At 36.6% G+C, this 57,427-nt stretch overlaps 3 protein-coding genes across 3 annotated transcripts; 2 read left to right on the top strand and 1 right to left on the bottom strand.

The window, feature by feature from the left end:
- Positions 1 to 1,191: 1,191 nt before the first annotated feature.
- On the bottom strand, positions 1,192 to 16,412 carry LOC137956788 (ERAD-associated E3 ubiquitin-protein ligase component HRD3A). The gene is made up of 7 exons (XM_068804412.1): positions 16,348 to 16,412; positions 15,743 to 16,266; positions 15,112 to 15,600; positions 14,290 to 14,505; positions 2,486 to 2,809; positions 2,155 to 2,397; positions 1,192 to 1,696 (listed from the first exon to the last, which is right to left on the bottom strand). The coding sequence occupies exons 1-7, from the start codon at positions 16,379 to 16,381 to the stop codon at positions 1,505 to 1,507; spliced, it is 2,022 nt and encodes a 673-aa protein (XP_068660513.1). The 5' UTR covers positions 16,382 to 16,412; the 3' UTR covers positions 1,192 to 1,504.
- An 8,097-nt stretch (positions 16,413 to 24,509) lies between these two features.
- On the top strand, positions 24,510 to 36,415 carry LOC137956482 (zinc finger protein VAR3, chloroplastic). The gene is made up of 7 exons (XM_068804005.1): positions 24,510 to 24,979; positions 25,531 to 25,648; positions 27,290 to 27,627; positions 35,109 to 35,231; positions 35,399 to 35,515; positions 35,589 to 35,687; positions 35,916 to 36,415. The coding sequence occupies exons 1-7, from the start codon at positions 24,576 to 24,578 to the stop codon at positions 36,145 to 36,147; spliced, it is 1,431 nt and encodes a 476-aa protein (XP_068660106.1). The 5' UTR covers positions 24,510 to 24,575; the 3' UTR covers positions 36,148 to 36,415.
- A 17,528-nt stretch (positions 36,416 to 53,943) lies between these two features.
- LOC137955068 (probable transcription factor At1g11510) lies at positions 53,944 to 54,855 on the top strand. The gene has a single exon (XM_068801941.1). It carries the CDS (start codon positions 53,944 to 53,946, stop codon positions 54,853 to 54,855), a length of 912 nt encoding a protein of 303 aa, XP_068658042.1.
- The last annotated feature ends 2,572 nt before the right edge of the window (positions 54,856 to 57,427 follow it).

The raw sequence follows: 57,427 nt of genomic DNA on the forward strand, positions 1-57,427 counted from the left end.
GTTTATGGGAGAGAAAAAAAAAAGTATTAGTATCGCCAAAGAAATCTATTGAGAAAATTGGGAGAAGTTAGTTAGAAGAGGGAGCTTATCCTTGTCCCTTTTTTCAACTTAAATTCTGTCATTTTTATTGTTAAAGCCTTTTATAATTATTTTAAACTATAAAATTTTTAGAGACTATTAAGCATTTTCTGTGATTTTTCTATAGTCCAAAAGGTTGTGTTTAACATATCAATAAGTCTCTTAGTAATTGATCGTAATTTTGATTGTGAGCTGTTTAAAATATTTTCAGCTTTTCAAGCCTTCATTTCTATTTTCCATCTAAATCCAAACAATGGACACTATGTTTTTCTTTTATTGTTTTATTTTACGTTATCTATCATGTTTAATTTAGGATCCCATGATAAGGTCATCAACTAAGGGGGTGAGAGAGGGGGTTAAGAAGAAGGAGAAGGAGAAGGAAAATAGGAGGAAGCAGAGAGGGACGGCTAAGGAGATGGAGAGAGAGAAAGAGAGTTTGAGAAAAAAGTGTTAGGACGAATTTGAGAGGGAAGAGAAAAGCCTTGAGTCTCTATTTATAGTTGAGGAATTAAGTTTACAATAACTACCATGTCCTTAGGACTACAAGCTCTCAAAAGGAAAAGACATAAATAGACATACATCATCTTCTCACCATATAAGAATATCATTAAATTACATATTTTGCCACCTTGTTGAAGTGGGGAAAGTATTTACCTTAATGTCACTTTGAGATGTCTTCCAACATACCAAATAAGAGGAGAAAAAACTCATTTCTTTTTTTTTTTCTCTATCTTCAATTTTTTTTTCTTTTCCTTTTTTTTTTTCTATTCTTTTCTCTCCATTTCCACTTTTTATATAATTTTCATTAACACTACGCCTATATGTATTGAATAAATTCCATTTTAAACATTTATTTTATAAAATTCTAAATCTTTAATAATGATATTTTAATTTTAATTTTTTAGGCATTAACATTATTTTAATAACATTTTAATTTTTTAATAATGATATATAATTTTTTGCTCTATCTATTTATTTACTTATTTATCTACGAATGAACAGGTAAAAAGAATGGGTATTGGAATACGATCTCTAGAGCAAATAGGTAACAAAATATGAGTAGAATAAAACAAACATGCCGTTGCCTTTTTACACCCTTGATGAAGAGTGAAGAGTAAGACAAACCATGCTTAAGAGTCAAATGAAGGATTTACAAACATGCCGGAGATAAATTAAACCAAACTCGTTCTAGCACCGGGAAACAAATTTCAACGAGAATAAATTCTACGGCTACAAAGGATCTGTTCTGGGAAGAAGGTGTAGTAAAAGTATGAATAATGCCCAAATATCGTTCTTTACTTTCACTTGAATCAAATTCAATGGCCAGGACTTTATGGAAATGGTTAAAAGAAAATCTCAATTTTCTCTGTAACTTTTTTTACATTTTTACTCCCACAGGGGTAGGCTATGTGATGCTATCAGACCGTTAGTTGGGAACTTCATTGGGCTGGAGAGGGAGAACTGCAGCATTTCGCCGTTGTCGCTCACGGAGGTAAAGGACAGTCAAGAGGCAGATAACTAAGGTAAGTATAGTTGCGTTACCTTCATCCATGATCACTTCGTCAACCCATGCCATAACTTTGGGGTAGAACTGAGGCAGGGAGTCGATCAATTCCACCTGAAGCATCAAGAACCAAAGTAATGGGGTTTGCTCATTCATTAGCATGCACGGTAAAACCATAGGAGTCATTGATATTGTAGGAAGAAATTTCTGAAATGAAGAGAACACGAAAAGAAGATAGAATCTGATAAATTTGAATATTAAACTATATTTTCTAGACATTGTAAGAAGACTTTCAGACAAGCCATGTCCATAAATTATTTTCTTCTACCTACAACCCAAAGAATTGCATACTGCGAGGATAAAGATTATAAGAGACTTTGATGGCTAAACAATATAACGAAAATAAAATAAGGTGTACTCCAATCTCTAAGATATTAATTATGGTCCATTTCCAATTTTTTTGTAATTTGTGAATTTTCTTCAAATTGGATTCTGCTTTCTTTTAATCAGGAAATGGGCACCATATTGCACAAAAATATTTTTGGAAGCAACCATTGATCAAGTATTCTCACCAGGAAACTGTTAGGATAGCCTTTCCGTATCCAAAGGCTCCCAAGGGCCAAAGTAACAGGCAATTTTGCAGCTCGGTCAGTCTCTAGGGCCTGATCATAATACCTCTTCGCCAAGTGAAGATCCAAAGGAAGCCCTTGGCCATGCTCATGCATGTATCCAAGATTAAACATAGCTTGAGCATTGGATTGTGAATGCGCATGCAGATAAGCTTCTGCAGCACGTTCATAATCCTTGTCAGTACCCTGCAAAAAATTTAAATGTGTAAATAGGTAATACAAGGCAATGATTCCAATTGCATAAAAGTAATAGCAGTGTATGTGAGCACATTACCCGACCATAGTAGTATGCATCCCCAATTAGCAATGCAGCATGTTCATTTCCCTGCTCAGAAGCTTGCCACCATAAAGAGTGTGCTCGTTGGTGTCTTTCTGCATCAGTGCAAAACCCTAATTCTCCCATGCAAATACTATGTTCTCCATATTTGTCAAGAATCCATGCAGCATTACTCTGAGCTACCTCATATCCCATCTCTGCCAATCTTGAGTACAAAAGTAATGCCTTCCCCACTTCACCTTTTATGTAAGAGTCCAAAGCCCACTTTGACAGGGCACCCCATGGTCCTCTCTCGGCAACGGACTTGAATAACGCAGAAGCCTAGAATCATCAAGAAATTTAATGAAAGAGCACATATGCACCAGAGACCTAATGAATGCTAGCAAGGTTAGCCCTCCCAAAAAAAATTTAAACATTCAACATAGAAAAGGTAGCAAAGTGGCTGAACGCTGCAACAAATACTATCCTTTTTTTAAAAAAAAAAAAGATGTATATATATAAACAAGAAAAATACATAAATTACAGAAAAGGGAGCATATCCCTGACAACCAGCAATTGTAGGGTAGCTTCGTGCTTAGCAAGCGCATCGGCTGCCGAATTTGCGGATCTCAGAATGTGAGACCAAATACAAGATAAAAATGAAGAAATTTCAATAATCTCCCGAAAAATGTCCCAATGGCGCCACGGGGGAGGGGATGCACGCTTGCCCCAGCCCTAAACAAATACTGTCCTATTTACCTTGTTCTTGCTCTTTTCACCATTATTTTTGAAAAAGTTAAAGTTGGAATAAAAAAAAATGTTGTGCAGACACGACCCCAGATTGGAAGTGTTTCTACTTCCTTGATACCAGTGTTGGTTGAATTAAAAGGGTCAAATTTTCTAGATTAAGTCTTTTCTCTTTCCACCTGGCAACTTTTAAAGTTTTTGTAACCTACTATTCATTTCCATGCATGGCTACTATTCAAATTTTTTTAACCTAGTATTCATTTCCAGCTGGCCTGCTTTAGGCTCAGAGTCTTCAGACTTTTGTATCCTAAAACAATGGTACTTCGAGAAGATTTAGTGGTTTCATATCCTACAGAACATTTTCATGGCAGTGTCACTGAAGAGTGGTTTTTAATTTTAATTTTTTTAACTCTCCATCAATGAAAATCTTTGAGGAGATAACAATACATAAACAACAGTCAAATCAGTCAGAATAAGAAACTAATAATACTTTCCAGAAGACAAGAATTCTCTAAGTCATGGAAGAATTCTCTAAGTCATGGAGGTTGCTCTATGGAGAATTTAAAGAATGCTTTCAACCAGGTCACACTTGCAACTTGCTCAATTTCATTATGTTAAAAATGCATTTTGGTTGAAGGTGGCCAAATCAGATAATGAGCTGCATTTCCTCCCCCTCTTTCTAAATCCTGATCAATGGCGGTGCCCAAGGGATTTTTGGTAGCTCTACAGGTATCTGCCAAGGGGACCCCCTTGTCTCCTATGCTTTCTAACATGACCAGTAAGATGCTTCTTGATCTATTGCTCAAAGCTTGGGAACATGGTTGCTTGCTGCAGCTCGATACTCTTAAAGCTCTGGACAATCCCCTTCAACAATTTGCAGATGACACTTTAAGCTTTTACTATGTCACTTTGGATGAAGTCGTCAAACTAAAAACAGTTTTGATATTCTTTGAAGCAATTTAGGTTAAAAAGTCAATTGGACCAAATCAGCCATATTTGGTATTCATGTTCAGGATCTTAAGCCCATGGGAGAACTCCACGAGTGCCAGGTTTCCCACCTCCCGACCGCATACCTTGGATTGCCTCTCTCCTTATCTCAGCCTTCCAAGAACCTTTGGAGTCCCATAATAGAAAAGATTGATAAGAGATTGTCCAATTGGAAGGGCCACAAGCTATCTAAAGCTGGTAGGTTAACTTTCATCAAATCCATATTGGCTGGTCTTCCTCTCTACTCTCCCTACTAAAACTGCCCAATGAGTATTGTCAAAAATTGAATCCATCTAGAGATGGTATCTTTGGCGTGGTTTCTACAATAGTTTCAAATACCATCTCACGGATTGGGAGGATGTTTGCACCCTCAAATCCTTGGGTAGGCTATGAATAAGGAGGATTAGACAAATGAACGAGGCTCTATTTGCAATATGGATTTGGAGATATGGAGTTGACAGCATTTCCCTATGGAGAAAGCTTATTGATGCTAAATGCAGCAACAATGATCAGCAATGGATTCACCCCTCCTCTGTCCTGAGGATGGCCTCCCCCTTATGCTCCATCTCTTCAACGTTAACACTTGCTTTTCTGCCTCCTTTGCCAGCCGGATTATCCACAATCCATGTATCCCTCTTCCCCCCTGGTAAGGTGATATGGGGAACGATGTTGAGTCTGATTCCTTGGTGCATTTTGAATGAGCTGAACAATCAGGTCTTCCGAGGAACAAGGGTGATTGGCAAGAAGGTTATGGAAAAAAACCATGATAACTACCACAGCATGGATTTATACGAAGAAGTTTGCTGAATTCACCAGCAGATACATCATGGATAATTGGTCATGTATTGCATCTTTACAGTTTATCAAGCCCCCTCAGAACGTCCCTAGGCCTCCTCCTCTCAGGATCATCAAACTCGACTGTGATGATAGTGCTTATGGCTACCCGGGACCTGCTGGTTTTAAGGGGTTCCTTTGTAATCATGATGGAATTATTCTGGCCTCTTCTGTCAGGCTCTTGGCCAATCTGATTCATTAGCTGTTGAGACTCATGGGCTCCTTCACAGTGTGAGGATTGCAATTCATGTAAAGCAAGCACGTTTCCAACCCTGTTTGGAGGCTCCTTCCCCAAATGGATGAGGTCTTCGACCTCACTAATTGCATGTCTATATTCTGGCCCCACATCTATTGTTCTGCCAACTTGGCCGCTGATGAGCATGCTAAGGAAAGCACCCTACTCAATGTTTTAATTTTTGACTTTCATTACTTCTGGAATCATGTTCTTTGTTTTTGCCTTTGTTATTACTTCAGGTCCCTGCTGTTTTGTAGCCTAGGTCTTGTACTTCTTTCCCTTAATCAAACCTCTTTTCCACTCTTCACAAAGAAAAAGGTCGCTATATGTCTACCCATGGAGACTGTTAGAACACTGGTACAGGGGTATTATGGTCATTTCATCATCTCATATGGGTGTCATATGGTCACAGCAAATTAGGGTACATATCATTTCCTTATGTTTCGAGTTTCATTCAATTCTGATGTATATTTAGTGAATTATGAGTATTTTCTATGCAGGAGTATAATTGTCCTTTTGCTGTAATCTCACTAAAGTGAATGATTAAAGGGAGAGGCATGTGCTTTTGGAAGCCTAATCAATGCAGCCCTCTGCAGGCTGCTGCTCAGTTCTCCTCTCTTCACTCTATCTTCCTCTTTTTTCTTCCTCTTAATTTTACATCTTTTCATGATATCAAAGCAGTAGATCAATTGTGGGTGTTTTTTCTTCACATTTTGGTTTCTCCATACAGATTTTCTCTGTCCTAAGGAAATGGCTCAAGTCGATTTCTCTACTGGTAGGGTAAATCTCCACTTTTTCCTTCTTTTGTCCTGCCATAACCATTTGGATGATGGCCATTACTACTGATTGGGCAGTTATTATGCCTACAACATTTTAAGGGTCTTCAATTGAAGCTTTTTGCTTCCATCCTACCTGTGCCAGCATCACCCCTTCCATACCTGCATCATCATGCTGGTTGATGGGTAAATCGTCTGTTACGATATTTATTTAATGACTGAAATGGGGATGTCATGTGTTATTGCTGCTTGATGTGTAGTGGTTATGCCCTAATTTTTTTAGTATGTGGCCCACATATCCTTATCAGGGTAGATTTCAGTAATTAATATTTTGGAATTGGTGAGCTCAATTGTTGTCAATTTGAAGGATTAAATGGCAGATTCCAGCAAAAACGTTGCTGCTCTTAAACCCTTCGAGAACTTAGAGAGTAAGGACTGTCACTCCATCCAGATTACTTCAATTCAATTGAATGGATCCAACTATGTAAATTGGTCCCGCTCAGTTCTTATGTTTCTGAAGGCAAAAAGGAAAGTAAAGTACATTAGGGATGGCCCTCCTAGCTCCATCACTGAAGACTGGGAAGCTGAGGATAATCAAGTAATGACAAGGTTAGTTAATAGTATGGAGTCCCGTGTTAGTGATCAGATCTTGACTTGTGGGACAGCCAAAGAGATGTGGAACTGCACTTGCTTCCATTTTGTCATAGGAGAGCAATCTATCCCGCATATATGAGATGTCTGTTTGGTATTTAATATGCAGAGGAGTGATAGATCAGTCGCTGATTATTTTACAAAGATAAGTGTCTATTGCAGGAAATTAGCACATTCCATCCTTTCACTAAGAATGCTAATGACATTCGAAAGGAATAAAACCATGTTCAAATGGCTAAAATCCTTGACGGTCAAGGGTGTGAGTCTACTGCTATACAGGCAAAGCTGCTACAAATAATGACATAACTACACTTGAACAAGTTTTTAACCAAGTCGTTTAGACAGAAGGTGTAGTGGTAGGTAAAGGTGAGAAAGATACACAACATTCTGATGCAATTGCTCTCAACCTCAACTCTTCCTATAGAAAGCCTGAAGATCGAGGTCATGGAAGCAGTTGTAGAGGTCGTGGCAAAGATTCCTCTACCAAAGGCTATGGTCGTAATGGCAGAGGGGATAGGAAATGTGTTTAGGAAGAAATTCAGAAAGCCAACATGGGCCAACTCCACCATGACAAGTTGTGACTCGACTTCCTATTTTGGTCCTCAGGAGGAGATTCAGCAGTTACTTTAGAGACTTGGTCAATTGACCACCACTCCTACTACCACAGTAAGTGCCATGATGGCAAGCACAGGCACGCTAGCATTGAATGTATCTCATTCTCCCTCCTAGATCATTGATTTAGGAGCTTCTACCCACATGTCAGGTATGGCCTCTCTATTTCAATTTATTAGCCCTTCTCAATCTATCATCATGTTACTTTAGCCGATGGGTCTACCTACCCTATTGAGGGGGAAGGTATTGTGCATATCACACCTCAAATATCATTGAGTTTTGTTCTTTTGTTCCCAATTTTCTTGTAAATCTGTTATCTGTGAGTGACATAACTAAGTCTCTAAATTGTTTTGTAACATTTTCTCCTACTTCTAGTGTATTTCAAGACTTGCAGACGAACAGGACGATTGGTTCCAAATGTGAGAAGGGTGGGCTTTATTTGTTGGATTATGTTTCTATTCCACAAACTATGGCACTTATAGCTAAAGAATCTCCACTCCTATGGCACTAGCATTTGGAGCATCCATCACCAACTAAACTCCATAAGTTATTTCCATCTTTGCCAGCTAATATTTCTTTTGTTTTGTAACCTTTTCTCATACTTTTTGTGTGTTTCAAGACATGTAGACGAAGAGGACGATTGGTTCTAGACGTAAGAAGGGTGGGCTTTATTTGTTGGATGATGTCTCTATTCCACAGACTATGGCACTTATAGATAAGAATCTCCATGCCTATGGCACTTGCGTTTGGAGCATCCATCACCAACTAAACTCCACAAGTTCTTTCCATTTTTTCCAGTTAATAGTTCTTTTGATTGTGAATCGTGTCAAGTGAGAAAACATCGTAGAACTAGTTTTCCAATTAGTTCTAGCCATAGCTCTCATGTTTTTGAATTAATCCATTCAGATGTATGGGGTCCATATAGAGTTCCAAATCCATTTGGATTTAAGTACTATACATTATTTATAGATGACTCCAGCAGAGTCACATGGTTGTCTCTACTAGAGAGAAATCTGAAGTCTTTGATGTATTTGACCTTTTTTAATAAAATAAAAAAAATCAGTTGGCACCCTTGTTAATTTCTTTCATATTGATAGTGGACTTGAATTTTTCAATCAATCATTTGCATCATTTTGTTCCTACGTATATTCTCCCCAACATAATGGGGTTGTGAATGCAAAAACAGACACCTTCTTGAAGTGCCCCATACTTTACTATTTCACATGATGTACCTAAATCATTTTAAGGGAGATGCATTGTTAACATCATATTACTTGATCAATTGTATGCCTTCATCTATTTTGCAAGGACAAGTTCCTATGCAGGTTTTAAAACCCCAATGTAAGTTGTTTGATGTTGTTCTCGCATCTTTGGGTCTAATACTTTCCCCACTTATTTAGTCCCTCTACAGAAAATTTTTCTTGACGTTCTTAAATGTGTTTTTTGGGTTATTAGCATCATCAGAAAGAATACAAATGTTATAATCCAATTAAAAGAAAGACATATGTGTCCTTTAATGTTACATTTTTTGAAAACTCTCCTTACTTTTGCATCTTCTACAGAGTCCCAGTCCTCATCAGGTTCTTCTATGGATAACCCAGTTTCCATTGTTGTTATGGATGCAACAACTTGAGGTTCCTCTCTGCCACTTCAGGTATACAGTTGGTGCTTACGTCATTTGTTGCCTACACCATTGCCTATTGATGCTCCAACTCATGAGCCCACCACTCTAGAACAATCATCATCCTCTTTGCCTACAAATTCGGTTTTTTCTAATTTGGATCTTCCCATTAGCCTTCAAAAAGCTAAAAGGGCATATACCTTTTATCTCATCTCTCAGTACATTTGTGTTGATTTTTTATCTCCATCATACAAATTCATTGTTATGTCGTTGTCTTTGTCTCCTCCACCTTGTTCGATGTAGGATGTTATGGCTTCACCTGAGTGGAAATGAGATATGGATGAGGAGATGGATGATTTGGTGTCTAGGGGAACATGGAGTCTTTGTGAGCCACCTTCAGGGACGATTATTGTAGGGTGTTGTTGGGTCTACACAATTAAGTATAAAGCCGATGGGACTTTTGACAAGTATAAGGCCAAACTAGTAGCCTGGAACTATATACATACCTTCGATGTTGATATGTTTAGACTTTTTTCACATGTGCCTCAACTCACTTCAATTCGTATTTTGGTTTCAGTGACAGTCAACAAAGGGTGCCCACTAGGGGTGGCATCAAACTGAGCCGGTTCGCGAGCTGCTCGAGCTCGGGTCGGCTCGGTTCGATTCGATTCATCTAGATCTCGAACCGAGTTCGAGATCCAGATATGGCTTGTTTGAGTTAACGAGCCGAGCTCGACCAAACCATGGTTCGGTTCGAAAGCTCGCGAGCCGGCTCGTTAACGGGCTCGAGAGTCGAGAGCGGGAGCGAGGGGGGGGAAAAAATTTCCTCCCCTCGTCACCGTCGAGCCCCTCCCGTCCATTGTTGTGGCCGCCTCTGTCGCCGTCGTCAGCTGCCTTACCAGCCGCCTTCGCCGCTGCTTGATTTCTTCCCCGTCGTCTGCCTTCGCTTTTGTTTCCGTCGCAACCGTCATCCCCAACGAAAGTTCCTCGCCGACACCGGTGGAACTTTTCCTTCCGCGTCGTCCTCGACAGAAACCAGAGGACCTAAGTTAAAAGGGAAAAATAATTCCCACCCGCACAAGAAAACGATTTCACACGTGCGAGATCACAAACTAGTTAAAAAAAAATTCTAGGGACTATTAGTAGTTTTTTTAATAAATGTTGAAAAAATATTTTTAGTAGAAATACGTTTCCAGGAATTATTAGTGCCTCATGTTTTTTTGAAACATTTTTCTAATTGGAAATTCTTATTTAAAAAATCATATAATTTTCTAAGTAAGATTTTTCTACCAAGATGGATTAGAAAACCGTATAGAAATTTTTGAATAAGTATTTGACAATTGATGCTGTAATACTTTTAGCATGAGGCAATTTTCATAGCAATTTTGTGTTTGACATTATATTTGATTAAAAATTTATCGATAAGTATAGTAATATATTAGATTGATTATTAATTTTTATTTATTTCCCTAGAAGAGGCAATAAGAGGTCTATTTAAATTTCCTAAGAAAATTTTAAAATATTTCTTGTAATTTTCTAGTAAGTCACTAATAGTAATAGGAATTTATTTAAAGGTTTTTTTTGGAATATGTATCCTAGGAAAAACATTTCTAGTTTTTCCTAGAATATAAATTTTCGACCAGGGGCACTAAGGAGGCCATAGTAAATTTATGGCCAAATTCAAAAATTACAAAATAAGTTAGACAACATTTGGGGTAAAAAAGATTAATATTAATGCGTTATAATCCATTATCGAGATTCAATCCCGAACCTCCCCTATCATTCTTTTTATAAAATGTATGCATAATTTTATATATAATTTATTTGACATATATTTTACGTAGAGTATTAAATGTAGGTTAAGCTCGAACTCGACCAGAGCTCGAGCTTGAACTCGGTTAAAATTATTAGGCCCGAGCTCGATTACAATTTTACGCTCGAGGCTAGGGTCGGCTCAAGCTCAAGTTCAAAATATTTAAATCAAGCTCGGTTCGAACATAGGAAGGTTCGGGCTCAGCTCAATTCGATGTCACCCTTATACCCAATTTTAAGTAGAGGTTATGCACAATTTTATGTAGAGAACATGCCCAAATTTATGCAAAATGTATGCCCAATTTTATGTAAAATGTATGCATAATTTATTTAACATGTATTTTTTGAAAAAATTTAAATGTATGTTGAAGCTCGAACTCGAGACATGTATTTTTTGAAAGTTTTAAATGAATGTTGGAGTTCGAGTTCGATAACAATTTTGGGCTCGAGCTCGAGTTCGAAATATTTAAATCAAACTCAGCTCGAACATAGGCAGGTTCAGGCTCGGCTCGGCTCGATGCCACCCCTAGTGCCCACTATTTCAATTGGATGTCAAAATGCATTACTGTATGGCGACTTAAAGGAGGAAATACAAATGAAGCAACCTATTGGGTATGTTGTTCAAGTGGAGACAAAAAAAGTGTGTTAGTTGAAGAAAGCAATCTATGGACTCAAACAAAGTCCTAGAGCATAGTTTGAGAAGTTTAGAAATGTAGTGATATCATTGTGATCACTTAATGTTCTTGCTGAACTATAGTTATATTAGTTGTCTATGTTGACAACATCCTCTTATCTGGGAGCGACTTGGAAGGAATTGAGGAGGTAAAAACGTATTTGGCCACACATTTTCAAACTAAGGATTTAAGACAGCTAAAATATTTCCTTGAAGTTGAAGTGGCTCAAAATAAGAAGAGAGTTGTTCTCTCTTAGTGGAAGTATATTGTAGATATGTCATAGAAGTATAGTCTCTTGGGTGTTGGACCAATAGATACTCCCATGGAAGTCAATGCTAGTCTCATGACTCTCAGTCTTGTGCTTAAGAACAAGACATAGAATAGACACCTAGTGGGATAATTGATTTATGTTACAGTCAATAGGTCTGATATATCCTTTGCAGTGGGAGTAGTGAGTCAATTCATGAAAACCCAAGAATAATACATTTAGAAGTTCCTCAAAGAATTTTAAAATATTTGAAAGGTGCTCCTAGAAAAGGTCTACTATACACTCAAAATGAAAAGATTGATGTGTTAGATGCAGATTATGTCGGGTGAAAAATGGATACGAGGTCCACCATTGGTCACTCTATTTTTTGAGGTAGCTTGATGAGTTGAAAAGTAAGAAACAAGTTGTAGTGGCTAGATTTAATGCCAAGGTAGAATATAGGGCAATGGCTCACACAGTTAGTGAGCTTATGAGGGTGAAATCAGTTCTTATTAAATTTGGATTTTCCATTCCAAAACCTATGGTTATGAAATGTGATAATCAAGCCGATATATTTATAGCAAGTAACCTAGTATTCCACGAAAAGACCAAACACATAGATGTCAATTGCCATTTTATTAGAGATGTTATCATGCAAGGGGAAGCGGTTACACCATATGTGAAATTCTCAAAGAAACTTGGAGATGTGTCCATAAAACCTCTTGGAGGGCATAAACACCTGGTATTTTGTAACAAGCTGGGACTTTTTAACATTTACTCTCCAACTTAAGAGGGAGTGTTAAAATACTAGAGCAGTGGTATTTTGGTCACTTCATCATCTCATATGGGTGTCATATGTTCACAGCATGCTAGGCTACATATCATGACCTTATACTTCAAATGTCATTCAATCCTGATGTATATTTTGTGAGCTATGAGTATTTTTGTACGTAAGGGCATAATTGTCCTTTTGCTGTAATCTCACTTTAAAGGGAGAGGCTCGTTCTTTTGGGAGCTTAATCAACACAGGCCTCTTCTAGCTGCTAAATTCTCCTCTCTTCTCTATTTTCCTCTTTTCTCTACCTTCTTCCTCTCAATTTTACATCTTTTTCAGAGACAATTCAAATTAACTCAATCTAATGAAGGTTGTTTCATAAAAATTTCAGATATAAAGAAGTTCAGCTTCTCTAAATGTCAGCACTGAAAGAACAACTGGTCTATGGAAATATTTAGAAATTTCAAATCCACCAAAAACTAGAAAGCAGTTGAAATATTAGTTGAGAGGACTGGTTTGCAAGTTTCTCAAAAAATATCCAGTGGTGAAGGATGCAGCTAGTTTAATATACCTTAAATACTATATCGAGAATGGGTAGTTAACGAGAAGCCCAGAAACTGATAGCTGTAATTCTTGGGCCAAACAGGACTTGTTAATGGACTCTCACCCACCAAATGCCAAACACTCAGTTCTTGTGGGTCTCAACTTATACTATCTCAACAAGATGATGTACTACTGCTAGCCATAACTTTCTTATCCTCCTCACAAAGGCATTCTAACTATAGCTGAACATAATACAAATTTTAAGAATCACGTATCACAACTTTTTTTTTTTGAACTCGTATCACGTATCACAACTTTTCTTGAGTATATGAGAAAATTTAGAGACACCTTCTGCAACTGTTAAGAGAGGATAGCAAATCCTGTCACAACCAACCACATCAACATTTTTTATTTTTTATTTTTTATTTTGAGAAAGGTGTATTTATATAAACAAGAGAAATTACAAAAGAGGGAGCAGATCCCTGACAACCAGCGATTGTAGGGTAATTCCCTGCTTGGCAAGCACATCTGCTGCCGAATTTGCGGATCTCGGAATATGAAACCAAATACAAGATAACCAACCACATCAACATTTTTACTCATGTTCACATATTTAAACTAAACAGCTAGCAAATGATACCTAACTATATATTTATATATATAAATATACTTGTTCCTTGGTTCAACATTAGGGCTTCATAGTTTCCATGACAATTTTTTCTTGTCTAAGACAAAGAAGAGAGTTACAGATAATAGCAAACACATTATTGCACAACAGCTACTTGTAAACATGAGAACATTTTAGAAGGGCAGATCAACGATTGGTAAATAAGTAATAAATGTAATGAAGATTTTTCAGTGTGTCCTGCAGATTAAAGTCAATAAGTCAGCAAAAGTTACTGATCAGCTATTTTTATTGCTCATAAAGCCATACCAATACAAGGCAGGACAACATTTAGGAATCCAAACAAAGATATATGTGCCTAGATGTAACATATACATAAATTTATCAACCCTAGCACCTGTGAACATTTAAATTTTAGTCAAATAATGCTTCATCTACTAGGTGACACTTGCTTTTGTGCTACTAAGATGCCGTTGATGCATTTCCAAAAAAAAAAAAAAAAGCATTATGCATGCCATAGTGAGAAAATAATGCACTATGAAAATCCAATTATGGCAGCTGGGATATGGGACTCACAGGCATCAACAGCAGTTATTGTTGTTTTTCTTTTTCTCTTTATTAGAATATTGGTATTGGCAGCACTTTAGTTGATCTTTGTAACCTAAAGCAACAAATAATCTTACCATTTGAAGATTCTCTCTAAAACCAACCCCTTTCTGACACATCTTTGCCAAATGGTAAAATGCCTTTGGCTGACCAACAGTAAATGCAGTAAAAATAAACTTTCTTGCCAACTTGATATCCCTTTTTACACCAAAGCCCTTGAGGTACATAATTCCAAGATTATAAAGTGCAGCAGTCTCCTCATTCTCTACAGCCTTCTCAAAGAATTCTCGTGCCTGCAAATTAGGATGGTTACCTTTGAGAAACAGCTAAATCAGAAGAAAAAAAATGGTTTTTAGTTTTAAGAAATAGCAGTCAAAGAAGGGACTGAGTTCAGTTTCAAAAAGAAACCATAAGAAACATCGCCAGAATAATGATACACCAAACGAAACTATCAAAATAAAGTGTCACAAGAAATTAAACCTGGTAGTTATGATCAGTAGTGATAACTAGCTACAGTTTCCATAAAGGAAATGCAGAAACAAAAGAAATTATTAAATAGCAGTTTTGTTTAATGTTCATTTTGCCCTTGAAATCTTTATAAGGCTAGTAAAATAAGGTTTACTTAGTTGAAAAGGTTAAACAATAATAATAAAACTGCATACTCTGTAGTCCAATAAGTTGGCCACTGATAACTTGTATCCTTTAGTTCATTAGCAGCAGTTCATGCATCAAATCTGATCTTAATAACCAACTATTTGATAATCGTACCAAAAAAATAAAACGTATTGTTTAAATTTAAAACCAAAAAGTTAAAAGCTGATATTTTCACAAGTATCTGCCCTTCAGAAAAAAACTACTACACAATGTTCAAGAGAGAATAAAAAAACATCTGCACGTACCTTGGTATAGTTCTTTTCAACTCCATAACCTTTAACGTGTAAATACCCTAATCCATTATAAGCTGAAAATTGCTGCTGCTTAACAGCGAGCGTAAGCCACTCCAGTGCTTTTGTATGATTTCTCTCGAGTCCCGCACCCATAGCATAAATCTCTCCAAGAAGCTCCATAGATCTTGACTCTCCCTTCTCTCCAGCTTTATGAAGCCAATAAAAAGCCTTTGTTTCATCTCGCCTCACTCCTCTCAATCCATAATAATAGTATATACCAATTCGGTACATAGCCCCCGCATTACCTTTCTGCGCTTGGAATTCGGTGATTTGGAAATCCTCATCCTCCTCACCTCGAGACTTTCTCAATGCTTCTTTATTCTCCTCTACACCAGTATGGATCCGAATGGGTTCGAGCACCGGTGATTCCTTGGAGATCAGAGAGCTCGAGATAGCTGCTCCGGCTAATTCAGAGTAAAGCTTAACAGATTTATCATACATCTGAAACATAGCAGGGCCAAAACTCTCCTTAGAGCTAGAAGGATACCTTTAATAAAACAGAATCTAGTTTGTTATGTCAAAATGAAGAATACAAGAAAATCTGATTTTCGATGGGTTAGGAGCTTTAGAGAAGAATTAATACCTCTTGGCGGTGGTAAGTATATGCAAGGGCCATCTTGGATTGCATATTCCCACCATCAGCAGCAAAGTGGTGGTACAAAAATGCCTTTGCGGGGTTCAAATCCCTCGCACATCCGGTCCCATAAAAAAACGCCAAAGTCGACTGGGAGTGGGGGTTCCCAGCTTGAGCGGCCACCTCTATCTCAGACACGGCATCCTCCATCGACCTGGGATCGGCCGAAGAGACAGCGGAGATCATCTTATTGATGCCGGAGGCGTATAGGGACTCATCAGGGGAGGAAGAGGCGTCTAACGGGAATTCCTCATCGACGACAGAGCGCCAGGAACCGGGGTCGACTTCGTGACCGGTCCTAGGGCCGGAGTCCGGGAAATCCTCCCAGTCGGTGTTGAGGTCAACATCGGGTGGAAGAGTGTCTTTGAAGTCATCTGGCGAGAGATAGAGGACGAAGTGGCGAGCTGTGACGGAGGAAAGTAACAGAGAGAAGTGCAGCAAGAGGGGGAGGAGACGCATTGGTTGGGGAAAATCTGAAAAAGAACGGGAAGAACGAATTGTGATTTGTAACGTAATCGCTCAAGGCTAATGGGGTAAGGGTCAATATACGCTACCAGGAGACGCTTGACGCACACAATACTGCAACATCCAATTGCTGCGCAGAGCTGACACGGCGATACCTCACGCTGACCACCTCAGAAAAGGAACTTTGAGGGAAGGGATAGCTAATAGTGAAACCTGTGTCGTTTTAAAAAATAAAAATATTAATATTAATAATAATAATAATGCTTCATTTTATTTTCTTTAAATTCATATGAAATAAGTGGCAATTTTAGGTTACGATAAATCTATTGAAATACCAATCTATTTCTTGGAGTTATTTTGTGCATAAATATAAAGTATTATAATATCTCAATTCACTCCCCTCCTGATAAGCCACCTGGTCCAACATAGTTTCTAAGAATCACTTTAATTCCTTTCAAGGTGTCTCAAACTATTTGTCACAGTCTCAATCTTTTAAGAGATTTCTCGTCACTCATGACTTACATGAACATCTCACAAAGCCACCTCCTTCTTTCATGAGGATGATTCTAGCTACAAGAAAAGGCTTTAAGAAGACACCTTACTGATTAATTAATTGATTAACAGTATGGAAGAGTTTGTGATAATAATGTTGTCCATCTTAAAAGTCCCTAAAATATATGGTTTACATGTCTCAAACTTTCTTCTTTGTATTGACATCTTTTAAAGGATAATTGAAACCCTAATGTAGGGTTTGATGCAATTCGGGCATTGATTATACTTCTAGTGTATGTAAGAGGTTTCTTTCTTTGTAGAATTGATTGAGTCAACCCCTTAATTATGTTTCGGCATCAATATCAAGTTTTAAGAAGTTAAAATCATACTCTAATGTCTTGGCATGATGATTTTGAATTCTGCCTTTTTTTATCCAACTCTTACATGCTAAGCTTGTTTACTTAAGTGTTAATCGTAGAAGTTTGTTTGTGGTTGCTTCTTTCATAATTGAGTGTGTGTCTCTGTATTCTCTCTTCTATTATTGATTTGAGTTCTTATAAGTTCTACAATTTTGATTTTTCACATTACTCATGGTTGAACACTCATCTGCTTCTCATTAACTTGAGAAAACTGATTTTTTAAGAGTCACTAAAATTCCTTTTAAAGGTGTCTCAAACTATTTGTCCTGGTCTCAATTTGTTAAGAGATTTTTCATCACTCATGACTTAGATGAACAAATCACAAAGTCACCTCCTTCATTCAATGAGGATGATTCTAGCTACAAGAAATGGCTTCAAGAAGACACATTGATAATTAATTGGTTGATTAATAGTATGGAAGTGTTTGCGGTGGTCCATCTTGAAAGTACCAAAAATATATGGTTACATGTCTCAAACTTTATTCTAGTATTGATAGCCTCCAAAGGCTCTAAGATGTTTTTAAGGCCATGTACAATAAGAAGCATTTAGAAAATCTCAATGAGTACTTTTTTCACTTTAGAGGATTCTTACAAGAGTGGAAGCTTGCCTAGCCTTATTCTACTTTAATTGTTGTTTAAAAGAGACAAAGAGAGAAATTAGTTGGAGCTATTTGCCTAGCTAATTTATAACCATATCTAGAGGTTGCCAAAACCAAAATTATAAATTCATCTACAAAGCCCTCATTTGATGACATATATGCTTATGACTCCAATTATGCAAATTGAGCAAAAAACTGAACCTTTTGAGATATTAGCTATGGTTAGTCAAGTTAGAGGTCAGACTTATCAAGGAAGGGGCCGAGGTGGAAGTTTTGGTAGAGGTAGAGGTAGAGGTAGGGGTTGAATTTTTGGTAGAGGTGGAGGTAGGGGTTGAATTTTTGGTAGAGACGGGGTAGGGGTTGAAGTTTTGGTGAGTCTTCAAGGGATTCTTCAAACCCTAGAGGCTCTTCTACTCCTCGAATTTGTTCTTAATGGGGGTTGAATAATCACTGGATTGAGAGATGTTGGAGGCTACATGGTAAACCTGCACACATGAATCAAGTTGTTGACATCATAGAAAAAAAAAAAAAAAAAACCATCCCCTTTCCACCAGCAAATTTTAAACCCTTTATAAAGGAATATTATGAAGTTCTTCATCAAGAGTATGTTGGCTTCTTCTTCTGGTACCCCTTCTAGCCTCTATTGCCACAAATGGTATAAATATGTCTTTTTCTTTTTTATGCTCCAACTCTTTTTCTTGGATTATTGATTCCGGTGCCTCAAAATATTAAATTAGGAAATTAGGCAATTTATCTTCCTTGTTCCCATGTCCTACAGACTGACTTTTGTCTTATTGCAGATGGTTCATAGACCAAAGTTCAAGGGATTGACTCTTCCTCTCTTTCTTCAAATTTGGCTTCATTAGATGTCTTATTTGTGCCTCCATTTCCATCGTGTCTCATGTATGTGAGTTACATTACCAAAAAATTAAATTGTTTGGTCACTTTTCACCCTTTTTATTGTATTTTTTAGGACAACTAAACCAAGGGGGTCATTTGGTGGTGGCCATGAAAAGGATGTCTTTATTTCTTGGATGTAGCCCTAATTTCAGCAATGCATATTTCATCAAATCATGTTCTTCAATGGCACAATCGCCTAGGGCATCTTTACCTAAATACATTACAATCCTTAACTTCTTCATTAAAGTCAATTTCAAATTTACCATGTGAAATTTGTGAGTAAAGCAAGCATCATCAAAGTTTTTTACTTATAAATTTGAGAAAGTTAGTTTGAGACATTTTTTTTAGTTCATTGGGATGTATGTGGACCAGTTCAAGTTCCCAATATTACCTAATCAAAGTACTTTGTATTATTTGTGGATGATTGTACTCGAGTCACTTGCTTATTTTTAATGAAATATTGATTGAATGTCTTGCTATTTTTGAATCCTTTTACTATATGGTTGACACTCAATTTCATAAGAAAATTCAGGTCCTTTATTTTGATAATTCTTGAGAATATTTATCCTCTCAATTTCAATAATTTTGTCACCAACAAGATGATGAAGAGGTAGTGTTGTTCAGAAATGATATTCCACTTGAGCCTACATATATGCCCATTCATGGAGTAGTCACTTGAACACAACAAAACAACCGAGACATAATTTTGTTATTAGTGAAGATGAGAAAACGATGAAATATATGGAGATGAGGAAAAAGAAAAGCACTAATGGGAAGAATAAGATGAAGATGGAGATGAAGATGAACTCAAAGAAAAAGAGGATGAAGAACAAGAGGAAGGGGATACATAAGAGGAAATCAGGCAAAATGAAGATTAATTTGGGGATGACCCATGTTAGATATACATGTAATATTAAAATTACTAATATTAATAATATGTAATTTAAACTGTTTGCTTAAATGTTCAATCTAATTATATTAATTAATTGTGTGATCCACCAACAAGCAGCCTACAAGGCCATTTCTTTGATCCCAACAATTTGTGTAGCAACTCGTTGACAATAGCCTTGTTACCACTGTTGGAGCTAGAGCTGCCCTCTCATTCATAGGCAGAAGCATCTACCCTCGTAAGCCATAATGCTAGTGTTGAGACTCTTGATGGTGTGCGACCCTCAAGTAGTGGTCGTCTTTCTAATATTTATTTGGTTAATTAGAATGGTTTTCTTCATTTTACTTGTGTAAAATACAAATACCATATATCTTTAGTAGATACTTCATCATCAAAGCATTCCACATATCAGCCTTCTACATCACAAACCTCCTAGAGTTGAGCGTGTGGCCCTTATAGGGGTTTTGGCATAGAGAGGGCCATTAGGAAGAGATCACTAGTCCACTAGGCCAAAGATGCTTGATGGATTTACATAGTAGCGAGTTCACCAACTTCATCAGTGAACTTCTTAGGAAGCATGCATCAAAGAAGGTGATGAAATTCAAATCTTACAAAGATGAAGAATTTTCAAACATGTTTGATATGATCATGGTAATTTTGTTTTATTTATTTTAATTTATTAATTATTTATACTTTGTTTAATGCATAGTGTCATGTGTAATTAATCTTGTGTAGTTCTATCAGCTTTATGTAGGACAAGTTTGTAGTCTAATGTTATAATGACGAGTCTGTTAGATGAGTCTATACGTCCACTTGGGGCCACGTGTTCAATGATTACTCTGAACAACACTAACAATTCCAATGATTTGGGGATTTGGAAGAGGCAGTTTAGTATCCATTTCCTGAGTGTTCCCAAGATGATTGAGATTGAAAATGTCAAAATGCCTTCAATGATGATAATTTTTAGGTATTTTATGTATTTTTTCTATTTATAGTACTAACAAAATTGCTATTATTGTGTGTGACTCATATTCATTTGTGGTCAAAGTTTAGCGATGGTATGTATAATATTGTTGATATATTTTTCTTTTGTTACAAAGTTTAGTGTTCTAACTTAATTTAATGTTACATTTGTAGGGTGAGGTCAACAAAGTTAACTTTTTTAAAAAGCACCCACTCTAGAGAGGGTAGTGGATGGGCATACAATGAGACTTGAGCTACCCATGTTAGTATTATGTATTTTTATGGTTTATTTGTTTTTGTGATTAAATCTAGACAAATTATTAATTATTGTATACAACTTTAATAGGAACATATGAATAGTTTAGTCCAAGAAGCTAGGGCTACAACTATAGAACCTAACTATATTGCTATATATGGTCAAGTGATGGTTCTACAAATTGGTTATGAGAAAAGGACAAGTCAAGGAGAACAACCCCCCCCCGCCCCCACCCAATTTCCCACAGTTTGGAGTTTAAGAGTCGTAGTGTTGACCATAGGTCGATTCCTTTCTTTCTTATGATGATAACAAACTTAACATAGTTGGAAATTTGTGAACCAAGTATTTTAGATACTTTGCCTTGAAGAGAAATGCATTTCAAGGTCTAAATCTTCAAAACGATAAAGCCTACTCAAAACTTCAAGCTTTATTCAAAGACGAATCTTGAAGAAGCACCCATGAAGAAGAAGACAATGTGACGACTAGAGTTTAAGTGTCATTGATTTATATCAAAAATTTGTAAAAAAATGTAAAAGAGCTTTTCAACTCCTTTCTTTAAAAGTACAATGTTAAATATGGAGTCTTAGGGCATACATTGCATATTTACATGTTTAAAACTATTATACACATCTTATAAAACATGTTAGAGAACTTAGATTCAATAATTGTCAAGTTTTAAAAGTCAACTTAAGTTGAACTGGCACTGGAATGATCGATCAACATCTGCCAATGATCAATCATCCAAAAGTGTGTAGGTCAAGATTATAAAGCATGATCGATCAACCAAAGCCGATTGATCGATCATCCAGAACATGGTCATTTCATACTACAAAGCATGATTGATCATCCCATTTGGATTAATTGATCAATACTATTCGGTAAAGCAAAAATTACATGGAACGATCGATCATCCAACTCAATTAATTGATCAGGCAAAATCTTGCAAGTGAGGGACATAAAACAGGATCGATCATAGGAAGTTCACTGATCGATCATACTTGTATTACACAGCCAGAGGGAATTTTGGTTGATCAATCATCCCTGATTATGATTAATCAACTTAACTTTTAATGACCAATGGTAACATATTGATGAATCAATCCATCAATCAATAAGTCATTGTCTGACAAAAAAATAGCCATTATGATTGATTGATTGATCAATCACTTTACAGTGATCGATCAATCAGATTGATCAATCAAAGTACTGACTTTTGTAAACTGGCAAAAAATAGCTAGTTTGACTTGGAAAAGTTATAAATAGCCCACCAAACCTCACATAAAGAAGCTAATGAGGATTTATTGGTAAATCCGTAAACCTTTATTCTCAATGTTTTGCAAATCTTCTTTGAAGTGCTTTTGAGTGAAAGAGAGCTACACACTTGCATATTCCTCATTCTTTTCTTCACCTATCCTTGCATTTCATAGTAGTCAAACTCCCATATACTCTACATTGTGCTGAAAAGAAGTGGAAGTTTGGATCCTTAAGGAGAAGGTACTCTCCAAGCGTTCGGTGTAAGTTTTTCCTTTTTTTGTTTTTTATTTGAGAAAGGTTCATCTAGAACCTATTCACTCTAGATATAAAAGCCTAGAGAGTGTTAGAATCTAACCAATCTCTTGGGGAGATTGAGTTTATAAAAAAGTATGTATTGAACTACATATGGCTTAAAGAGAATCATAATCTCTTTATGTAAATCCCAGCTATTAGAGTTTTAACTAGTGGAATTTACCAAACAAGGGTTCTTCGACGATGCATACCAATATGAGAACATCAATAACGAAAATTCTTTTGTATCCTATGGTTTGTGAATGTTTGTTTGACTTTAAAATTGTTATATGGTATGACTTTTAATTGCACGCCTTACTTAAGTTTTTAATTTGTAAATTTCAATTCACCCCCACTTAAGAAGCCGCCTAGGCCACTGGCTACTGCAACCCAAGTAATTGATCTGGAGAGGACAAGGATGAGAGTCACACTACAATAGACTGTTATGATAAGGCTTGAGGCCTAGATGAGTTAGATGATGAGTTTGTTAGCTTCTTGTGGTATAGTGACTCATTCCAGTGACTTTGGATTATTCTCACAAGACCCAGGCTATTCTAGTTCCTCCATCCTGGTCCTTCATTGCATTTTTTTTGTATTTTTATATTATGTATTTCATTTTTTGGACTTTCGACATTATTTATTAAATATACTTTTTGTACATTTTCTATATATATTTTTACATATATTTTCAATCATATAATATTTTTTCATTTTGTATAATTTGTATGTTTTATTTTTATTAAATATTTTAAATAAGTAAATAGGAAATTTAAATAAAAATAAAAATATAAAAATGATTCTCGAAAAAATGATTTCCATTATTTTTTTGCTTTCTATATAAAATTTAATTGATAAATATTTTTAAAATAAATAAATAATTCTCAACAAAATAATTTTTTCGATAATTAATTTTAAGAAAATAAATTGAAATTAATGTTTGGAAAAATTATTTCACCTATAAAAGTATTCTTGGGGTAATAATTTCATCGAGAAAAAACTCATTATTGTCGGAAAAATTCATTTTCTGCCGGCAATTACTTTGTGTGGGTTATTCTCAGCAAAATTTCTTGGCACAAAATATGCTTTTCTCAACTAATTTTATTGTAGTGACAATTCAATACCCCCTTGTTCCTCTACCCACTCACCTTCCACCTATAGTTTGACCCACACTTTCAATGTCTATCTTTTTGCCCATGGTTTTATTATATTTTTGGTTGCATCATGCTTTTGCCATTGTTAAGAACTTAAAACATGACAAGAGTTTGAGAAGTCTCACTGGGACACTTTGCAATCAACACTGGAATACTACACAAACGCTTAGAGAAACTCCAATAAAAACCCCTCGATTTTCTTAAAAATATAAACTCTCCAAAGTGTTTAATGAATCAAATAATCTATTTGAAGCGATTGTTTTCACTCTTAAAGAATCGCATGTTTCATATAAAAGTTAGACTAATTTCTAAGATCGAATTAAGTGAGATTAAAAGATGATTGAGTTTGTGAGCTCATCAAATGTTCACCCATCTAATGTGTTGTACTCAAATAATATTGTATGCATAGTCCTCTGCCCAACGCCTTATGTACGATCTTCTAACACTCCGTGGTCTAACTAAACTATTCCAATTTCTACCATTATCGGTTTACATAATTTTTTTACTATAGCCAAAGAGATAAATTATGTACAATCTTCTAACTCTTGAAGGTCTAACTGAACTATTTCAATTTCCACCATTATCGACTTAAATAAAATTTTGACTATAGTCAAAGAGAATCAAATAGTACATATACACACATCCTTGGTCCATCTCCTCATAAATTCACATACCATTCAATCTTTAACATAACTTAATAAAAATTATAAAAATATTTAAAATATATAGCAAATAATAAAAATAAAAAATAAAAAAACGGATTCATATAATAGTTCTATGCAACAAATAGAATTTGATTTTCCTAAATAATGTTCAAGTAAAAATATACATTTAAAAAAAAAATATATCTTTTAAGTAATAAAAAGAAAATTAAGGAAAATACTTAAAAGTAATATTGGTATATGTAAAACATATTTAAATTATTAAAATAGTTTGATGACTGAGTAGAGACAACGGACCCAGCGGTTCGTAGGTTTCAAAGTAGGAGCAAATAGTTTCCTCGGTTCGGAAAGCCCTCGCCGACTTTCCATAGCCTTGGTTCTTCTGGTTTTCCTCTTAGCTGTGATTCCTTTATCGCCTCTCTCGGCATCCTTCCGCTTACTCATGGCTGCGACGAGGTTGTCGCTCTTCGGTACCTCTTTCTTCACTCTAAGGACTACTACCAGGCCGCCGCCACCCCTCCTGTCCTTTTCTCGTCTCTTCTGGACTTTTTCTCCTCGCATTCAGTACTTCTCCCTCTCCAGCATACAGTGTAACAAAACTTTGCAGTTCCACTCTGACGTCTCCGCTGCAGCTTCTGATTGTACCCCGCCTATTCCCAACTCGATTACTCACCCCTGGCCCGAGTGGGTGAGTTTCCTGGATAGGTTAAAGAGCAAAGGATACTTTCAACGAGAAACTTCGTCGCAAGAGGGACCTGACAGCGGGGTCACCATTGATGCTTCCGACTTCAATTGTGTGAAGAGTGCCTGCATGAACTTCGCGCGGGAGCGGTTCGACATTCTCAGGTTAGTTGGCCTCGTTGTCTTTTCTGTTTGATAAAAGATCATTCATTTTCTCTTTTGGCCATAAAGGGTGGTGCTTCCCTTGGCAGTCTCTCAAGTTCAGCGGTTCTAGCAACTTGGATAGCAAACATATATCAATAAAGCATAGTGCTTCCCTTGGCTGTCTGTCAAGTTCATTGGTTCTAGGAGCTTAGCAAATATATAACCACAAAGCATGGTGCTTCCCTGGCAGTCTATTCAGTTCGGTGGTTCTGGAAACTTGGGATAGCAAATATAAATTTGTAAAAATTGGAGGTTTCCTAAAAATTCTCTAACATACCACCTTTTTCTGTCATTTAATACTATAAAAACACGAAGTTAGTCGGGAGTACCTTCCTCTTCCAAGTGATATTGTCTCTCTGCTTTTTATTTTTCTCTCTTTTTTCTTCTTCTCATATACTCTACTCCAAGTATCCAAGACCAATGTGTAGTTTTGCGATTATACTGAGACTGGATGCTTAAACCTTAAGAAATTTAGTATCTCCTGCTTTTAATTCTTGCTACTTCTGTTGTAGGTCACTGGGTAAAGATGAGATTCAAGCTCTTGTAGAGCGTGGATGCCCTAACTTGTACCGCAAAGCTGTGAATTCTGCAAAAAGATTGAGAGCATATGTCAGGCTTGATGAAGGAGAGGTAAAGGTTTTATTTCATCTTCGTCATGCTCTATTTTAGGGACACGAGATGTTTAAAACAAATAGAAAAGTAATTTTTGTTAACTTGAGAGAGACATGAGTTGATCGATGTTGCTGTCAACCAATCATAATGTCCATTTACAGCAGCTCATGTCACATTTCTCTTGGTTGTTTGCAATGATGTCCCTTGAAGTTGCAAATCAAGCTTTCTTTCTCTTTACATGATGGGAGAGCAATGGGTTGGGCCGCGGTCGGGCTGGAAACCCAACCCTGCCCTGCAAAAAACTCGTGATAGGGTTGAATTTTCAACTTGTCTCCTTCCCACCCCCTAACCTTATCCCTTCTCCATCCCTCTTAAACCCTTGGGTTGTTGCCTTGCCCTGTTGCACCCTCAATATTAGAAAATTCAGTTTAAATTACAGGAGAATTCAATGCTTGATACTCTCCTAGCTTGATGTTGCCTGGACAGAAAAAGCATTGGAAGAACACCAAAACACACAAACTGACAAAGAGTCTTCCTAGATGCGATTTGTTGCTCTGATACCATGAAAAAGTTAAGAAGGTAGAGAGTTGAAAAGAGAGAATGAGAGGGAGAGAAGGTGGAGAAGAGAGAAAGTGAAGAATGATCTGCGTTGGAGGATGTGCATGCCCCCCAACCTCTATTTATAATAAGGTTTGAATACACTTACAAATATGCCCGTACTTAAGTGAAACCCTAATCTCTCTATATCTTGTATTCTATGTGTCCTCTTTATATGAAACTTGGTCCATAGACATAGTTGGACATACAAAACAAGATTACATCAAGACATATAGAGAAAGATAAGGTAAAATAACCAAAATGCCCCTGTACCAAAATGTTAGCTTTTAATGCGAACTGATTTTCAGTGACTACTTTTTATGATTTTATTCTTTTTTTTAACACTTTCTCCTTCTTTGTTTATTTTATTTTTTATTTATTACCATGAAGAGAGAACAAAAAGCGGCATTTATTTCATTTTTATGTTTCTATTTAATACTAAAGTTTATGAGCCAACTCGATGAGCCTCGAGCTGAGCTGTAGAGCTCGCCTCGGTTTTGTAAACAAGTCTTATTTAAGGTTTGAGCTTAGTTCAAGCTCGAAATAAATCACGCCGGACTTGAGCTGCTCAGGAACTGGCGCGGTTCAGTGCCACCCTCTAGCAGCACCATTCTCTTGCTTTCGCATTCATCTCTATGTTCTGGAATTTGGGGGAGTGAGAGACTAGTGAAAGAGAAAATAAGTGCACGATTTTTTTTATTCCATTTATGCACTCTCAGATATGCTTTTTCCATATTTTGTTGTATCAACAGAAAAGTATTAATGTAATATATTTTATAAACTTCTGGATACATAAATAGTGGACTGCGTCGGGTTTTGGGGGTTAACCCTGTCCCCAAACCGAACCGCTTCGCACTTCTGGCATGGGCCCAGCTGAAATCCTTATTTACATATGAACCACATTCACTCAAATGCATGTAGTTTTAGTTTGTCTTATCTTCAGGCTAATTGGACATAAAATGGTGAAAGCCGTAATAAATTTATTAAGACACTGGATGTTGTTATCCAAGAGAGTACTTTCTCGAACACAATCTCAGCAGACAAAAATGCTTATAACTGCAGGTATGTAGTGCTTGCAATCTCCGAGGAGCCTGTGATAGAGCATATGTTATAGCAAAGGAAGATGAAGGGGCTCGTACGGTGGATGTTGTGCGGGTGTTGTTGTCCTATGCAATGGAACAATCAGATGCTGAGAGTTCTATTGCTAGAGAGCAAGTTGAAATGCCTGCTCGCAAACTGCTGTCCCAACTGATTGAACTGAGTGGCACATCTATCGATCCATCACTTCCAAAGCCCGCAGTAAAGCTCATGACGCAGAAAGAGAAGGTGTCACTAGTCAGTGACTCTGAAAAACATTTTCTAAATGATGAGATGAAAAGAAAGGATTGGATCTGTTCCAAGTAAGTTCCTCAAGTGCTCTTATTGAAATTGATATTTTTTTATTTATTCTGCACCTATTTCTTTTCTACATGTTTTATTTTTTAATGCCTTTTCACCTTTATTGTGAGTAATCTCCTAAAATATTTGACACATTTCTGGAAAAAAATGATGGTAATTTTCTGAACTAAACTGTGTAGGTGAGGTTCTGTTGGGTAATTCTTGAAACAAGACATGATTCATGGCAAATAGATGAATGGTTATGGATAAACTGACAATATAAATTCAAAATGAACTGCACAGTGAAGGATTAGCCCCTCTTTGCTTTTCTGTTTGTTTGCTGCACTTGTCTTTCGGTTTTGGGGAGGGTTTCCTCTGTTTTTGCTCTGTCATTTTTTTGTAAAGCTCCTATTACTCTATTTTTCTTGTGCATATTTTACAACATGAAGCACAGGAATTTATTAGGCAAGAGTTCTTGCACGTACTATGGTATTCTTGGCCTGAATGAGGTTGGTTATGACTGGTGAACAGCACTGATGGTGGCTAGAGTTGTCCAATGGTGATTTGTGGTGTCTTGTCTGTGTCACTGGTGGTTAACAGTCAAGAAATGTTGTCAATAACCACTGCCCACCGGCAATAAGCTATGGATGAAGGATACTAAGAAAAGTCTCTTACAAATTGTGTAGTTTTATTTCAAGGGAGGAATTTTCTTTGCCCTTGTAGCTAGATTTCTTTAGTAAAGCAAAAGAGTTGTAGTAGTAATTTGTTGCTTTATGCTTGTTATCTTTTCAGAAATTACACCATCTGAAGGCAAAATATTTTTCTGCCTTGCTTTCTTCCATTCCAGACTAAATTAAATTCCCTTTCATGACATCATAGTCAGTCACTCCAGAAAAATTCTATTTTCATCTTTTTGGTCAAACAAGTAAAAAATAGAATTTTTGAGTTCTAATAACCAAGTGCGCTTTGCTTTAGATTTCACATCTGCTTTATCTGAATACATTTCTCATTTTTGTTTTTCTACATAGATTTGGACTAGTCTTTTCTGGTCCATTTCTCTGGTTTTCTTTTGTTTAACCAGATTTATCTTTACTTGGGCAATAACTCTTAAAAAGGGGAAGAGGGGGGGGGGGGGGGTTTCTGGTCCATTTCCCCCTAATTTCCTGCATATGTTATCTTATTTAGTCAAATTCCAACATAATTAATAGCTGTTTCTCTTCAAATATAAGCAGATTTTAACCATTTTTCTCTTAATCAAGTCTCTTCCCAAATTCCAGCTATTGTCCATGTATTTTTTCTCCTTCAATCTGCCAAAATCTGTTTTCTTCTTTCGACCATATTTCAATTTTGTTAGTGGTCAATCTTGCGTGAAGTTACCCCAACTTCTTCATCTTCCTAGACTTATAATGTTTCTTGAATTTTGATTTTAAAGTTGCAAAAATTACTACCATTTATCTAATTGATGGTCAGAATTACCTTCCTTGGCCTATTTCTGTTAAAAATTTCTTGCTAATAAAGGTTTATCAAATCATTTGACAAAGGGGCCTAAAACGAATAATCCGTGGATTAAAGGTGATGCTCACATCATCCATTGGTTGATCAGCAGTATGGAAATCATATCTATTGTTCAAGTACAGTGAAGGAGGTTTACACTTTTGAAGAAACAATTTTTGGTAAAAAAAGAATTTGCTGACATTGTATAACTTATTTGAAGAGGCACAGAAAATAGATCGAGATCTAAATAAGTATAGTTGTGTCTTGATTAGTCGTTCTCTCACGATGGATTGGGGGCACCGGTGATTGGGTGGGGGAAGGGGGGAGTGGGGTTGACTGAATTGGCTTTAGTTGGGTATCATAATTGGATTGGATTCTGGTAATTGGATCTAAAACCCTAAGTAATAATTAAAGAATGACAACAACATTTATTTCTCTAGCTTTCCGTGTTCCCAAACAGGTCTTAAACATGATAACTAGAATTCCAGGATAAGTTGTTGAATGGATTCATCAGCCCGAGACCAAAAGGACATAGCCGAATTGCCATGCCTACGGAGGTTTTCCGCCGTCAGGATACGATTGTGGAGGGCGCACCATAAGAAGAAATGGACTTTCAGGAGAGTAGAGACCTTCCACGCAATAGCATTATCGGGGGAGGGCGGGGGGATCTTCAACTCTCCCGGTGATGAGCCGATAAGCCGTAGAGACCATGAAAATGTCGCTGGAATCAGGAGTCCAGATGATCTTGTCTTGGCTGGAGGGGTCTGATGTCAACACAATGGACTTTGGATAGAAGTTGGGATTCTAGCATGGCTTCCGGCTCAGAGAGGCCACATCTGCAGTCCAGAGGACCAGAATTCAGTAACCTTAGCATACCGTGTGAGGCAGATGGGCAACAAAGGAAGCAAAGGTGCTGGAGAGGGTCTTCCCATTGCACCAGCAGTCAAACTAGAAGCTAATGGAGTCCCCCTTCCCTGCAAAGAAGCTGACGCAGGAGTGGAAGGTGCTGAGTAGAGGGAGAAAGGAGCACCAGAGTGGGGTGAGATGCCGACATTCGCCCCCATTGGTCCACCAAATCCCAGAAAGCCTTAGATTCCAAGCCACCATCGGTCTCCAAATAGCCTTAGGAACATAGTTGAATTTCCAGAACCATTTCAGGAGGCAGGCGCTGTTCATATTTCAGGTTAGGCAAAGGTCTAGACCACCGGCCCTCTTGGGCTGGCAAACCTCATCCCAACTAATTAGATGATACTTGAAGGTGTCACTAGATCCCCTCCATAAGAAGTGCTTCCGAATTCTGTCTATAACATTGCATATCTTCATAGGACAACGGATGAAGGATAAGAAGTAAGTGGGAATTCGATCCAGCATTGCTCGAAGAAGGGTGAGCCTTCCAATCGATGAGACTAAATGTCCATGCCAGGTGGCAAGCCGCCGTTCCAGCTTCTCAATGATAGGGGCCCAAAGTTGCTTGAGAGATCTGCCATCAAAGATTGGGAGGCCAAGATGGGTGGTTGGGAGAGGTCCAATCTGGCAGCCCAAAAGCGAGGCCATGACTTGAAGGGAACTATCCGATATGTTGTATCCCAGTAAGGATGATTTGCTCCAATTCACCTTTTTCCCCGAGGTTAACTCAAAGAGTCCGAGGAAAATCTTAATGTATTGGATTTCAACCAGAGTGCCCGTTTCAAAAAGGATAGTGTCATCTACGAATTGTAGAACAGGGACGTCAAATTTTGGTTGGGGTGAGACTGGATGCAGCCATCCCATAGCTCGGGCCGAACGAACCAAGCTGGATTGATACTTAGCAACAATGTTAAATAGTAGGGGGGAGAGGGGATCCCCCTGCTGTAGGGGTGTGACCAAGTATTTTATATCACAACTTAAGTACATTGTGCAAAGTTTATCAGCCTTGCACTTGTAACATGGCTGATACGGTGAAACATCAAGAGGATTGTATGTTGATTATAGATTTGACCACTTTGGAGCCTTAGTCTAAGAGAGTTAAGGGTCAAATTTTATCAGTGAGACAATTCTACAATTGGATGTGGTTTTTTCTAGAGTGAGTTTAGCTGATTTTGTTGTTCTAGTGTTGACTTTGATGAAGAATGTTGACAGAAGTTTAGAAGGTCGTTGGGGGTGTAGCTAGGGGACAAACATGAGGTTTAGAGTTGTTGAAAATTTATTACGTTCTTCATTGTTGGGGTTATGCTTGAAGGTAAAAGAGGCTGCTTTGACATGTGAACTTCTCATTCAATGTAGGGATGGAGAGAGAATTTGAAGGAAGAGATAATTCTACAGAGTAATCAGGTTGGGTGGAAGAGAGAAAGGGAAGGCTTGTGGTGTAGAGATGGGGTAGAGCTTGAAAGGGAGGGATAAGGAAGTTGAATTAGGGTTCACAGGGGAGAGAGACTCCAGGGTGAGTGGAAATTTTGTGTTTTGTATTGCTTAACTTGCTCACAAGAATACATGTATTTATAACTCATGCAGGCTTCAAAATTTCCTTATTTCCTAAATTCCAAAATTGCCCCTGCTTAACCTAATCTCTGAATTACTCCTCTAAACCCCTTATTTAGCCTACTAAAATACTAAAATCACTCTTTATACTTCTCTACTCATTGACCTGCATAGAGGTTTAATTAAGTGGACTAGATTAGGTCATCGATGACTTCAAAAACTAAACCAACTCAATTAAAAAATCAGTCCTTACTCTTACTACCGAGGTTTGGAACAATTCCCCCTTTCTTGAGATGAACCTTGTCCTTAAGGTTCTCATATTGTAGGCCCACTACTTGATTGTTGAGCTATCTTTGTGTCTAGTGCAGCCAAATCACTTCCAACAAAGCCAAACTTCTTGAACCCAAGCATTCCATTGAGCAAACAAGCCATTTTCATTAGCCTTCCATCGGGCCCACTTTCAAATTCTTTTTAGTGGTCATATTTTCCTTCCATCATTTGCTATTTGAAGATGCACATAATGTCACCTTGTTGTAGCCGCTTAAATCCCTATATGAACTGGTTGCTTGTGAAGGCTAAGAGATACATCGAAGCCCATAGTTGATATCTGCCTATGTGATGGAATCCTATTAAGGCACTTCCTGTGGTATTCATCCTAGGCCTGTTGCCTATAAATACTCACATCTCATCTTCTTGGTAAATTGGAATCCTTAGTGCATTTTACAAACTCAACACTAAGGAAATTCTGAATGTTGCCACTATCTATGAGAATAGTGACGGGCCATCGGTTGATGACCCTTCAATGGGGACGTTTTCTTGCTTTGTTTCCAATGAAGCGCATAATAAGGTCATGTAACACAACTCAAGTTCATACTAATCCTTGTTCCTAGCCAACTTGTAAAATCTAAGATACAAGGAGAAATAGAAGAAGAAAGAAAAAGGAAGAAAGAAGAGAAGTTGGAAAAGGCTGCTTTAAGAGAGCAACAACCGTTAGGTCTTAAAAAAAAGGGGTCTTCGGTCAACCTTACTTCCTCTTATAAACTCATTTAAGTGAAAAGATTTCAAAAAGACTTATATGCCCCTCTATGCTTACACACATATCTCTCTCTAACTTCAAATGACAAGATAATTTAACCATATAATTCTAACATAAAGACAAGATATTAGTTTCCTATTAGGGACATACTGTAGGGAAAAGACTAAAATAGCCCTTTTCACATATATTTCAACACTCTTAGTCATGCTAAAGCGTGATATGCTAAAAAACCCTAGCTTGTTACAGAAATTTCTAAATTCTTTCTTTCTCAAAGCTTCAGTAAAAACATCACTAAGGTGATCTACAAATTTAACATAGGGAGTGACTATGGCTCCACTTATTACGATATCACAGACAAAATAACGATCAATATTTGCATGTTTAGTTTGTTCATGGAACACTGGGTTACATGCAATGAATTTTACATCCTGGTTATCACAAAACATTTTTATAGCTTTGTAGTAGAAAAACCAACCGTGTGAGTCTTTGTTTAGTACTACTTTTGCATTGGAGTAGCCGACTTACTATGTTTCCACCAATAAAAACACAGTATTCCGAGGTAGGTTTTTTATCCAATTTAGACCCTGCATAATTAGGATCCAACCTAATCTGCAAGTGATTATGTGGTGCATACAATAACCTTTTTCTTGGTGCACCTTTCAAATATTGTAATATTTTGTGCCCTAAGGTAGATTTTCTATCCAATTTAGACCTTGCATAATTGGGATCCTCTAATGTTTCCTCGCATAATTTTCTATCAAAGATTTTCCTCGGTTCTCGCATCATTAGCTCTCTTTGATCTCTCCCACGTTGACTGCTTTCATCGAGTATCCCTTCTCGGATCTTGAGATTGAAGACACCGTTATAGGCCTTCTCCATGATAGAGCCCTGGGTCTTGACGCTTATAATGGCAAGTTCTACAGATTATGTTAGCCTGCCTTGAAGACGGATATTCTCTCCATGGTTCGCAACTTCAATGAATGGGGCATCACCTTTGAAAGCATTGGTGCTTCCCTCATCACTCTAATTCCCAAGAAAGCAAATGTTGAACACCTACGTGACTTTAGACCGATTAGTCATGTATCTAGCCCATACAAGATGATTATTCGCATCCTGGCCGGCTGTCTCAAGGTTATTCTCCTCACTCTATTCACAGAGGTCAGAGTGTTTGTCTTTGCGATAGAGACATCCTGGACTCCGCCATGTCTGCTCATGAGATTATCAACCACCTCTCCAAGCTGGGCCTCCCCTGCTTGCTCCTCAAGCTTGACCTTGAGAAAACCTTTTGACCGTGTGAATTGGACACTTCTAGAAGATGTCATACAATGTATGGGCTTTGGGGACAGATGAGGATTTTGGATTCTGAGTTGCATTTCGTCGGCCTCTTACTCCTTGCTCTTCAATGGCACCGTCTGTGGCTACTTTCATGGCTCCCGTGGCATTCAACAAGGAGATCCCCTCTCCTCGCTACTCTTCAATCTTATTGCCGAGTATTTGTCCTCCATGTTCTACTCGGCGCATAGCCTTGGTTGGCTTGATGCTATACCGGATCAGAGGGCCTTCCATATCCCGTCTTCCAGTTTGCAGACGACACCATTTGTTTTGGCACTGGCACTTTTGACCAAATCCGCTATATCAAAGCTCTCCTTAGTCTTTTTGAGATCACATCCAACTAGAATATCAACTGGAGTGAGGCGACTATTATGGGAATTCATATTGATAGCCCTTTATTACAACTTATGGTTGACACTTTGGGTTGCTCGATCATGATTCTCCCCTCTACTTATCTTGGGTTCCCCCTCATTGACTGAAGCCTTTGAAAAGGGCTTTGGGCCCCGGTGATTGAAATGCTCGAGCGTCATTTGTCTACTTGGAAAGGGCGGCTGCTCCTCTCTAAAGCTGGCAGATTGACACTTCTCAGCTCTTGTCTTGCAGGTATACCCAACTACTTCCTTTCCTTTGTTCTTAGCCCTGCCTTTGTTTGTCGGCGCATTGACATGATTAAAAGGCTAAGGCGATTCCTGTGGTGCGGAACCAACAATGAGTTTCATTATATCTTCTTAGTTGGGATGATGTCTATATGCCGAAAACTATGGGTGGATTGGGGATTAGTCGCACTAAGGATATGAGAGCCACTCTCCTCCTCAAGTGGTTCTGGAAACTCAATTCTAGCTCAAGAGCTGTTTAACTTTTTAAATAAACAAACAAAAAAAGATAGCAACTATCAGGGCAAAGGGGGAAAATAGACACACTATCATAACACATGATAGCATGGGTTTTAAGCCTCAGTGAGATACTATTTGATGTTATGTTATAATAGTCTTGGTTGTTTAGCATAATTCTAGACCCTGAGCAAAATAGTTAATAGAGTTCATGCATATGATAGCTTTCCTCTCTCTGTCTTTCTGCCTCTGCCTTTGGCTCTCTGATTATGAAATGCAACACAGGTATATGTTCTAATCTAGTTTCTGTACTGAAAATTTTGCATGGGGAAATGATTTAAGCCTGTCCTTTTAGGTGCAATTTCATGAACTTTGCAAGGAATGTACAATGTCTACAATGCAAAGAAGGTGCACCTGCACCCTGGAGAGAAAGTTTTAAAGAGGTGGAGATGAAAAAAGGCGATTGGGCTTGTCCTGGGTATGTTAGTTTAGTATTGATGGCTCTCCTCTCTCTCTCTCTCTCTCTCTCTCTCTCTCTCTCTCTCTGCCTCTGGCTCTTTGATTATTAAAAGGAACATCATTATATGGTTTATTTTTATCTTGGTACTGAAAATTTTGCATGGGGAAATGAGTTGGTCGTTTCAGGTGCAATTTCATGAACTTTGCAAGGAATATACGATGTCTACGATGCAATGAAGATGCACCCAACAGAGAAAGTTTTAAAGAGGTGGAGATGAAAAAAGGGGATTGGACTTGTCCAGGGTATGTTAGTTCATTTTGATTATCTAGTAGGAGACATGGCAATTTGAATTTTTCTAATAACTCGAGCTTACAGGTGTCAGTTCATGAACTTTGCTCGTAATTCTACATGCCTTCGCTGCCAACATGCACGCCCAAAACGGCAGCTACTTTCTGGAGAATGGGAATGCCCATCGTATGACTCTCTTCCTTCTAACTCCTTTTGTTTGTATGCATCCATATGATACTTCCAATCAGTTACTACTGGTATTAAGCATCACAATTCATATATTACCAGTCCAACATATATCTGACCCATTTGCACCACAATTTGAATTTTTGAGCAAAAATTTGCTATTTTTTGGTGCTTTTTTTTAATTGTTCATGCCAAGATAATAATCTGAATAATATATGTATTTTTTAGATGTGATTTCTTGAACTATAGAAGAAACTTGAAGTGCTTGAAATGCAATTGTGAACGTCCGCAAGATGGTGGGAATCGATTCCAGGATGTATCTGGGGAGCAATATGATGATCGAACATGGAGGAAACCCAAAATGGGTGCTGGAAGGAGAGAAGTAGATTATGGAGATAATGAAGAGGTTTTTGATGAAGAGTTGTCTCAACGAAAAGGCAAGGCTAGATCATTTATATGAACCACTAAATGATAAAGAGTTCTTTGTGATGTATGAATTGATGTTCATTCAAGGGAAACATCTGCACTGAACAATTTTGTTTCTTGAAATATAGCTTACAGGTTTATACATAATCTCGTCTCCTCCTAGTTTTGATTCTTACGTGGCTGCAATGTCGTCAGCTTGTATGTATCCAATTGCAAGAATCTATCTGAATTTTGATCGATAAAAATGTAATGTATCAAAATGTAATGAACACTTAGCAGGCAAGAATGATGCAATTTTTAAGATTAAGAGACCCATTTTTTTTCTCTTTATGAATGTTTCAGAAGACCAGCATTATAAGATTCTCAATAAGAGCATTTCAAGATCCTCACTCGTAGTGGAACAAAAAGAAACTCAATGCTCCTGAAAATATACAAGGGTGATAAAACGCCATCATTGAAAAAGAAAATAAAACAGAACACGAAGTGTAAGTGTGGGAAGAGAGGTGAAGGAGAAACTTTGATCACTGCAGACAGTAGAAAGAAAATACAAACAACCAAGCACGAAGATACCCATGTTGTCTTTTGAAAACTATTTTGGACTATTTACACTGTCTTGCATTATTAAGTCTTTCAGTTACTGCTTCTTGCTCTTCGTTCGGATGCTTGTTGGACATTGTTGAACAGTCTTGAGTTAATGCTTGTCCTACTATTTGTTTGAAAGAGTTTGGACTGTACGTTTTCAATCTTTCTTAATTGATTGCTCGAATGAGTCATATCTATTTGTTAAACATTGTGCTTTTTATCGATCTCACCATTCTTCAGGCATTTGAACTCCCTTTGATCATTTAAACGGTGCTCCATTTTGCTGCTTTACTGTTCATCATTTTTCATTTGAGGAATGCCATCCATTGTGTGGCCATTCGAATAGTCTTAGTAAAAATTTGTGTTTGTTATCATCAAAATTAGGTTGATGGAGATCTTGAGACTAGAAACGTTCTAATATTATCCCCCCCTTTGTTTTTTAATAATGACAAACACTTCTGAGATAAAGAAGTATAATGCACATGTTATGCACTTATGATGGCAATGCATAAGGCTATCCCAAAAAATTTCAAGCTCCACCAACAAGTTGTTCATTTTATGAGATTAATTGCTTCTTTCCACCTTTTCATTCTACATTTTAACTCCCCTTGTTTTTAATCTTTCTTTCGTGTCATGTTTTCACTTTTAATATTTCTTATCTCAGTTCTTCTCCCCCTTTTGACATCTTCAAAACTAAAATAATTACATTCTAAATCTAGGTATGCTCCCCATTTGCATTTACAAATTTAAGTATTCATGCACACAAACTCTCCCTTGGTTTTTCTCCTCCCCCTTGGTGTTTTGACTGAGTATTCATAGATTAGTTGCAATTTTTTTTTTATCAAGTTCATAACCCTCTTTTAAGAGATCTTGAGACCAAAAATCGTCTCAATTTTCACAAATACAGAAGTATACTAGGCATCATAACAAAACTTAGCCTAAAATCAGAATGAAAGTATGTGATGCTAAGCTAGCAATAGCCCCACATTAAGTCACACCTTTCTAAGGTTGCTTCTTTCTCCTTTCTTTTTCAATGCTACATGACCTTTTGGGCAAAATAATCTCCTTTTTGGTGGCCCCTCAATTTTAGACTCCTTTTTCTTTCATGAGTCCTCCCTGCCTTTATTTTCCGAGTTATTATCTTCTTCTTGCTGCTACCTCCATTTTCATACCCTCATTTCTAATCTCCTTCCCATCATCTTCTTCTTTAAACTTATTTTCTCCTTTCCCTTCTCAGGTCCTCTCAAACTCTTTGTGAGGTATCCTTTTTAGCTGCCTTTTCTTCTATGAAACCCAACTTGAGATACAATTATCTCAAAGTCTAGCTCCTCATTTTTCATTCATTTCTCATCCCTTTGCTTTCATTTTATTCACACCCTTAATTCCTCAAAATACTTTCTTCCTTTTATTCTTCGTAAAATTGCCTATAGACCCATTATCTAAAAAATATCGGAGTCTATCCAACATTTAGCTTTAGTCAAGTCTTTTTATTCTTCACCCAAGAGGTGTTTTTTTTTTTTTTTGTGCTACCCTAAGAAAGTGAATAGTCTTTTTGTTGTGCCATAAAATTGGGTTATTTTTTTCCATGGGAATTGAGCGGAGTGTGTTCCAGACTATGACCGTTTTAACTAGTGTATGGAGTTTTGTCATATGCTTGGAGTGATTTTTATTCTCTCACCATTATAATGTGCTAGTTGGGTCTCTTGGTAAAGAACAAAGAGATCCCCAACTTGAGGGGGTGAAGTAGAAGAATGAGGTAACCAACGATGAAAATTCCATGTGTTGTGGTAATCAAGTTTTGCGTGGCTAGAATATCAAAGTCAGGGGGAGACAATATGAGAAGAAGATAAAGACTACAAACAAGATGTAAACAAGAATAAGATGAGTCAAAGCAAGACAGTCAAAATTTATTTTTCAACCACACAAGTTCCTTGACCTAGATTATTTGCAAATGAAGTTACAAACACCAGTTTGAGGCGGAGTGTTAAGAGACACCCATGTGTGTAAAGGTGTCATGACTAGTAAATAAGGAGAACTTTCAAAGAGATAACATATAATTGTAATTCTACAAGCTAATTTATGTCTTTTTTCCTTTGAATCATGTAGCTCTAGGGGCATTGAAGTCATTGTAAACACCTTTACACAACTATAAATACAACCTCAAGGTATGGGGTAGAGCATTCAAACGTCTTCCTCTTGGTTCAAATTCGTCCATACATCTCTCTCTTTTCCTCTTCTTTGTCTCCATTGGTTTCTTCTCTCCTCTCTCCAAAGAGCTAGGGTTCTTTTCTTCTCTCATTCCTTGAGATCTCTTGGGTTTATGTGTTAGTCCTATCCCCAATAGGCATCATCTTAGTCATGTCCATTGACACCTCATCTGAAAGGTCTACACAACTCTGGCAAAGGATAGTAGTGATCTCTCTAGGTAAATGAAAGGTTGTCTGCTCGAGAACTTGTGGCGATATCCATCATGTGGCTTGCCATAATTTAGCCATAATCGAGTGAAACTCTCTTGATGGTGGCCCAAAGCAAGAAGATATCAGTGGTGGTGAGGAGAGAGTGCATTTCCTCGGATTGATGAAGTGTGTCACAATCTCTATGAAGACTGAATGCTCCATGCTCAATTCTCTGATCTTTACTCCATAGGAGCTTCCACACGTTTGACCAAGCAACACTTGGATAACATCTTGAATGTTTTGAGGGGAGTCCTTATGGCGGTCCATAGGCCTACTCTCCTTGATGAATTTGGTAAATCCCATAGACGTCATCCCAAGCCATGCACTTAAATCACTTGTCTTGATTGATATGTTTGTGTTTTTGATGTAGCTTGTGAGCCTTAGGTTGCATGAGGAGAACTCTTATACCTCAAGGTTAGTAAAGAAGACTTCTACCAAGAGTGGGTAAATTTCTTCTTCACTTTCCAATATGCCCTTGTAAGATCTAAATATTCTTTCAAAATCAACAATCTCTCATTTGCAAAAGAAGAGATCGATCTTACTAGGTTCAACTATGCTCTTGGATGCGAAATGTTGAAAATAATTATCCCTTTGAAGCCGTGTTCAGAAATGTTCTCTCCAATTGGGCATTTCCTGACAAGTATCGCTCTCCTTTCTTGGAGTCTTCTTCCTGGCAATGACCTTTGTCCTGACCATTTTGCTCGGTTCGGTTTTAAGAGAAAGTGTGAAAAAATGAGGGTTTTAGCCTTGAATTTGATGAGAAATCTCTAAAAAATGAAAGTGGAATGAAGGTTAGGGGTCACTTGAGCTCAAGAAATTAGTTGGAAAGGGTTTTGGAATGATTTGAGATGAAGAGATGGGTTAAAACATCGATTTTGATTAGTCATCTTCTCTGTTCATGTTGTGAATGATCGATCATTTCGTTTCGATTGATCGATCAACCAATAGGCATTGATCAACCAATGACCTCTGCAAAGTAATAAATATATAATCTTTTGATTTTCATTTCACTCTATTGGCACTACAATGATGAGATGTATTCATTAAGCTCAAAATTTTCACCCTAAGTGAATCAAGGTGGGTTGCTCATGCCTAGTTCTCCTCGAAGCTTCGAGAAACGACCAAATCTTAATGGCTTTGTAAAGATATAAGCTATTTTTTTTTCAGTGTGAACATAATCAATCTTAATAACCTTGTTTAAACCAGCTCTTTGATAAAGTGATGTCTAATTTCTTTGTGTTTTGATCGAGAGTATTGAACTAGGTTCATACTTAAACTTATGGCGCTCATGTTGTCACAGTGGACTAAAATTTCTTTTTGCTCCAAGCCTTTGTCATCTAGTTGTTGTTTCATTCAAAGAAGTTGAGCACAATAACTTCCATAGGCTATGTATTCAACTTCTGTAGTGGCTAGTGCAAATGAAAGTTATTTCTTGGAAAACCAAGAGACAAACATATTTCCAAATAATTGGCAACTACTACTTGTACTCTCTCTGTCAATTTTGCAACCCACAAAATCAGCATCCAAGTAATCGACTAATTCAATGGCTAAAGAGTTTGAGTACCAAAGACCTAAGTTGGATTACCCAAGTAGATAATGGAAAATTCTTTTCGCTGCCACTAAGTGAGATTCTCTAGGATTGGATTGAAATCTAGCACTTAGGCATACCGAGAAAGAACTTTATATTCGGTCTACTGCATTAAAGGTACATGTTGAATTTATGGAAAAGAGAAAAACTTCATTGACTTTATGTAATTAGAGTACATGAACCCTTATTTATGATAGATGAAAGTTGTATAGTCCAATTACAATTAAACTACCTTTGTCCCAATTACACCCAAACTCTAACACATAAAGATTAGTTCTAGTATTATTAAATAATTCAACATAAATAGAAAACTATCATAACTAAAACACCTTTAAACTGAACTCTTATGTGAGACCTCCTTCCATAATAATTATGGCTCTATAAGACTTCTTATTGTGAGAGTCATGTAAGACTCTTCCATATTTGCTCTTCAAAACCCTCCTCAAGGTAGAGTTTATAACTTCAGCTTGCAATGAAAATGATTCTTAGTCTTCAATTTTCTTTTGCTAAAAAATTCTTGACAAATACAATTCTTCATAAATGCAGACACTACGTCTTTTGTGCTCCCCATTTCTTGAATATTTTGGTTACATAAAACTTACCACAACATATGGAAGAAAATACCTCTTTCTTGTACTTCTCCCTCTCAAGCAAGGAAGTAATGGTAGTGATCTCAACTTGAAAAAAATAACATAGATTTAGTAATAAGCTCCTTCATCACAGTGTCCCAACCCGGGCACCGACTCTTAAAAGTAGAAATGGGTCATTAGTGGCTACTGCCTATCATTCACAAAATGGTGATAAAAGACCCACGTATACATATAAAAAGTCTCAATAGACTTTAAAACACCTATATATATGTATGTATGTATGCATGTATGTATATAAAGGTAAACTAATTGTTGCAACACACAAGAGGTTGGCCCAAAGGGGAATGTGATAGTCAAATAAAGTATGGTAGGAGAAAGGCTGCCAAATAACCAATGGGTAAAGGATAAAGAGAAAGATAGGATGCTGAGGCCACCATGTGCTTCTAATTCCACATCAGGTGAACCAATACCGACAATAGTCAACAAATAATGAACCCAGGGCAAGTGACCAAGGAGTTCTTATTCAGAAATAAAGTCTCAATCAAAGAGATACAATAGTAGCAACGGAAATGGGTCAATGCCCAAATAACACGTACCAAATTTGCAGTAGTATAATAGTAGATAACTGGTAAATAATCAAAGTCCTTAAGAGTAATAAGAACACATGAAATAGTCTGTAGAGAGTCCATCAGTAAATAAGAAAGTCGCACAAAATAGTATGTTGGAACCGAGTAATAATTCAGCTGGAGATAGAGAACTGAGTCGAATCGAGTCAAATAGTAGACTAATATAACCGAGTCACATAAGAAATATGTATAGAACTCAGAACCTGAACACGTATAATCGTGGCGAAAAACAAGTGGGCTGAGTCAGGTTGACCCAAACTTGAGTTGACCTTGACCGAGTTAACTCAACAAAATAGAAGCAACCTTGGTTCGGTAGGTTCGCTGGGTTAACTTGGCCCGGTCTGTGTTGGGTCGGAATAGGCATGGCCTGGCACTAGATCAAACCCAAAACCCTAAGTTAGGAAAATTTAAGCAATCTGCCATCATCTTCCTCACGACGCCGAAAAGCTCGACAAATGAACTTCTTTTTCTCCCTCACTGAAAGACTGTAATGGACTCGATACTTTGGTTCGAATCAACACCTCTCTTCTTAATGAAAAATAGAGTTCCCGAGGAAGAAAATAATCCATTGAGCAGAAAAAGAAAATGGACTCACAGAGTCGTCTTTTCCAACAATGGCATTGTTGGTCTCCAAACAGTGTGGGATAGCAACGAGAGGTTTCGGATGGTGGTCAGAGGAGTCTTGAAAAATCAGTGGTGGAGATTTCTTCCAGCAATGATGCGAGCCGGAGAAGGAAATTCTGAATTTAGTAGAGCCATCATCCTCTCAAAGTGACAACCAAGCTGACGATTTATCATCTTCTTCCCCGCGCCTCTTGCTTCTGAACAGAGGTCATAGACAACAATCACACAGATCTCGGAGAAATAGTGGGTGGAAGATCAATTAGCCAAAAATTGCAATGGAGCTCTTGTTTAACACAATAGCAACTCGAGCACTTCCAGAAATAAACTAACACGACTGAGACAATCTCGAATTGCAAATAGGAACATAGTAACGCTTGACGACTTCCTCGCCGTGAGAAGTCATCGTCTCTAGCATAATTTTCAGATGCCAGACAGAGACTCACCAGTTGGATGACAACGTGTTAGCCCAACAACATAAATAAATATTCACCAGTATGGTAATTTTGCTAGATGGATTAAATCAACAAAGAGCAATCGTCTTCAATCTCTAGAATGGAAACAAATCTAGAGCAATGATGTCTGTAACGTGGACAAATAACTCGAAAACCTGCATAGAAGTTTTCTAAAATAAGAAATAGAACAAAAGAAAGTAGAAGAAGATGATTCTTAGAATAAAACTCTGTCCATAAATAATATGCAATATTAAAAGCTCAGTATAGAGGTAAAAATGCAAAGAAAACAACAGGTATAGGAACTAAAAAGAGAAAAAAAATACAAAACTTAACTGCTAGAGATAATTAATTAGAAAATGATCAAATTATCTCTGTCGGTTGACCAAATCAACTCACAGAATCTGCTATGATACCATGTTGAATTTATGGAAATAGAAAAACTTCATTGACTTCATGTAATCAGAGTACATGAACCTATATTTACAATAGAGGAAAGTAGTAGAATCCAATTACTATTAAACTACCCTTGTCCCAATTACACCCAAACTAGTGTTAAAGATAAGTCCTAACATAATTAAATAACTCAACATAAATAGAATACTATCATAACTACAACACCTTTAAACTGAAACTCTTCTGTGAGACCTCCTTCCATAATAATTGTAACTCTGTAAGACTTCTTATTGTGAGAGTCACGTAAAGACTTCCATATTTGCTCTTCAATAGTATAGTAGGGATCCTATCATGTATCTATACAGTTTTTGATCTATGAAACTACCGGAGTTGTTCGAGTCATGTTTCCAGGACAAACTCATGGGTGTGCTAATTTGGACAAATTTATAAATGTGACATTTTCGGTTTGTGTAACTTTAAGTCAAAGGAAGAATGTGAGTTCACCCATTAAACTCATTCTTCATTACACTAGCAAAATCTTGACATTTAGAGAGGTTTGTAGAGCCAAATATTATATCATCCATATAAATTTGAATGATAATCAAATTTTGATCACGGTTCTTAGTATATAGTGTCTTATCTACGCTTCCTCTCTTATAGCCATTCTTTTATAAGAATTCACTTAATCTTTCACACCACACTATAAGAGCCTGTTTTAAGCAATATTAAGCTTTGTGAAATTTGTATACATGGTCAAACTTGCTCATATCTTCAAAACCTTCGGGTTGTTCAACATATACTTCTTCTTGGATGAAGCCATTTAAAAATGCACTATTTACATCCATTTGGTACAGTTTGAATTTCTTGTGAATTAGGAGGATTCGAATTGCCTCTAGTCTTTCCACGGGTGCATATGTTTTTTCGAAATCTAAGCCTTCTTCTTGGTTATATATTTTGGCAACTAACCTAGCTTTGTTTCTCACTACTTGATTTTCTTCATTTGCTTTGTTCCTAAAGACCCATTTTGTTCCTTTGACTTATTGATTTTTTAGGTCTAGGTACTAGAGTCCAAACTTTATTTTTTTCATATTGATTCAATTCCTCTTGCATTGCCATATTCCAAAAATCATCTTTTTCAGCCTCGACAAAGCTATTTGGGTTCTATTTGCAGTGTCATGAGTTGCTCTTCTATTTGAAATGTTGCCTTGAGGGTCACCAATAATTTGTTCTAGAGGTTGATCATCCATAGGTAGTACCTAGACTCCATAGGTAGTTCTTCTTGGTTATTTGGGTCATTTGGGGTCTCTTCATGATTTTGATCTTGAGGTTGAGATCCTAGGGATGAATCGAAAGGGTTTCCCTCTTAGTCGTCAGAAATAGGAGTTGGAGTTGGAATTGGTGAATCAAATTCGTCAAACTCAGCACGAACCAACTCCTATGCTCACATAGATTTCTTGTTATAAACTCTATAAGTTTTGTTATGAGTAGAAAAGCCCAAGAAAATTCCTATATCAGCTCTAGAATCAAATTTCCTTAATTTTTTTTTGGTTCTTTCAATATGAATACTTTGCATCTAAAGGTTCTAAAATAAATAATGTACAGAAGGGTGCCCGTATACAACTCATACGGGTTTTGTGGAGAAGTGGACTCATGCTAACTCAGTTAATGATATAAAATGCAATGTTTATAGCTTCGACCCAAAACCTATGTGGCATGTTGTATGCATGACACATAGCTCTAGCCATTTCAATTAAGGTTTGGTTTCTTCTCTCAACAACACCATTTTGTTGAGGCATTCGAGGAGTTAAAAATATATGGTCTATACCATGCTTTCTGCATTATTCCTCGAAGTGTGAATTTTCAAATTCTCCTCCATGGTGACTCCTAATTTTGACAATGCTATAGTCTTGCTCTTTTTGAATTTTTTCACATAACTTAGTGAAGGCTGGAAAAACATCATTCTGGTGGACTTGGAAATCTACCCATGTCAACCTTGAATAGTTGTTTACCACCATTAGGGTGAAACACTTCCCATTTAGGCTTAATGGGTTAGGTACAACTAAGTCCATGTGGATTAGTTGAAGAGGACGAGAGGTTGAAACTACATTCCTAGCCTTGAAAGAAATTTTGTGTTGATTTCCAAGTTTGCAAGCATCAGAAGGTTTCTCTCGTACTAACTTTTGATCCAATAATCCTCTTAGTAAGTTCTTTTTCACTCATTTGTTCAAGGAATCCATTCCTATATGTCCTAGTATCTTATGCCATAACCAAGATTCATCAACTTTTTCACCCAATAGATGGCACTAGTTGAGGGTATATTGACTATGTTAGCTACATAGAGATTGTTATTTCTCTGCCCCTCTAGAACTAGTTCATCATTTTTGTTCTTTACTAAGAATTTGTACCTTTTTCAAATGAAACTTTGTTTCCTTTGGGATTGAGTTCAACAAACTTCTTCTTGTTACCGATCATGTGCCTCGAGCAATAGCTATCCAAATTCCAAATATTTTTCGGTGCCTTGGCTAGAAGACATACCTACACCACAAGAGATTTGACCCTTAGAGATCCATTTAAGGTTGGATCCCTTTGGGATAACATTTGAGGTGCTAGGTTACCACAACCTTTTCAATTGATTTATGTACCCATGTTTGTTTAATGTCATTTTCATTCTTTACATTGTAAATGTGGGCATAGTGACATGATTCATTGCAATAGAGGCATCTAATGTGAGGAAGTGGAGAGAGCTTCTTATTTTGCTTTGTTTTGTTCTTCCAAACTTTCCTCTTGGGTGTGGATTTGAGAGATAAAAGTATGACTTGTTGTTCTAAGTCCAAGCCCTTCTTCTCAAATGCAAGTCTATCACATGATAGCTTGTCTATCGATCCACTTTGTCTTGAGGTATTTGTTATGTGGTTTTCATTTGCCTTCTTCAAGACAATTAGCTCTTCCTTGAGATTTACAATCTCATGTAATTGGGTATTGCATTTTTCTTTATACTTATTTAGACTATGAAAGGATTTTTCCAAAAGTAATTCAAGTTCATGTTCATAGTTTGAGTCACTTACCTTTTCGGAAGTTGAAGATTTCTTATCAATGTCTTCAAAGGCCATGAATCCAAGTGGCTAGACTCTTCTTCCATTGCATCCAAGTTGAGATCAAGACTTTCTTCTTTTTGTTTTTGGGATCTTTGCTTGTGGATGGGGTTCTTTCATCTAACTTAGGACATTTGTTCCTTCTATGTCTCGATTTACTATACTAAAAAACAAACATCAATTTTCTTTAGAAATTTGTCATTTTGAGTTCTAAATTGATATTTTCTAAAGTTCTTCTTCTTCTTCCTATAGATTATTTGAAGATGTCTAGTGATGAAACTCACTTCATCTAAGCTTTCTTCACTAGAATTACTTTTAACACACATCTTGGCCTTAAAAGCAATGTTCTTCTTCTTAAGTGCTCTTCCTCTACATCTTTTGGTTCCATCTCATATGTGAGAAGGATTCCTAGTAGCTCTTCCAAGCTTATAGTTCTAAAGTTAGCATTCTCATGAATGGTTGTCTTCCTCATGTCCCCTTGGAAGTGCCTTGATAAGCTTATTGTTTTCCCTATATAATAAAATCTCTTCTTTTAAGATATTCAACTCATTTATTATATGAGTAAACCTTGAGTTCATTTCAGCAATGGACTCACCTGATTTCATTTTGAATTCGTCATATTGGGCTATCAATAAATTGATTATAGAGTCTTTAACTCTAGAGGTTTCTTCATGTGTGACTTCAAGTTTTTCCCAAATTTCGTTATTGGTCTTACATGTGGTGACTCTATTGAACTCAATTGGTCCTAAGGCACATAACAAGAGGTTTATGGCCTTGGAATTTGTTTTAAACTGCTCTTTATCTTCTCCAGTCAACTCACTAAATTCTTTTACAACCGGAAGATTATATTTAAGCTTTTGAGGGTCATTCTTTGTTACATGCCATATGTCCCAATCCATGGATTGAAGGAAGAATTTCATTCTTACCTTCCAATATCTATAATTTGTTTCATTGAACAAAGGTGGATGATTGGCAGATTGTCCTTCAGGAATGAGCAATTTCTATTGTGATGTCATTTATATTTTTCAATATCAAGGGGATTTTGAATTTAATTAGGTTCTTGGCTTGCTTTGATACCAATTTTTGGCCCAGGTAACTTCTCAAGAGGGGGTGAATTGAGATATTCAAATTAAAATTGAGTTGTGCATGTGATTAAAAATTCATGCATAAAAGAAATGTCAAAGTAATGTTTAACATGTACACACCACAGGGACAAACAATTTTTTTTGTTATCAATGTTCCCTTAGTAGTAGTCCCTGCCCAAGAACCCTTGCTTGGGAAAATTCCACTATTTGCTCTAACAGCTGGAAAAATACAAAAGAGATTTTGGTTGTCTTTTGCCAAGTTTAGCTCAATACACTATTTATACAAACCCAATATAAGAGATTGTTGCTAGATTCTAACCCTAGCTAGCTCTTTCTATCTAGATTAACAGGTTCTAGATGAACCTTTCATAAATACATAAAAAAGAAAGGGAAAAAGTTACATCCTTACTTGGAGAGATGCTTCTCCATGAGAAGTTTTAAGTTGCCTCCTCCTTTCTAGCACGTTGTGAGATTATTAAGGAGTTTTGATTATATGAATGAAAGTATAAATGAAAGAGAATAGAGATGTTAAAGTGTGTGGCTCTTTCTCTTTCACTCTAAAGCACTTTTGATGGAAAATTGCAAGATAAAGAGTAATGGCTTGAAGATTTGCCAATTAATGCTCATCCACTTCTTTACTCACATTTTGGTGGGGTATTTATAGCTTCCCCAACTCAAACTAGTCATTATTTTCCCATTTAAAAAAATTAATACATTGATTAATTGATCATTGTAAAGTGATTGATCGATCATAACGACTACTTTTTTGCTAGACAATGACTCATTGATTAATGGACTGATCGATCAATATGTTACTATTGGTCTAGAAAAGTTAAGTTGATCGATCATTATCAGAGGATGATCGATCAATCAAGATTCCCTTTGGTTGTGCAATACAAGTATATTATCGATCAATGTATTTTTCTATGATCGATCACGTTTTAAGTCCCCTACTAGCAAGGTTCTGGTTGATCAATGAATCAAGTAAGGATGATCGATCATGCGTTATGGCATGAAATGGCCATGTCTATGATGATCAATCAATCGAGTATGGTGGATCGATCATGACCAATGATTGATCAATCACTCCAATGCCAATTCAAAAGTGTAGATTTTTAAAGCATGGGAATGTTTTTCTCTAAGTGCTCTAGCATGTTCAAAATGATGTTTATGATGATTGTGCAATGTTTAACCTTAAGATTTTATTTCACATATGTACCTAAGGAAAGGAAGTTTAGAATACTCTCTTACAAAAGTGACTGAGTTTAGACATTTGTCTATTACACTTGAACTCTAGTCTTCTTGTTGTCTTCTTCTTTGTGGGTGCTTCTTCAAGAGATGTTCTTCAAATGTACTTGAGGTCTTGAGTTTTGGCTTGAAGCTTTAGACCTTGAGATGCATTTGCTCTTGAAGGTAAAATATCTGAAATACTTAGATTTTCAAGTTGTTAGATCAATTAAGTTTTGTTACCATCAAGAGCAATATGGGAGTCAACCTATGGTCATCACATCCCACTTGGACTGATTGATTATTAATATTGTATAGGAAAGCAAATTGTATTTAATGATCGATTATCCAAGATAACTGATTGATCAGACAAAATCTTCCCAGTCAGAGACATAAAACTTGATCGATCATAACAAATTCACTGATTGTTCATACTTGTAATGCATTGCCTAAGGGAATTCTGATTGATCAATCATACCTTGTCAATAATTGATCAACTTAACATGTTAGGTCCAACAAAAATATTTTGATTGATCATTCAATCGATCAATAAGTCACATCTTGATAGAAAAATAGTTGTTATACATGAACATCGATCAATCTAAACACTGACTTTTGCAAATAGGCAAAAAAAGCTAGTTTGACTTTGAAAGTTATAAATACCCACACCAAACCTCACATAGAGAAGTTAACGAGCATTTATTGGAAAATCTATAAGCCTTTATTCTCAAAGTCTTGCAATTCTTTTTTAAAGTAATTTTGAGTGAAAGAGAGTTATCACCTTGCAAAATCCACTACTTTTTCCTCTACCATTCTTTGTATTTTATATAGACAAGCTCCTATATACCCATTGTGCTGCAAAGAGCTGGATGTTTGGATCTAACGAGGAGAAGGTAATTTGCAAGTGAAAAGGTGTCAGTGATTTTTCATTTTTTTGTTTTTTTTTTATGAAAAGTTTTTCTACAACCTGTTTAATTTATATAGAAAGGGCCAGCTAGAGCTAGAATCTAGGTCACAATCTTTTGGAGAGATTTTAATATGTAAAAAATGTGTGCTTGAACTACACATGGCTTCAAAAGAGCTAGAATCCCTTTGTGCAAATTCCAGCTATTAGAGCATTGAATAGCGAAATTTCCCAAACAAGGGTTCTTGGGTGATGAATTCCAATAGGGGAACATTGATAACAAAAAATATTGTCTCCTATGGTCTGTGATTGATTTGTAACATTGAAATTGTCATATTGCATGTTTTACAATACACGCTTAGTTAAGATTTTTAATTTGTAGATCTCAATTCACCCACCTCTTGAGATGCCACCTGAGCCAACAAAAAAACGTTTTGCTTTTTTAATGAATTTTGGTTTCTTACATATCCCCTCTTTCACAAAAGCTGGTCACTATGCAGATATAGCAACCCTGCATCGTAGAATCATCTATTCATTATGGTTCAAACCTTTCTCTTGGAAGTCAAAAGAAAAAATACCTACTCAAAAGTATAAGATCTTTTCACTAACCTTTTCCTCCCAAATGTCTCTATACTCCAAAATGGACACATTTCTATTATATGAAATAGAACTCTTAACTCAAAGCACAAAATTTGAAAACATTCCTCTTTTATCTCTTTACCCTCTTCTTGAGAAAAAAAAAGACCATACATTCATAACTCACCATCCATGATAGATTATTGTTGCTAACTAAAGTTGCAATAAAGTAAGCAAAGGCACATGACTAAATGATCCATGAGACAGAAGGAAGGTTAAATGAGAAATCAACTACTTACCTCATAGAGTGAAGAAGAAACATGATAGAAGCAATCAGTAATAAACAATCAATATCATGCTGTAAATGATCTTAAATGCAACAAAGGTGCAAGGCTAAAAGAGCTAGATGAAAGAAGCAGAATGAAAGTACACAGAGCATAATAAGCAATAAAAAATAATCAGGCTAAAAAAAAACAATAAAATGAAAACTGAAAATGTAGGAAAGAAGAGAAAATATATAATACGAAAATATTTTCTATTGAGTTATCATCGTCTTTGTGGAGGAAAACTTAGACACTTTGATTAAAGAGGACATTCTTCTTGTTTAGATTTTCTCAAAATTGTGGATACTTTGTTACAACAAATGGATCTCCCTCGTAGAGCTACCTGTTTTATACTAACAAATGTAATTCCCAATCTTATTCAACTAAAAATCTACTTCCATTGTTGCCTCTTTACTCCTTTCAACCCCTTCAATGTTTTGCTTTAAAGACCAAACAATGATTACTAGACAATCGAAAAAGAGATCGAAAACAAAAGCAAAGAAAGCCAAAAGAAAAACGTGAAAAAATAGGGCACAAAAATGATGAAAAGAACAAACTCACCTAACAAAAAGTAAACTAATGTCAAGAGACCCTAAATAATCATTAAGCTAAAGACCAAATAAGTGGCTAGGCCAAAGCATTTTGGAGGAAATTCATGAAATAAAAATGATTCTATAAAAAAAAAATTTCTTAAATTTAAGAGCTACTTCATAAGCTCTTTATCTTGAACTTTGATGTTTTACTAAAATTATTGTCTTCTCTTTGATTTTTCTTCAATAATTGAATTTATTTTTTACACGTAAAAATAAAAATAAAAATATAGTAAAATTTTATATTATAGTTTCAATATATTAATGTATACATTTTTAAAAAAAATTACTAAAGTAAACAAATTGATAGACATATTAATTTTTTTTGCTAAAACTACTACTTATTCTTATCAAATGATTCTATAAAAAATTATTAGTTTTTTAAATTATAAAAATGTTCTATTTTCCAAGTTAATAGCTCAATATCTATGACTAGCCATATGCTTAATTATAAATTTTCCTATCATTTTAAAATATAAAAATAATTTTTAGTACAAAAAACAACATAATTTGAATTTGTAACTCATAAAAATTTAAAATTTTAAACTATTTTTTTTAAAACTTGAGTTGAGTAGAATATTGAATATAATTGTGCTACCCAATAAAATGAATGTTTTAATAAAAACTTTCCTAGAAAAAGGATGTGGGAGAAAAAGATTTTTAAAAAAGCAAAATTTGTCTAAAAGAAAGATCAAATTTCAAAAATAATTTACCTTGTCAAACCTAACATGAATATTGAAGTCTAATGTAACATGATTTTTTTTACTAGGAAAGTAAAGTTAGTCTCCAAAGGAGATATTTCTAGTCAAGACAGACTGAAAAAGAAAAAAAACTCCTATAAAATTATCAGGCCTCTCTCATTTTCGATCTCCCCTCCCCCTCTACCCCCTGTTCTCAAAAAATATCGTCCACAACCTGAGGACAAACATAGGCCCCCTCTTGCCTCCTTTTCTCCTTGCACAATATCAATGCTTCCATCCCTTAGGGGGTAGGTGGGTGGAGTTGTTTCCTTCTCTCCCTTCCTCTAAGGGCTTCAACCCTTTCTAAAATGTATATATATATTACTAAAAATAATTTATTTAATTCTATAAAAAGACCTACATCTCTTTTACCCTCTATTTATTATACATGATAGAAGATTTTTTATTTTATATAAATTCTAAATTATTATATATTAAATAATAAAATATGTAAAAATTAATATTTATGAATATGTATAAAATTTGGTTTGTATATAATAGGGAATATCTATTTTTTTATTTTATGTAAAACTTAATATAATTTAATATATAATTAATTATTAAATTTTATATAAATTATTTATATGCTTTAATATTATTTTTCATTTTATATCATGTTCACTAATTCCTCTATATATTGATATATAAATTATTATGATTATATTATATAAAATTATATGATGTATATTTTTATTTTTTATATAATTTATATAATTATAAAATATAAACAAATTGAGATGGGTGATTAGAGGGAATTGAATTTTCTAAACGTTGGCCCAAGTGTGTGTGTGTCTGTGTGGGTGGGTGAGGATTGAGTTATTCAAATTAAAATGATTTGTGCGTGTAATCAAAATATCATGCCTAAATGAATATAAGCATAAACATGTACACACCACAGGAACAAAAATATTTTTTGTTCTCGATGTTCCCCTAGTGGCAGTGACCGCTAAATAACCCCTTGCTTAAAAAAATTTCCACCCTTATTTGAAGAGATGTTTCTCCTTGAAGAATTCAAATTGCCTCCTCCTTTGTAGTACGTTGTGAAATGATCAAGAAATTTGTACTATGATGCATGCAAGGATAATGGAAAGAGATAGAATATTTTCAAAGGTATGACTCTCTCTCTCTCTCTTTCTCTCTAAAACACTTTTGGTAGGAATTTGCAAGGTAAAATTTTGTAACTTGAGAATATACTAATTAATATTCATTCACTTCTTTACTCATGGTTTGGTGGGGGGGGATTTATAACTTCCCAAACTCAAACTAGTCATTATTTGCCCGATGGTAAAAATCAGACCGTTGATTGATCGATCATAAGTGACTGATCGATAAATCAATCATAACATGAAGGTAAATCAATCATACACAAAACATGAATTTTCTCATTTTCATAAAAATTATACCAATGAATAGAATGTAAATCGTTTAAATTCTAGGCAAGTTTCCTAATAAGGATTTAATAAGATTTTAAATAATAAAATATTTATAGATTGTTAGAAGTTGTTATTTGAATTAATTTAGTCATCTATGATTTTTAGGAAAATATTTTTCTTTTTAAAAATAAATTTTATGGTTTAAAGATGTGGGAATATGACTATACTTTTCAATATTATCTAAATTATAAATAAAAAAATAGTTGAATAAACTCTAATCTCTCTTATTTCTTTGTTTCCTGCAAAATCTAATAGGAATAATAATCTAGAAAGAGTTTTCCAAGCGACATGAGCTGTTGAGAGCAAAAGCAGACCCGTGCGGTAACCAGTACCCACAGCCACAGGTTTGGAAGAGAGGCTGAGACACGGGACGCTGTGGGGTGTAACGTAAAAAAATATTGTACATGTCGCTTCGGCTGGTTTGGTGGGAAAACCACGACTCCATGAAACCACTAGACTCCAGGTTGAGTGGCATCGAGGAACTGACCATCGTCCTGCGCCCACCTCTGAGCCTCTCTGAGCCGAGGACTCCTGCCATCGCTAATCCCTATGGCTACCAACCCCTCTCCTCTCACCATCCCCATCAAAACTGCCGCTCGCAAGCTCCCTGTTAAGCGCAAACTCTCTGATTCGGATGCTCCTATGCAGACTCCGAAAGTAGAGCCTTCTCTCGCTTCCGGCGCTGATGACGACGACGATCTACTCCTCGATGACGAACCCCTTGATCTCGAAGATGATGTCAAGCCCCCACCCTTCAAGTTTCACCGAATTTGGCCGGAGATCGACGAGATCAGGTTTCTACAGAGTCTCCTCGACTCAGCCGCCGATGGCTTAGTCTATCCTCGCGATCTCAATCTCTTCTACGACCGTTTTTCACAGTCCATGTCGCAGCCTTACACCAAATCCCAGCTCTCTGAGAAACTCCGCCGTCTACGCAAAAAGTTCCGCGTTTTATCCGCTCGTCTCTCGCGTGGCCTCGATTCCTCACTCCTGACCCCTCACGATCGTGCCCTCTTTCACCTTTCCAAGCAGCTCTGGCACCCCTCCTTCGCTGCTACTTCGCCCTTTGCCGCGAATATTAAGAAAAAGAACCCAAAGGTTAGGGCTAGGGCTTCATCCTCTCCTCCTCCTGCAACTCACCCCTCGTCTTCTCCTCAGCCGCCGGACAGTGGGGGAAATCCGGATTCGGATCTTGCACCTCAAGAAGAGGATGAAGAGAAGGACGAGTCTGTCATCCGCAGCAGTGGGCTCGGCCGCTGTTCTGCGAAGGCGGTAATGGACGTCTTTGATAGTTCACTGAAGGATATACGGACGGTTCTGATTCGTCGGGGACTGCTTTTTCCCGACCATGCATCGGGGTCTGGTGATCTGACTCAGAGGTGGAGAGAGCAACGAGTAGCGGAGCTAGACGTTTTAGCCCGGCGCTTGAGGTTGGTTCTCGAGCAAGCTGTCCATCAATGACTGAATACTGTATATAAAACTTGTCTCTTCCTTGTTGATGTAGTGTTTTCACTTCAGTTTCACATTTTGGTTCTGTACATCACTCACATTTGAACACTTTCTTGTCTCTTCCTTGTTCCTATATCTTTTTGTTTTATAGCTTATCTGTTTGCTGAAGCAGATTCCAAATATTTGTATACTGTTCAAACTGCAGTTGTAGGTTACAACAACCTCGTCAGTATCTGCTTGTCAGAGAACCTAAAAGGAAGATATTTTATCCCCTAAGAGTATCAGCTCTCTGACCCCATTCTTTGGGTCTTAGATTACGTCAAATTAGTTTAGAATATATTCTGAGTGAGCGCACTGGAGCCAGATGAATTAAATCCATTGCGGTGCTTCTTACCCCTAACACCAGAATTATTTTCTCGGAGGAAAATCATTTTGTTAGTAGCTCCAGTCATTTATTTACTTGAGTTTATTTACAGGTGAAAGGGGTATCCATCGTTCCTGGGAAATAGATTTAGGGAGAAGAAAACCAATTCTGGAACTTCTCAAATTTCCAAACCCAAAAGATTGCAAGGCAACTATCAACTTATTGTTAGATCTTTCGCTTCCTGGTCTCCAATTTTCTGTTAAAGATGTATGATTTGCAGATCAATCGATTGGAATGAATGTTCAGCATGTTAGTAGAGTTTTCTCTTTCCTATGATTATTCCATGGTCAGGGAAAGGGGTGTCAGTGTCATGAAAGAAGATATCTCTTGGTGCTGAAGAATACTTGACTAAGAAACGGCACACTGGTTGTTAGAGTGTTGAACACCATCAAAATGCTGGTCAAAGAGGCTATTATAGGTTTTAAGAAGTGTATGATTGAACTCCTGTGGGAAATTCTAGGAAGTAACACTTTCCCTTGGGGAGAAAGTGGATGTTCTTGCAAGTCTTTAGTTTTTGTTCCTCTTCATTAATGATCATTGTTTTGATCTCAGTGTTTGGAGAGGCTGCCATTTAACAAATGAAGCACTGTGTAAGTGGTGTCCATTTTGAGTTCCCAAAATACATAGGCTGTAAGGGTCTGTTTGGAACCCTTAGAAAAGAAAAGAAAAGAAAATGAGAATTCGAGTATTATTATTCCCAAAAATAGTTAGTGAAAATGAGTTAATGATCAAATTCTCCTTTTCACTAACTATTTTTTGGAATAATAATGCTCAAATTCTCATTTTCTTTTCTTTTCTTTTGTTTTCCATGTGTTCCAAACAGACCCTAAGTCTTGTCATCTCTTACATAGGTTGTAAGGTTAGTCATCTCTTACCTAGGCTGCGAGGTTAGTTTTCTTTTACATAGGCTGTAAGGGTAGTCATCTCTCATAAATTTCTTGGGTTCTGAATAAACTACAGATATTGTACAGCTTGAGAAGATAGTGGGTGTTTTTCTGTACATGGCCAGATACATTTACTACTATTCCTGGGTTTGAACTACAAATGTCACTGGTGTCTCTGGTCCTTTCTTCGTCCCAGTGGTAAATATGTTGGTGGCCTTCAGTTTGGTATTTAACTTAGTTTTTCTCTTCTCTCGTGTAGAAAGGAATTAGCTTGATTATACAGGTGCAACTAGTTGAATTTCTGCCCAGATACCCTTGTATCTCGCAGGAGAAAACAGGGTCATACCGGTAAAGCTTACGAAGAGAAAGGAGCTTCTCTACCTTCTCTTCAACTATTTTGATGGGAAATTCTGGACCCAACAAATCTTATTGTGGTGGCAATTTTCATTGTGTCCAATCTATAGCTAATAAAATCGTATACACTCTCCCTCTTTTATTATTTTTTTATAGGCGTCTTCTATTTCTCAGGCAGCACACCCTCTCTCTCTCTCTCTCTCTCTCTCTTTTATCACTATTGATTCTTCCTTTTCCATACCTTCTTATTGATGAAATCATAGTTGGTTATATCACTTCTGATATTTTTTGGATATGTAAATAGATCGAATACGAAATTTCAATATTCAGATCGAATGTAGTTTGTTTACAGCCTTAGCATGGAACTGGTAGAAGTAGCCTAATGCTTTTCAGAGTCTCAGTTGAAATACAACTATATATTGAACTGGAGTCTCCATTGGGGATCTTCGTAATCAGCTCTAACCAAGCTGAGGGAAGTAAAGAATCAAATATCAACAACTTGTATATGTCCTAATCTAGAACATGATCGAGATAAGCTTCCAGTCGAGAACTTCCACCAGTCTTAATCTCGAGAACCACTGCGGTTCGGAAAAAAAAAAAAAAAAAAAAAAAACTTGAATGGCCTCAACAAGGTTGTTGGAAAACGAGAACAAGAGAGATGAACATAGACTATTAGAGTGTAAGGGTGTGTTTGTGCGAACATGAAAGTGTCAAAAAAATGGTGGAAGGAAATTTTCTTGTTGAGTAAAATTTTTGGTATTTATGCCATTTTTGGGTATGAAAAATTTTCTTGTTTGATTCCTCTTGATTCTTTCTATCGATAGGGAATTGAGTTTCTCTATGGGAATAATATACCAAAAAGTACTGAAAATGGGTCTTATTTTAACCTTATTTTTTATTATTTATAAAAAATTATATTATT

This window comes from Aristolochia californica, unplaced genomic scaffold (genome assembly GCF_029961685.1).
Source record: "Aristolochia californica isolate CCGP_79_NKW_82.1479 unplaced genomic scaffold, dmAriCali1.0.hap1 SCAF_2, whole genome shotgun sequence".
Classification (NCBI taxonomy): Eukaryota; Viridiplantae; Streptophyta; class Magnoliopsida; order Piperales; family Aristolochiaceae; genus Aristolochia; species Aristolochia californica.

What these genes read in the sequence shown, in the direction of transcription:
- LOC137956788 (XM_068804412.1), bottom strand. Translation starts at nt 16,381, where the DNA reads ATGTTGCAGTATTGTGTGCGTCAAGCGTCTCCTG. An exon ending in TTGAAAAGAACTATACCAAG is followed by an intron (nt 14,506 to 15,111) that starts GTACGTGCAGAT and finishes CCTAATTTGCAG; the next exon opens with GCACGAGAATTCTTTGAGAA. An exon ending in GCTATCCTAACAGTTTCCTG is followed by an intron (nt 1,697 to 2,154) that starts GTGAGAATACTT and finishes TTGATGCTTCAG; the next exon opens with GTGGAATTGATCGACTCCCT.
- LOC137956482 (XM_068804005.1), top strand. Translation starts at nt 24,576, where the DNA reads ATGGCTGCGACGAGGTTGTCGCTCTTCGGTACCTCTTTCTTCACTCTA. An exon ending in GAGCGGTTCGACATTCTCAG is followed by an intron (nt 24,980 to 25,530) that starts GTTAGTTGGCCT and finishes CTTCTGTTGTAG; the next exon opens with GTCACTGGGTAAAGATGAGA. An exon ending in GGCGATTGGGCTTGTCCTGG is followed by an intron (nt 35,232 to 35,398) that starts GTATGTTAGTTT and finishes TGGTCGTTTCAG; the next exon opens with GTGCAATTTCATGAACTTTG.
- LOC137955068 (XM_068801941.1), top strand. Translation starts at nt 53,944, where the DNA reads ATGGCTACCAACCCCTCTCCTCTCACCATCCCCATCAAAACTGCCGCT.